The following is a 72089-nucleotide window of genomic DNA, read 5'->3' as shown; positions in this document are numbered from 1 at the left end:
ATAATGACCTTTGAGTACATGTCAAATTGGTCAAGTATTTTTTTAATTGATATTTTGATTCGCTATGTATGTTTATGGTATTGTTCCGTAATGCGCATAAATCCAATTTTCAAAAAAAATTTTACAATTTTTTTTTTGTTTCTCATAGAGTATCTAAGAATATAGCCGAACTTATATACTCCCTAAAACGACCCTCAGTTCTAACTTCAAGACGCAAGAATCTCGCAGACTTAGTCTTGTTCTTGCTTAAGTCTTGTACGGTAAGTCTTGGTCTTGGTCTTGGTCTTGCGAAAACGCAAAAACAAGACCAAGACTGCAAGACCAAGACCGATTTTGGGCAACACTATTCACAACGTTTTCAGTTATTCACATTAAAAACAGACTTTCATCCAAAATCGTCATTTTAAGAGAAAATGTAGCCACCATGTAATACTTTTCCATGTACTTTTTTTTCATATATACTAGGTATATGGTTTTTAGGGTACGAACGATGCTCAAAGCCAGGAAGCTGCTTCTGGAAGAGGACCTCCAAGTCCTGGGGAACTTCCTGGAAGAGGTCCAGCTGACATGCCTCCTGGCCAGAACAAACAATCGGAGGCAACAAACAAGGGAACTGCAGGAGGTACTCCGAGCACCTAGTCAGTTTGAATGAAAGGAAAACAATGGTTTTGTGAATAATCTACATTTTATTATATACACAATAAAGCATTTTATACAGTTTTTATTGTTTTAGTGAATCTCTTTCCTATGTATTCTAATTTTCCAAGATATTTTTGTATAAGTAAGTTTAGTATCTTCGAGGAACTGAAATAAAGATTATCAGTAGTAATTGCACAAGAGCTCTAAAATTATTGAATTTTCCCGAGTGACACTTTGACAGTTTTAATTTCACGAGCCGAAGGCGAGTGAAATTATGTCTAAAGTGTCACGAGGGCAAAAATTATATATTAATTTTAGAGATCGAGTGCAATTTGTTGCGATTATTTCATGAATAAAACTGTTCAAAACCAAAATTTTATTGTAATTGATTTATGTAAGTACAAATTAGTACAATTAAACAAACAGTTGTTATAAATATTAATTTGACAGTTGAAAGTCATCACTTTTATAATTTTTAAAACATTAATAATTGTCATTAATGTCACTGAATGTATTTTTTCGAAGCAACGAAGGGCATCTGACGTAATATACTTGGCGGGAAATTATCAGTAGTAATTGCACAAGAGCTCTAAAATTATTGAATTTTTCCGAGTGTCACTTTGACAGTTTTAATTTCACGAGCCGAAGGCGAGTGAAATTATGTCAAATTGTCACGAGGGCAAAAATTCTATATTAATTTTAGAGATCGAGTGCAATTTGTTGCGATTATTTCATGAATAAAACTGTTCAATACCAAAATTTTATTGTAATTTATGTATGTAAGTACAAATTAGTACAATTAAACACACAGTTGTTATAAATATTTTACGGTTGAAAGTCATGACTTTTATAATTTTTAAAACATTAATTGTCATTAATGTCACTGAATGTATTTTTTCGTAGCAACGAAGGGCATCTGACGTAATATACTTGACGACAGGAAATTATCAAAAATTATCGATTTAATTTAGATTTATGTAGCTTTCTATTGGTCAGAATCTCATATGAATGAAATAATCAATAGTAATTGCACAAGAGCTCTAAATTTATTGAATTTTTCCCGAGTGACACTTTGACAGTTTTAATTTCACGAGCCGAAGGCGAGTGAAATTATGTCAAAAGTGTCACGAGTGCAAAAATTCTATATTAATTTTAGAGATCAAGTGCAATTTGTTGCGATTATTTCATGAATAAAATTGTTCAAAACCAAAATTGTATTGTAATTTATTTATGTAAGTACAAATTAGTACAATTAAACACACAGTTGTTATAAATATTTTACGGTTGAAAGTCATCACTTTTATAATTTTTAAAACATTAATTGTCATTAATGTCACTGAATGTATTTTTTCGTAGCAACGAAGGGCATCTGACGTAATATACTTGGCGACGGGAAATTATCAAAAATTATCGATTTAATTTAGATTTTTGTAGCTTTCTATTGGTCAGAATCTCCTATGAATGAAATAATCAAAAATTATCGATTTAATTTAGATTTCTGTAGCTTTCTATTGGTCAGAATCTCCTATGAATGAAATAATCAAAAATTATCGATTTAATTTAGATTTCTGTAGCTTTCTATTGGTCAGAATCTCCTATGAATGAAATAATCAGTAATACTACTCATGCTCTAATCTAATGTAGGTATAGAAAACAAAAATCAAAGTATACACGGTGTTCCACTAATAATTGGAAATATGTTAACTGTAAATTCCTGGACTCAAAATATTAAGGTTTAACCCAAATCACCTGGTCCGAAAATGCTTCTTAAGAGAGTTATTCTTTGAAAATGGCGTCTTGTAATCGGTCTTTTTAAATATCTTTATAACGCTCCTACTAAAAAAAAAACGAAAATTGGTAAGTCTATTTATCTTCCAGAGATAAATCAATTCCATTAATTGCGAATTTCTAGTAACGGTCATATGCGTCCGTTTTGGGTCGGTCAACAGGTATTTTATCGCATTTTTTTTGTCTTTTTGACACTAGATTATTAAATTATGTCTAGTTCTTAAAGTTACTCTTGCTTTAAGTCGGTAAAATACACTGTTTTTTTAGTTTTTTTTTTAATTTCCTTCAAATTAAAAAAGGGAAAAATTTTCAAATCGATTTTTCTAGAAAACGTTGTATCCCACCGACTTAAAACAAGAGAAACTTTTAGGACTATAATACCTCAAAATTTAATAATCCAATATCAAAAATGCTTAAAAGTTAAAGACAAACGAGTTATGCAATAAAATAAGAATTTCCGTACCCCAAAAGGAACTACAGAAATACGCTATGTATTTCTGTCAATTTGCAGAAAGTGTCAACCTTGGACAACATTTTATAAAAGGTACGGTGAAAACTACTTTTTAGGAAAAGAAAACAGTAAAATTATTGAAAAAAAGTCGTTGAAAAAGGGATGCTTAGCAAAAATCCAATGTTTAATAATCTTCGAACAAAATTAAAAAAAACATAATTATAAAAATCCTAGTCTTATTTAAACAAGCTGAAAATGCGAGAATTATCATAACGAAAACTTTGTTTATTTACGTATTTAAATCCATAATATGGAAAATTGCTCTTATGAAAACTGGTTTACAATTAAAAACTAGGTTTAAATGTGCAATTACACATATCCTTCTAATTTACATATTGTGTACCATAAAGGCACTTTACTCTTGAGCGAAATTCATATTTTTTGACATACCTCGTATAAAATTGATAAAATTTGATATAGCTTATGAGCATTTTATGAAAAATAACATTTTTCGTAAAATTAAAAATAAAAATGTTTCCCATAATATACGTGTCCAACTTAAGTGACACCCTGTATATAATAATATATACAATATAATGTACCGGGTGTCCCAATAAGAATGGATCTCGGCCATATCTCAGAAACCGTTTATAGTACAGCTTTGGGAAAAAAATTATAACAAAAGTTGCCTCGGGAAAAGCCTGGAAATTATTTTCCTAATTGTAAGTCCACCGTAGAGGGCGTTACTAAATATAAAAAATTTAAAAATCAGAATTTTACAAAATTTGACTAATGAAAGGGCACTGGAAATACAATCATCGTATTCTTCATAAAATTCTACGCATATTTGATTTCACAAGTTTAAGTCTACCTTTGCAAATAAGAGGTGGGGGTGAGTGAGAACCTTCTTATGAAAAAATGTCTGGAAGTCCGGTTCTACTAAATAGATTTTGGCAAACTGGTTGAAAACAGCTCTTCTTCGTCAATGTAAGAGTTATAAATTGAAACAACCTAATAAGTAATATGCCAACTAGGAGGCGCTATTTTATTTTTTTCAGAAATCTAGTTTTCTTTAGAAAATATGAATTACAAGTATGCATTTTTAATCCTGTATTACAAAATTAGACCAAATTAGCAACAGATTAGCGAAAATTGCATGTCGATATCTTTTTTCTATCTCGAGATATCTTAAGAAACGTAAATTTTAAACATAACTGATGCTGTCACTGGTAAACAAAGTTCAGGAAATCAAATTAGAGCGTAGCACTTGCGTAGTGCCGGACCGATTATATTTGATTCGATTCAATTCGATTCCATTCGATTAGATTTAATTTTATTTAATTTATATACAGTGATGAGTGCGTTAATAATCGGCAGAATAACGCAAAAGATGGAAAACACATTAAGTTGTGAGATAAAAAGAAATGAAACTAGTGGAGGTGGGAGATCTAGCTATAAAAACCTATTCATTTACATTATACGCATTCTACTTATTGTTTCCCACCTTTAGACATATCGGACGAGTTTGGCAACTTCCACTATGACAGTTAGAACTTTTTGTAATTTCATTAAGAAATGTTTAATAAACAACATATCAAAAAGTTCTACTCGAGAAGTGGGTGCTTTATTTTTTATCAAACAAATGAACTGCGAAAATAGATATTTTTTAAATAACTCCGAAAATATAAATTTTTGAAGAAAACTGACTTGGCCAATGAAAAATTCAGAAAATTTTACAAAAAAAATCGGTCACCTGTCCTAACGGCCAGTTTAAAAATTTCCCAAACCAATTATATGTAGACTACAAAAACTGGCAATAGCGGCTACCTTTCTATATCGGCCAATAGTTCTTTCATTTTTAGTGGCCGTTACTGACAGGTTTTACTGTATAAAGATTTTTCTAAAATTAAATCTGTAGCTTCTATAATTTTTTATTTATAACGCTAAAGTCACCCTTCTCACAAACATTGGCCCACTGTAAACGAGCCTACGGCGAAGTGCACGGTTGAGTTTTTTAATGTAATTCTTGAACTAATCGATCAAATGAAATTTTACAAATTGAGCATGAAAGAAGAATAATTAAGCTATCTTAGAGTTATAATAAAAAGACACAAAATGTATGAGCATAAGTACGGTGTGGGCTGAAAGTGAGACTTACAGGAGTTTTGTTTAAAAATGTGTAACAAATAATACAAGTTTTCTTATAAAACTATCAATTTTGCACAACTTACCTTTCAATCATCTTACTAAACGATGTTTCATTCAAAAAAAATCTAAAAAATTTAATTAAAATAATACGACCGACGTCTCAAAAAATGTAATTTTTTAAAACTTCATAGTTTTACAGAATTAACACCAATTCACTGGCGAAGCGTCCATGTAACCACTGTTACCATTGGTAACAGTTAAAAATCTTGCAAATAAATATTTTATGACGATGAATAATTCTATTTACCAATATTTTTACCAATAGAAATATATTATTATATTATGTGGTAATAGTACCTAACTCAGTAAATATCTCACTAAATAGCCAACTACTCGTAGACACGAAAGTATTGGCGAGTTTATGTGACTCCGTTGCACTTTATTATACTCTGTTACCAGACTCATTTCTGGTGACAATGGTTATATACGCACGCTGGCGCTCGGGACCGGGTAGTGACTGAAAATTTTGAAGAAGCGACGGCATAAGCGCGCTGTGTATCAGTAGGGCTGTTACCAAATTTAAAATTGGTGACAGTACCTATAAAAAGTGTGCGTGCAGTTAACCATAGATGAGCGTCGCTTCTTAATCGATCAACTACTTGAAAAGTAATTCTCCTTGTATAATTTTGAAGAAAAAAATGAGATTATTAAAAATGAAAGAACTATTTTAAACAATTTAAAAAAGGAATCAACAAAAGTAGTTCGATATTTTAAATTTAGTTGGTACAGTGAAAATCCTTGGTTATATTATCGTTGCAAGAAAAATATACTGTATTGTTGGTCTTCTGGTTTCTACAGAAAAATGGGTGGACCAGGTTCACGATTTAAATGGTGTTAGATTTTTAAAAAGGAGACATGAAATTTCTCCGTCACCTACATGTAACATGTATACCCAATTTGATTCAGTTTGGCAAAACAAAAATCAAAAGTTCTCTTAACCAAGCTTTTAAAGCAAATATTGCTAAACATAATGAGTTTGTTCAAAAATAGATAGGTTATGGTGTATCCTTAGCACACTTATAAGCGATACTGTATGTTTTTGGGCCAAACAAGAACTAGCGTTTCGTGATCATTTTGAGTGCGACGACTCTGACAATCGAGGCAATTACGGGGAATTGTTAACATTAATTGCCAAAAAAGATCAAAAATTTTGTCAACATCTAGAAACATCTGTTTTTTCGAGAGTTTCAAGTCATATACAAAATGATATTATTGAAGCTACACTCACCGGCACAAAATTCCGCCACCCAAAATTTTTGATTAAGTTTGACAATGTATAACTTTATTATTTGTGCTCCGATTTTCAAGATTCTTGCACCATTTTGTAGGTACATGTATTCATATTGTTTGGTATTATTCCGGTAACAAAAATTTTTGCTTGCATGTCATTGTACAGGGGTGAAAGGAAGCGTTGTATTTTCTCCTAATTTTAAAAAATTCTGTGGAAAAAAGGAATAGCTGATTTTGTTTCATAGTCCTGTCATATTTTTCCGGAGGCATCACCAACATTTTGTTTTTTGAATTATCCGAATATCTTTTTTCTTGTAAGAGCTATACCATTTTTTGTAAATAAAAACACTGATTGACTCATACAATTGAGGTTGGATTGATAAGATTAGAATGACCCGCATGCAGCCCAGATCTCAATCATATTGAGCATTTATGGGATAAATAAAAAAAGCTATCTGCCGTCATCTTAGGCCTCCAGAAAAGTTGGTACATTTATGGCCCTTGTAGAGGAATATCGGGCTATTCCTCAAGCAAGGAAAACACATATTATTTATTAGATGCTAAACAGATTGCGAGCAGTCGTTGCTGCAAGAGGTGAACATAACCGCTATTGAATTGTATTGTTTTCTTGTTAAATTTGTTTTGTTTTGTTAATTTTAGTGCGTTTGATATTTTTAATTAAATAAACCTTCAAAGCAGTGTTTTTAATTACAGCTCTTACAAGAAAAGAGATATTCAGATAATTCAAAAAACAAGACCTTAGTGATACCTCCAGGATAATACAAAAAGGGTATGAAACAAAATCAGCCCTCCAATTTTTCCACAGAATTTTTTAAATTAATTTAGGAGAAAAAACAACGCTTACATTCACTCCCGTATAATGCCATCTAAGCAAAAAATTTTTGTTACCGGAATAATAGCAATTGACATCAATACATGTACCTACAAACTCGTGCAAGAATCTTGAAAATCGAAGTACAAATAATAAAGTTATAAATTGTCAAACTTAATCAAAAATTTTGTGTGGCGAAATTTTGTGCCGGTGAGTGTATATATACATTTAGTCATATCTTCATTTTTTTAAATAAGATTTTTTGCATCTGGTTTTGGTAACACTTCAGAAAAAGTCACGCGTCGCCACTGCACCAATTTAAGCCGGCATTACGCAATTTTCAACAGATCTGTTACAGTTCTATAGGTGTTTTTTTAAAGCTCAGGATGTAGTCTTTAAAATGCACTCAATTATTTTACTTTAGAAATGAAATAAACTATTTTTTTTGAGAAAATTAAGAAAGATAACAAAAATGTAATACAAAAATCGAAAATTACCAGTAAAAATTACAGCTAAAAAAATGTTTATACAAAGTGATCAATACTTTTTTCTGTAAAACTTGTCTAAAATACATTTAATAATAAGCTTCAACAATAATAAATATTCAACAAAAAAAATTTTTTTTAGTCTTATACTACAGTACCTATGTCTCCGTAACTTTAGAAAAAAAGGTATTCTTTATAAAATACTCTGCATCGTATATAATCTAAGATGCAACCATCAAATATAAAATTTTATTAATTTTATACGAGGTATGTCAAAAAATATGAATTTCACTCAAGAGTAAAGTAATTTATATTTCACAATATCGAAAATTGTTTTAAAGAAAAGTTGTTTGGAATTAAAAAATATGTTTCATTGTTCAACTACATCCTTCTAATTAAAATATTGTGAAGAATAAAGGAACTTGACTCTTAAAAAAAATCATATTTTTACATACCTCGTATAAAACTCAAAAAGTTTGATATCTGATGGTTGTATTATATATTTTAGACCAGGTGGAGTATTTTATGAAGAATAACTTTTTTTTTGTAAAATTGATAATAAAATAGTTACAATAATTGTAATAAAATCATGATGGGTATCCGTTATTTGAGAAACAATTGAAATTTTTTTTCGATTAGAGTAATTTTATTGTATATTAAAACGTAGTTTTTAATTTCAAACAACTTTTCATAGTAGCATTTTTTGATATTCTGGAATAAAAAGGTACTTTACTCTTTAAACAAATTCATATTTTTGACATAACTCGTATAAAATTGATAAAATTTGATATCTAGTGGTTGAGTTTTAGATTTTTGACTATCCAGAGTATTTTATGAAGAATAACTGTTTTTCGTAAAATTGACAATAAAAAAGTTTTCCATGTGGTTCCTAGCTACGCAAACATACTGTATAAGAGCTTCTGTATAAGAATTTTCAAATTGTAATGCTATATTAGGATTCAGCATAACCAACAACAAAATAGAAACATATTTGATCAAAGGAAAATGATGAATTCAACGATATTTTTAAATTATTTATACAAAACAATTGTTACTGTTTAAACAATTAATAAACAATTAGCGGCCAAATCTGCGAGTAGAACTTTTTACTTTAACATGTATATAAACTAACAAAAAAAGTTTCAGAAAAATATAAGCTTGTTTGAATTATTCCGAAACAATGCATATTTTCGTTCCAATTGCACGCCCCTAAGTGACAGTTTTAGTTGACATACTCCTCTGATGCGTCTAAAGGTGGGAAAGAATAAATAGAACAGAAAATATAAGTGTATAGGTTTTTATCGCTAAATCTCCCATCTCCAATAGTTTCATTCCTTTTTATCTCACAACTTAATGTTTTTCATCTTTTGCGTTATTTTGCCGGTTATTAGCGTGCTCATCACTGTATATTACTACCTATGGCTATAATTATTTAATAGTATATATATAGTATATTATACCAATTTTAATACATAATATTATATACTACCTAATAGTGATTTTACCCGTTAATTTTAGGATTAATAAATATAAAGTTACATAAAGCTTTAAATTATCTGTCTTAATAAAGTAACCAATATTTTTTTCCAATTTGGCGAAAAATTTCATTATTGATGAAGTATAGTAAATACTTCGTATAAATTTGAATCGTAAATAATGCATGGAAGAGTTCATTTATTATGAGATAGGTACTCCCGTTAAAGGGGAGGCCCTTATACAAAAGTGATCTTTTTAAAATTGTTAATACATTATTCCTTTTAACATATATCCTCAAATTGCATTTTTAAACATCTTATTTATTTTATATAATAATAAATAAATTCACTATCAAATTTTAAATAAAAATTTTTTTGAAAGATTTGTAATCCTAAAATTAACGGGTAAAATCACTAGTACAGTTTGTCAAACGTAGCTAGGAGTTTCAAAATCTCATAATCGCCATAACGGCTCATGGTAATTTTAAGATTTTGCTACGTTTGACAAATCATATACATATATATTATGTATTAAATTGGGTATATATTATACAGGGTGAGGCAAATAAAGGGCCTATTAGAAATATCTGGAGAACGAAAGGCAACAGAATAATGAAAATCTGAATTGAGGGGTTTTGAAGAGTCATCTATTTAATGAAAATACTCGTATTTTCATCTATTTGCTACTTCCGGTTATGCCGGAAGTTGCTTCTAACTTCGTTTTTTTAAATGGGACACCCTTTATATTTTTAGATTTTTTAATTCTCTTCGACGTCTTCTTTCTTAAAATATGTGGTTTTGTAATGTTATACAGGGTATTTTAAAAGATAATTACGTTTTTTTTTTATTAATTTCGTAGCAATATTCACACCCTGTAGAATTGTAGTAGTTTGACATCTAAAACTCTACTTACGTTCAAATGATTTTTAATATAGTCTACTATTGTTAAGAATCATTAGTATAGCTAAATTTTTAATTTCATTATACAGGGTTGGTCGAAACTGTATTTTATTATTGTAATGAAATGATATTTTATGGTACTTTTTTATTTCTTAAGCATTCCCTATACCTAACTGCTTTAATTTGTGCTTAATTTTTAATCGCACCAACAATTTTAACTACGTAGGTATTTTGGTTGCTAAGCCATTATTGGTAAGTTTAAGGATCAGTCTGGATTAATATGTATTTATTTCTGAAAAATTATTTGTGACTGAATTTTTTCACGGCCAACCTAATAAAATTTTGCGTATTTTTTGTTGCAAATAATGTTTAGTTTGAATCACCAATACCTCACAAATTAAAGCAATTAGGTATAGGGAATACTTATAAAATAAAAAAGTACCATAAAATATCATTTCATTACAATACTAAAATACAGGGTGTTCCATTTAAGAAAACTCAGAAAATATTCATTCCGAGTTTCGACCAACCCTGTATACTAAAATTTCAAAATTAGCTATACTAATGGATCTTAACAATAGAAGACTATATTAAAAATTACTTGAACGTAAGCTGAGTTTTTAATGTCAAACTATTACAATTCTACAGGGTGTGAATATTGCTAGGAAATTAATAAAAAAACGTAAATATCTTTTAAAATACCCTGTATAATATTACAAAATCTCATATTTTAAGAAAGAAGATATTGAGGAGAATCCAAAAATGTAAAAATATACAGGGTGTCCTATTTAAAAAAACGAAGGTTTAAGCAACTTCCGGTATAACCGGAAGTTGAAAAGAGATAAAAATAATTTCATTTAATAGATCATCCTTCAAAACCGCTTCTTTCCAATTTTCATGATTCTGTTTTAGTTCTCGAGATATTTCTAATAGGCCAGTTATCTGCCTCACCCTATATATTAAATTATAGGTATAATTGGTATATTCTTAAATAAAATTAAATCTAATCGATAGGAATCGAATTGAATCGAACCGAATATAATCGAGTCTATTGGAAATATTCACTTCTGTCGGCACTCCGCAAGTGTTACGCTCCATAGCACACTACATACTTGCTTCCACTTTGATTTACTGAAGCATCGTTTACCGGTGACAGTATCAGTTATGTTTCGAATTTGTACGTTCTTTAAGATATCTTGAGATAGAAAAAGGGTATCGACATGCGGTTTTCGCTATTCTGTTGCTAATTTGGTCTAATTTTTTAATACAGGATTAAAAATGCATACTTGCATTTAACATTATCCAAAGAAAACTAGATTTCTGAAAAAAATAATATCATCGTTGGTCGAATACTTTTTGATGTAGAACGTGTTTTTTTTTTTTGGAATAGCTGGGAGCATTTTTCACTATCTACTAGACTAGACTGACTAGACCGACTATACTATACCCTGACTAGCTTTATTTAGTGTAATAAAAGTTTGTTGAACAAGCACATTTGGCTCCCAATTTTTTTAAATTGTCGTCACGTTCATATTTGGCTCTTTGGCTAAAACGTTTGCCGACCACTGGTATACGGGATAGAGGCGTGAACACTGAAGAAAATTGACGTGAGTTGACTGAAGGCATTCGAGATGTGGATGTCCTTACCGAAGAGTACTGAAAATCTCTTAGGTAAATAGAATAACCAACGAAGACGTAATGAGACGTATGCATAAGGAAATAGAGGTTCTTCTAACAATTAATAGAAGAAAACTGAGATACATGGGACATGTGATGAGAGGAGATAAATATCTAATACTTCAGGTAATTATGCAAGGAAAATTCCAGCGAAAAAGATCCATAGGAAGGAGACGTAACTTATGGCGGAAGAACCTTAGGAATGGTTTGAATGTAATAACAACGAATTATTTAGAGCGGCGGTCTCGAAAGTAAAATCTCTCTGATGATTTCCAACCTTAGATAGAGAATAATGAAGACACAATAATAGTCTTATTTGGCCCTAAAACACTGTAAAATAATTTAACGATTATTAACTAACACGTGCTGCAGTGTCAGAGTTAGAGAGGGAATAATTATTATATAATTTACTATTAGTACATTCTTTCACGGTTTGTGCTGTAAATTTTAAAGAACCGCTTGGATTGACATGGAATTTGACACACGCATAGCTAACATGTCAAAGAAAAAAAGTGATATGGTGCCGATGTGTGCTTTTGCCTTGGGGGTGAGTTCCACCCTATCTCGGGGGTGAAAAATTATATGTCCAAGCAGAGCCGGCCCGAGGGCCGTGCGAGCCGTGCGCCCGCACAGGGCGCCAAGGGTTTGGGGCGAATGTGCCCCCTCCCCAAAAAAAATTAAAATGCGATAAATTATTTAACTTATGTCAATTTTTTAATCCAATTATTCATTCATTTATGATTAATTAGTAATATTTCAGAAAGCCTTAGTAAGTTTTAATTTTATTGTAGACAAATAATTTCCATGTTCAGAATCATCCAGGAGGTCTACAATTTCTTCTCAGGATCACCACATCGTTGGGATGTTCTGAAAGAACACGTAACAAACTTGATCCTGAAACCTTTGAGTGAGACTAGGTGGGAGACTCGAATTAATGCGGTTGTGCCACTGAAATATCAGCTTGGAGAAGTCTATGACGCGCTTTTTGAATGTAGTCAAGATCAAAAAAGGCTAGACGCATATGCAAGAAATACACCTACAAATCAGCCAAAAAGTTGAAATATTTTCGATTCATCTGCTGCTTAGTAACGTGGCATATGATTTTGTTTAAGATAAACCTCATAAGCAAGAAACTTCAAGAGGTTGACATGGACATAGCAAACTCTCTTGCTTTGATTTCTTCAACGTAGCAATTTTTTTAAGAAACAAGGATTTATGCAGGATTTAACAGAGTATTAGTCGATTGCAGGGAAGTGGCCGAAATGATTGAAGTTGACCCAGCATTCCCTGAAGAAAGTGAACTGCGGCCGAGAAAAAGAAGAAGATGATTTTTTGTGAATCAAGTGATGAAACAGTTCTTGATGCTGAGATCGTGTTCAAAACTAAATTCTTCTACGCGGTCTTGGATCAGTGTATCTCTTCCTCTTCTCTAGGAGACAGATTTGAGCAGCTTCAAAACTATCACCAACTGTTTGGGTTTCTACATTCAAAGACCACAAGTAATGACAAAACATTAAAATGCTGCAAGGACCTACACATTGCTCTCACTGATGCCCAACACAGTGATATTGATGGTCTTCAACTATATTCTGAATTGAAGCTTGTCAACAGCATGATTCAGAATGTTGAAAAAGAAGACAAAGGCAAAATCAAAGGACCCGTTTACATGTTGAGCTACTTAGCAGAGGATTTATGGAGAACTTTCCTAACCTGTGTGTAGCACTGCGAATCCTTCTTACTCTCCCAGTGTCTGTCGCGAGTGGAGAAAGGAGTTTCTCCATCCGCCTGGGCGTGATGACGTAATCGATGATTTTTTTAAATGAGAATAGGGGTCGTGTGGTAGCTCATTGGAAAGGTTCTTCAATTTTCAATTCAGTAATGTAAACATTTACATAATTATTTATACAGGGTGTCCAAAAAAGATTTATTAAATTATTTGAAAAAAAAGGAGTAGAAGGACACCCTGTATAAATAATTATATAAATGTTTATAATACTGAATAGAGAATTAAAGATCCTTTCAAATGAGCTAGCACACGACCCCTATTCTTATTTAAAAACATCATAGATTACGTCATCACGCCCAGATGGATGTCGTCATTAGTATACTATATATGCCACAATATAATAACTTAAAAATAAAAATCGACCTGTTTCGGGATTTTTCCTTAAAGACGCCGGTTTACGAAATAACGAATTTATTCCTTTCATTTGCACCATACTGTCGCCGGTGGAAACTATTGCCTTGATAAGCAATTAAAAAACAAAGGAGTTTTGAATATTGTATTGCAAAAAACTTTCCGGGATTTCATCAATCGATGTTTAAAGAATATCTACCTACCTTGGCAACATTCAAATTTTCAGTTTTTCACAGAGTTTTTGAGGGTTAAAAATGGCCGATTTCGCAATTTTTCAATTTTTAATCGCTTATATGTCAAAAACTATCAACTTTAGAGAAATGTTACTAAATACCTTTTCTGTTTGGAATGATCCAAAAAACCTAAAAAAACTATGTTCCATGCAAAAAAAAATAATTTTAGGAAAAAAAGAAAAAAAAACGTTTAAAAAATTTTTGACCCCTTTTGGTCCTGGCAACATGCAAACTTGTTAAAAGGGCTTTTTTTTGAGTAAGATTGTGCAAAAAATCCGAATCGGAATATTTTTCCTAGCGGATGCGCAGTAGCTTTCTGGACTAATAGTCATTAAATTTGTATAACCATTTTCCAAACTGTATTCAGGACTTTTAAATAAAATCTAATTATATAACTTGTCAACTTTCTTATAAAGTTGAACTTTTGAACTCGGGGGGGGGGGGGCGCCACAATATAATTTCGCACGGGTGAAATATTACCCACGGGCCGGCTCTGTGTCCAAGATAAGTCCCGAAATGGATAAACTTACTAATTTTAAGCAACTTTTGTTCTATAGAGTTTTTTACCAAATCAACACTTTTCTAGTTGTTTGCAAGTGAATATGTTCATTTTTCAACAATGTTCGTTGAAATTACCACCAGTTCACATTACCACGTTTTAGACGGTTTTTCGCAAATAACTCAAAATCTAAGCATTTTGTTGAAAAAAATATTCTTAGCAAAACTATAGCCTATACTGAGAAAAACCACCACAAAGTGAAAAAACCGGTGTATATGTTAGGTCTCTATACCTAGTAACAACAGAGTTATAGCTAATGAAAAGTAGGTTCATACTTGAAAAATTCCCAATAGAATAATTCAATGTGAAATATCCAAATAATGAAGCATTCTTGGGGATAACACTTTACAACATTTTTAAAGTGTCTATAAAAAGCTTTATTTCTGTTTTTCAAATTTTTTTTGAAATTAGTTTTTTTTGAAAAAAAAATTTCTATCACCAAATGTAAGCAAGTTACGCTCAAAATAAAGTTGGTCCCTTTTGTTTTGGCAAAAAAAAATTAGGTCACCCCCTAATTAGCAACTTAAATGAAATTAATCGTTACCGCTTCACAAATTACTTTATGTACTTATGTTGTGTTTATATGATCTGTAAGTTTCATCAATTCAAAGTGCTTATTTTTGAAAAAAATTAGTTTTAAAGTGAAACTGTTGAAAATTTTAATTTTGAAAAAAATGTTTTTTTTTTCAAAATAACTTAAAAATTGTCAGAGTTACCAAAAATCTTGAACAATAAAAAAAGTCGGCTTTACTTTTCTGGATATTTTGTATTTTTTGTTTTTCTGTAAGACAAAAATTGGTTATGATTCGGTGGTTCCAAATTTGCATACACTCGTGATAATTGACTCGTTCAAGCTCTTTTAACTACAGCTCTTTCAAAAATAAGGACTTTGAACCAATGAAACTTACAGATCATATGATCAATAAATACGAAAGCAAAAAACTTGTGAAGTGGTAACAATTAAGTTCATTTGAAATGCTAATTAGGGGGTGATTTTCCCGATTTCTTACCAAAAGAAGGGACCAACTTTATTTTGAGCGTAACTTGTTTATTTTGATGCTATAAAATTAAAAAAAAAATAAGCATTTTTAAACACTTTAAAAAAGTTAAAATGAGTTTTCCCCAAAAAAAGTGATTCGTTTTTGGTTATGGCACGTTAAAATATTCGATTTGGAATTTGACGAATATGAACCTATTTTTCATTAGCTATAACTCTGCTTCTACTAGGTATAGTGACCTATACAACATGTTTTTCAATTTTTTACGTGCTATAGTTTTGATAAGATTTTTTTTCGAATTTTTTGGGTAACAGCCGATCCGGATGTCGATAAGATTGTTATAAACAAAGAAGTTTAGGAATCACATAACAGCGATTTTTCGCAAAACAAAACATGTTTTTGTATTGTTTGGGTCATTCTAAGCAAAAAATGTTTTTACAAGTTTTTTCGTAGGATACATAGTTTTCGACATAAATGCGGTTGAACTTTCAAAAAATCGAAAAATTGCAATTTTTGAACTCGAATAAATTTTGATTGAAAAATAAACTAGCAATTCTGCTTACCGCATTTGAAAGTTCACGTCAAATTCTATCGGTTTTGATTACTTTCATTGTTAAAAATTAATTTTTTTATTGTTAAACAAAGTTATAAACACATAGTGATTGAATGATGTTTTCAATGCATTTCTCATTTGAAATCCAATGAGTAGGCCAGCATACAGACAATTTCTACGTAGATTACGTACATTAAAATGCATGCATTGGGCACGGGAAACACTATGTGTTTATGGCTTTGTTTAACAAATAAAAACTTAATTTTTAGCAATGCAAATAATCAAAACCGATAGAATTTGACTTGAACTTTCAAATGCAGTAAGCAGAATTGCTATTTTATTTTTTAGTCAAAAGTTATTCGGGTTATAAAATTGCACTTTTTCGATTTTTTGAAAGTTCAGCCGCGTTTATCTCGAAAACTATGCATCCTACGAAAAAACTTGTAAGACCATTTTTTTCTGAGACTCGCCCAAAAGATATACAAAATGTTTTGTTTTGAGAAAAATCGCTGTTATGTAATTCCTCAAGTTCTTTTTTTATAACGATCTTATCGACATCCGAATCAATTGTTACCCAAAAAATTCGTGTTCTACAGGTCAAAATACATAAAAAAAAACTTGGGTAAGTCCATCTGAATTAAGGAGGCCGTTGTACCCCCCTGGCGACAGGACTATTACTTTTTGAGTTATTTGCGAAAAACCGTCTGAAAACGTGGTTATTTTGTAGAAAAATTAACATATTCACTCGCAAATAACTCGAAAATTATTAACTTTGTGAAAAAACTTTGTAGAACAAAAGTTGCTTAGAATTAGTCATTTTATCCATTTCCGGACTTATTTCGAACATATATTTTTCACCCACAAAAGGGGGTGAAACTCACCTCTAGGGCAAAACACACATCGGCACAATATCACTTTTTCTTTGACTTGTTAGCTATGTCTATGCCAAATTTCATGTCAATCCAAGCGGTTCTTTAAAATTTAGAGGTTTTGCAATATTTTACCTTCAAAGAACGTACTATATTATGTTGTATTGTATCTCTAGTTAATTATCGTCGCCTTCTAATTAATAAAATAACAATTATTCTTTACACGATACACCCAATTTAATATAATAAAAATGTTTTTTTGTACTGCTTGATCTCATGTGCAATTTTAAACAATTAATGATATAGATGATTATATTATTACATTTAAAGAATAGTTAACGGATATATACCACTTTGAACATAATTATTACAAATAATAATTAAATAAGTTGGTTTGACTATAAAAATGTGTTACTTGGATGAGAATGTATCAAACACAATCAAGATGAAATACTTTGTGTTCATATGTGCACTCTTCCTCATTTTGGTAAGCGTATTTTTTCTAAAATCTAAATATTTTTAATGATTTGTTTGCTAGAAACTAAATTTCTTAACCATTAACGCATAAACCACAAAAAATTATTGTATAACTTCATATACTAGGTATATTTTATTTATTCCGATTAGATGTCTATTTCCTGAGATATACATATTATAAATATTTGTAATACAGTACTTTATTTAAAACACACTTATTTATATTTCAACAATATATTTAATGACAATTTATTTGAAAAATTTCTTATTATTCTGTTATTTCTGTTATTGTTATTCAGACAATTAAAAATTTAAAAGATATATTTAAGGGGGTAGGCGCAAAACCTATTTAACTGTCGAATGAAAGATTACATTATTACCGAGAGCCGAAAGTCCCCGAAAACTTCTATATTGTTTATTTTAATAATAGTAGGGGAGGAAAGTATGCTAAATGTGCAGTCACTCGAGCGCTTTGGGAACCTCTTGGGTTGTGAAAAGTAGGTTCTAAAACCAAAAAAAGATAAGTAAAGTTTTCCATTTTAGTGGGGGCTTTCCATTTTTAATTTAGTTTTCCATTTCCATCAATCGTTTTTTCCGATTATAGCGCCATTTATCCATAATTCGAAAAAATGTTTCAAATAAATGTTACTTATTTTTACGTAAGGAATCCGAATTTGCAATAAAAAATGGAGGCTCCTATTTAAAATTTTAAAGTAACCATCGTGTGTGGTGCCATTCTATAGATTTTTCAAAAATATTGAATAAGTGTATTTTACAGTTTTTCGATCTGATGTTCATTTCGCGAAATATCGCGGGATTCGTATTTAAAATTTTAAATTTGGTTTTAAATTTGGTTTTAAATTTGGTTTTAAATTTGGTCTCCGTGGGTCTCCCCACGGAGACCCCTCTCCGTGGGGAGTCGTGTTTGATATCATTTGATAGATTTTTGACAAATATTGACCACGTATTTTTTTGTTTTTAGATCTATCGTTCATTTCGCGAAATATTCGCTTTTTTCTTGTGAAATTTTGTGACTCACCCATTTCCTTACGCCCCGCAAAATTGGTCAGATTTTTGAAATATACACTTTTTTGCATGTACTTAACTTACCTTATCTTAATCTGAGGATTTCGAGTTTTTCTAAGGGTAGATTTTTTTTCAGCCCCCTTTAACGAACTCCCCTGTGTTTAGAGCCAATATATGGTAGAGATACATCTACAGGGTACCAGGTTTCTCCCCATATGATAACTGACGCGCTCGAGTTACAGCAAAAATCTCCGCTTGGGCTCCCCTACCATAAGTTACATGGTTGAAAAAAATAAAAAATTTCGTGTTATTATAATATACCATATATTTCATTTAACCCGGCATCTTACAGGTGGACTTTTATGCCACTAAAAGACAGGTGGGGTGTGACAAACCCCAGCAATTGAAAGAGTTAAAGATTCTCAAAAAATCTCTTTACGTTTAGTTTTCTATGATGTCTGGAACGTCAACATCTTAAAGTTGGTCAGGATAGTCACTATTTACACTAACATTGTCTATTTCTTCACTTATTTCCGAATTACTCCTGTCAATACATTGGTTACTGTCTGCTTCATCCCATAAGACCTGAAGACGTGTTCAGTCTCGATCGTAATTCATTTTAGCTTAGACTAATAAAAAAATATGTTAAAATCTGTAATAAGTATTATTCACTTACCTATCCTTATTTATTTATAGGAGGAAAACAATATAAAATAATTCTGCAGAAAGTACAAAATCAGAAACGTGGGGCGTGACCACTTTCAATCCAAATATACTTGCTGAGACTAAACAGACGATTAAAAACTATGTGTCATCGCATAGATGAATATACAATAGAAAACTATCTAGCCGCTATGGCCACTACATGCAAAATTTCCTTATGTTTCAGGCGCTTCAGCATTGTTGGGGTGTACCACACCCCACCTGTCGGATGCCAGGTTAAAAGAAACTTTTTGTTCATTCTAAGGGACTTTCGGTCCTTGGTAATAATGTTATCTTTGGTGACTGTAGACACTTGTGGTAAAGTAACTACTTCGCAAATTCTACGCCACTGACGGAATTGCTATTTTAGTATAATTTTTAGACTTTCCAATACTTTTTATGTAAATAATATACTCTTCATTAGTATCGACAAAATCATTATCTAAGTTTTTGAGATATTTGAAGATCAAAATGAAGCGACACAATATTATATTAATCAAAATAGCTATGCCATTTCATTTTTAACTTCAAATATCTCGTAAACTAATGACTTTATCGTTACCAATTGCTCTAAACTAGTAATTCTCCCAGTGGCGTAGAATTTGACAAGGGTCAACCATTCACTATCCCCTGTCTTACGCCTTTGGTATTAGCTACAAACGTTTATTTATGATATTTTTCGTCCGCTATAACTTTTCCCATACGTCACGATTCATTTTTAAACAGATTAAGTCAAAACATAAAGTGAAATTAACGTCGATGTGTATATACATTTTGTATACTGTATACTATATACATATAGTACACACATCGGCGTACATTTCACTTTATGTTTTGACTTAATTTGTTTGAAAATGAATCGTGACGCATAGGAAAAGTTATAGTGGACAAACTATAATTTAGTAGGGTGTATGGTAACCACACTTTCTGCCAAGTATGATTAGCATACGTCAAATAGTTTTAAAGTACTGGGTACAAAAATAATGTTTCAATTTTTAAATAAAACACCCTGTAACTCAGTAATTAGTCATATTTTATTTAACTGATTTGGGTTAAATTTTAATATTATGAGGTCTAGAATCTACAACTCAGAGACTGGACATTCTTCACCCAAACTGATTTATTTTATACATTGCTTCTAATGTATTTTCTTTTAGGGGACAACACTGGCCCAACAAAAGCAAGGTCCTCCTAATGGTAAAGGTGGAGGAAATGGAGGAGGCCTTTATGGAGGTGATAGACTTGGAGGTGCAAGAATGGGCCTCGGCGTTAGCGCAGGTGCAGGAGGTAACGCCGGTGGAAGTGCTGGAAAAAAATGAAACAATATTATTAACAAACTTTTGTTTGATCAAATTGTTGAAAACAGAACCTAAGAATAAAACATTATAAATATTTGTTTGGTATTTTAATTTAAAATTGGTACTTTGATATCAAAACAAAATTTTTTGATATCGAGATTATATGAACCGAAGCTAATTTTACAGAAAAAAAAGTAGTATTAGGAACATACAAGGGAAGGTATATACTATCTGAGAAATAAAATAAAAAAAGAATGTGTGTGTACTTTGTACGCACATAAGAAGTTATACTTCTATTATATAATTTCAAAGAAATAAATATACTTAACAGGTTATTTGTATTTTATTTAAATATTAAACTAACTTTCTTACCTACCACTTTTTAAAAATTTTAATTAAAACGATACCAAAAATTAAAAAAATAAAGAATATGACTCGTCCGGGATTTGAGCCCGGGACCTCTCGATCTCCAGTCACACGCTCTCCCACTGAGCTATATTCCCTTTGCTTTGACAGGTTACAAGATTTCTCATACATACTGACAAATTTAATAGACCAAGTGAAGTATACAAAAATACTTTAAATATACTTACTATTATTATAAAATATCTTATTCCCAAGGAAGACAAATCCAAAGACACAAAAATTATAATAAATAATACATTTACTAATCCTTTTAATGACTTAATTGTGCTGACAGCGCTGATACATACATGTCTTGAAAGATTAGCAACGAACTACATACAGTGTGTGCGCATGCGCCAGGTATTATATAAAATTTCACTCTCGATCGTAAAGAAGTATAACTTCAAAAAATAATAAAGTATACTTAAGAATATTGATACGCAAACAACATTTGACTGCAAGTACATGAGGAACCTAAATATCTATAAGAAATAAGTAAACAGAATAAGATAGATTGATAATAATTGGAATATATTCGACTATAGTTAAATATTGAATATGAATATTTAGCTATAGGATTCGTGAAAAATTAATGAGCTGTAAACACGTAGTGTCTCTGCTCTTGATATTTTGCTTATTACCAGTGAAACTACTGGTTCTTAATTATAGTTAAAGTAATCAAACTAATTTTTAACTCTGCCTGGGGGTTGTGAGCGCGAAGACTGAGTGGATTGAGTAGCTCAGAAGTCACGTTCACACTCACAGCCGGTCCCAAGCCCGGAAAAAAGAGGAGGGTTGATGGGCCAGGTTAGCATCCTACCCATTATAAAAGAAAACAAGGCTCAAAGAACCGATATAAAGCCTCGGAACTCGACGGAACCTAATATGACGAACCACGCAAAGAAAAGGAAAACGAGAAGGAAAAAGAAGCCAACAATCAGATTAGCAACATGGAACATAACTTCGTTCAACAACAAAGACCAAGAGATAATCGAAGAACTGATAAACAAAAACATAGACATTTGTGCAATCCAAGAAACCAAGAAGAAAGGTAAAGGTCAAAGAGACTATAACCAATATATTTTAGCATATAGTGGAGTGAAGAAAGAAGAACGAGCACGAACAGGCGTAGGTATACTTGTCCATAAAAAATTTAAAGACAACATAAGTAACTGCCGTTACGTCTCCGAAAGAATAATACATATGAACATCACAATGGACTACCAAAAATTAAATGTTATATCTATCTATAGCCCCGAGGACTGCAAACCTAAGAAGGAACGAGAGGCATTCTACGAACAGTTGCAAACCATCCTGGACGATATACCTCATGAAGAACACTTAATTCTTATGGGGGATTTTAATGCACGAATCGGAAATGAAATAGTTCCAGGAGTAAAACAAAGATTCAATGAAAACCATGTCAACTCAAATGGAGAACTCATGGCTAATCTCTGTGCTTTTAACGAACTGCGAATCAATAATACATTTTTCGACCATAAGCTTCAGTATAAATATACGTTTGAAAACTCCAGGGGGCACAAATCTATGATTGACTTTATAGTCACTAATAGAAAAATCCACCCAGAGCAGATTCTAGATATTCGAACTTTAAACTCGGCAGACGCAGGGAGTGAACACAAATTAGTCCTAGCAAAAATAAGAATGAAACTAACACCAAAACATTTTCCACAGGAAATCACCGAGGAAAAATTCAATGTAGAATCACTGTGGAACGATTCTACCAAAGGAGGCTAGCACAGAAGATACAGCTGAAGCAGATAGACGACATCGAAGATATAAACGCGAGCTGGGAGAAAATTAAAAACAATATTGAAGAGGCAGCAACAGAAGCTCTAGGAAAACGCAAAGTCATACTGAACAAAAGAAACAACAACAATACGCCATGGTTCAGAAAAGAAATAAAAGACAAATGTAAAGAGAAGAGAGACGCCTACATGAAGTATAAAACATCAAACACTCCAGAATCCAGAGACACCTATAGAAGAATACGAAATGAAACAAAGCAATTGGTACGAAGAACAAAAAATGAACACTGGGAACAGTTTACAAAAAGGATGGAAAGCGACTTCTACGGAACACAAAAACAAATATGGAGATTCATAAGAAACCAACGGAAAGAAATGGCAGAATTGAAGGAATACAATAACATACCAGCAAACGAATGGGAAAGATACTTGACGGAACTGTTTAAAGGAAAGGAAAATCATAATCAAAATAATAACCTACCTGAATTAAGACACGAAATTGAAATCAGTTTTCAGGAAGTAGGGGTAGCCATAAATTCACTCAAAAATAGGAAGTTACCAGGACCAGACGGAATAACCAACGAGCTTCTAAAATACGGAGGAGAAAGTATAACCCTAGAGATGACAAAAACTTATACAAAAACTAATATTGCACTGCAAGATACCAGACGCATGGAGAAACAGCATAATGATACCAATGTTAAAAAAAGGAGACAAAGAAGACCCCAACAATTATGGAGGTATAAATCTACTAAACGCCGCACTTAAGCTAACCACAAAAGTCCTAACCAACAAAATCAATAAACTAGCAACTTTATCAGATGAACAACAAGGATTCAGATCCGGAAGATCCTGCGTAGACGCCGTATTTGTACTGAGACAAATCACATAAAAGGCCATTGAGTACAATAAACCAGCATATCTATGTTTTATAGACCTGACAAAGGCTTTCGATCGCATCCAAGTCGAAGACGTCTTACATTTACTGTATGGAAGAAACATACCAATCAATATTATACAAACCATCGAAAACATCTACTTTCATAATCGAATGCAGGCAAAGATAAATGGAAAACTAACGCAGTTTATACCAGTACAAAGTGGAGTCAGACAAGGTGACTCATTAAGCCCACTGCTCTTTAATATAATAATGGACGAAATAATAGAAGCAGTACGTAAAGGTCGTGGTTACAGAATGGGGAATAAAGAAATCAAAGTATTGTGTTATGCAGACGACGCCGCATTAATCGCCGAGACAGAAGACGATCTCCAAAGATTAACACACATCTTTAATACAACAGCCAAGAAATACAATATGATAATATCAGCAGAAAAAACCAAATGTATGACAACATCTAAATACCCACTACGATGTAAAATCGAAATTGATGGGAAAATAATAAAGCAGGAAGCAAGGTTTAGATATCTGGGAATTGATATAACCAGTTACGGAGATGTTGAAGAGGAAGTACGACAACAAAGCTTAAAAGCAAGTAAAGCGGCGGGATCTCTTAATGACACAATCTGGAAGAACAAACACTTAAGACAAGACACAAAAGCAAGAATCTATAAAGCAGCAATTAGACCTATATTAACATACACGGCGGAGACAAGGCCTGACACATCTAAAACGAGACGACTACTAGAAACAACAGAGATGAAAATACTCCGACGAATATCAGGGAAAAGTCTGTTGGATAGGGAAAGGAGCGAAAACATAAGAAGATCATGCAATATAGAAGACATAAATGGATGGGTGACAAAACGGAAACAGGAGTGGAACGAACACATTAGTAGAATGGCAGAGGATAGGATAGTACGAATAGCACGAGATAAGTCACCAAATGGACGAAGAAGTATTGGCAGACCAAGAAAAAGGTGGTGCGATAACCTAAACAATTTAGGAGGATAATATTAAAGAAGAAACAGGCTTTAAAGCCTACATACAAGAAGGAAGAAGAAGAAGAAACTAATTTTTAAACTGTAAGTTTTATAATTTAATCATATATTGGCGTATTTAAACCAGTTTCGGTAGTTTTATATTCCTGTCTACTAAAAATTATTGTAAATAGACACAGGTTTATGGATTATATGTAAACAATTTACGGTTTGTTTTTTGCGGGGAACGAAAAGTAATTAGTTTCGGTAGTACCGAAAGAGGTTAGTATTAAGAAGCGAAAGGTGATACATTATTGCTTCAGAGTAAGACTTACTGCGTGACAGGTAGCGGAGAGCGGTAATTACTGGAAAGCAATAATGTCACTTTGCTCTTGTAATACATTCAACATTTTTTCTACAATCAATTAATAAAATGAAACTATTTTTAAATCATTAACTTTATTGTAACTATTTTATATCTGTCATTATAATGTCATAACATTAACTTTTATATCTTTCAGTTTGAATGTTCAATGTGTTTGTATTGTATGGTTGTACGGTTGCTACGAACGACCCGCGGTAATCAAACTTTAAGGGGATGGGTACGTATTTTCGGCTGCAATGCTATTCAAATGGGGATTCATTTTTTTCGAATCATGAGAAAACTAATAAGTATTTTTGAAAAATTTAAACGCAGTCGACAACAACTGAAACAGAATAAGAGGCAGACAAACAGGAGTAATCCTAGTCGCGCGAAGAAGAAGAAGAAGAAGAAGAAGAAGAAGAAGAAGAAAAATTTAAACGCAGAATGAAAGATTACGTTCTTACCGAGCGCCAAAAGTCCCTCAAAACTTCTATAATGTTTATTTTAATAAATTACAGGGGTGAAAAACAAAGAGAAAATGTAGCGTGATTTTTAATTTTAAATATATCATTCAAAAGAAACTTTTTTATTTATTCTAAGGGACTTTCGGCCCTCGATAATAATTTAGTCTTTCATTCTGCGTTTAAATTGTTTTTAAATATCTATTAGTTTTTTCAGAATTCGAAAAAAAATGGACACCATGTCCGTGGTGATATTTTCCTAATCGAATATTCGCTATCTTTGTCATACAACTCACTGAGTCAAATAGAATATGACACCCGTATTGAGCTGCCCCCCCCCCCCACTTGCAAAAATTAAAAAACAAATAGCCCTGATTTATGAGCTATTTATGAGCTCTCATATTCCGCAAATTAAAAATTTTGAGCTCGTTCCACTGAGCAGGAATTTAATATTTTAGTGGGGGGGGGGCTTAGTCAACCCCCCAACTACTTAAAAATAGGAATATTGAATCGATTTTTGCGGCAGAATTACGAGCTATTTATGGGCTCTTGAAATGATATAGTTTCGATTTTTGAGCTCATCCCTTTCACCCCCAAACAACCCTTTAATTGATTTACTTAAGAGAAAAATGCTGAAAAAACTTAAAATATGTCGTATTGCGGATATAATTCCTATAGCTTATATATTCTAAGAATAAACTATTAAATCACGTGCATTTCGATTATTGAGCTACAACCCCTTCGCAAGAAAACTACCCCATCTTCCCGGCTTAAGAGAGAGTTGTACTTAAAATACATTAAATTAATTACTTGGCGACTACATATCACTTAATAATTTATGAGCTCCCAAATTACGCGCATTTAGATCAGTAAATTGCAATTTATTTTGTATAGTGCAGTCACTGAAGGTAAAAATCAACGATTACCTTCATTTTCGGTGAACATTCATCGATTTTCACGAAAATCGGTCAGGGGTTAGAGGATACTTCAAGAAACAAAGGTGACATGGTGTCACCTTGCGCCTTTACCCTGAGGCTGGATACCGCCCCTTCTCGGGGGTGAAATTTTATAAAAAATAACTGCACAAATCAATAAAAGGACAAATTATAAGCAACATTTGTTATATAAAGTTATTAAAATAAGTCAATACTTTTTAAATTATTAAAGATCAAAGATTTTAATTATTCGTGAAAAAAATTCATGTTTTGAAGCGGTTTTTCGTAAATCACTGAAAAACTGTAAGTTTTTACAAAAAAAGTTAATAGTAGTTTAATTCGTATAGCTTATATTCTAAGAATAAACTCTTTCGTCCGCATGTCTGCGCATTTCGACTATTGAGCTACAACCCCGTTTGCAAGAAAACCATCCCATATTCCCGGCTTAAGAGAGAGTTGTACTTAAAAAAATTTAAACTAATTATTTGGCGACTACATTATATCGTTTAATAATTTATGAGCTCGCAAAATATACGCATCTCAATTATTGAATTGCAATATTCTTTCTATAGTGCAGTCACTGAAGGTAAAAAACAACTATGACCTTCGATTTCGGTAAATCTCCATTCATTTTCACGAAAATTGGTGAAAGGATAGAGGATACCTCAAGAAACAAAATTAACAATAACAACTGGCGGTTTTAGCCTAGTGTATATATCAGCCCTTCTCGGGGGTTAAAATTACTTTATTAAAAATAAATTCTAAGCAAAATTTGTTATATTGTCCTTTTCATGAGCATTTTTCAGTGCGTAACAAATGATAGGAAAAAGGGTAAGTCCGTGATAATACACATTTATGACATTTATTCTAACATGACATTTTAGTTAAATCTGACAGTTGTCACATTTTATTTTCAATTTGGAATAAAAACAAATCAAATGTGTTTCTTGCATTTATAAAATCGTATTTTCTTTGATTTGTATAGTCTTATAACTCATAGAGATTATATTTGTAATATTATTATCTAATTAAAAAAAATATTTTTTTTATTATGGCGACATCTATTGACAACTAGAATAACTAGAATAAATGTTGTAAATGTCTGTAATCACGGAAGTGCCTTTTTTATGTCACATACAATTTAATGCGTTAGAAAGAAATCGAAAAACTGTGACGCACTGAAAGATGATCATGAGAAAAAGAATATAATGTTATTAAAATAAATCAATACTTTTTGAGTTATTAAAGATCAAATTTGTATTTTAATTTTTGTGAAAGGAAATGCATGCTTTAAAGCGATTTTTCATAAATAACTAAAAAACTGTAAGTTTTTAGAAAAAAGTTTTCATCACTAAAATTGAAGCTTATAAAAAATATAATAAATTGCTTACTTAAAAATAATGTTAATTTAAAGTAAGTTATAGGTAATTAAATGTATATTTTTTCTGCGACTATTCAAATCTAAGGATTCAAGCTTAAATAACGGGAAAGAGATGCATTTTATGTAACACTTACTGAATACTTGTCAAAGTACCTACTTAGAAATACCTATCAAATGAGCTCCAGAAAAAGTTGATAGCATCAAAATTTATACTCCAAAAATTTTTCCAAAAAAATGAATTTTTTTTAAATAACTCTATCAATTTTTATTATATCAGGCACATCCAACTATTTGAAAGATAATTTCAAGACCTATGAAACTGTATTACATTTAATCTTTCAAATACTTTATTTTTTTAGGATAATAGTAAAGGGTTCCTGTTACATTGTTCTCGTAGTAAAATTTAGGCTTAAACGTTTCTATCTTCGTTATTTTGATTCATACAGAAATCAAAAGACAAGTAAAATATTTGCTAATAAAAAAAACTCAAATTTCGTTATCTATCATTTTTTACGTGTATCTAGTATTGTTGGAGTTATTATCAAAAGCAAATAATTTACGAAAATTTGAAAAATTTTGATTTTTTTAAATCAAATTTAAAATAATAACTCCAACAATAATTTACTTTACTTTAAGTACAACTCTCTCTTAAGCCGGGAATATGGGATGGTTTTCTTGCGAAGGGGTTGTAGCTCAATAGTCGAAATGCGCGTGATTTAAGAGTTTATTCTTAGAATATAAGCTATACGAAATAAACTACTATTAACTTTTTTGTAAAAACGTTTTTCAGTGATTTACATGCTTCAAAGCATGCATTTTTTTTCACGAATAATTAAAATCTTTGATCTTTAATAACTTAAAAAGTATTGACTTATTTTAATAACTTTATATAACAAAAAATGTTGCTTATAATTTGTCCTTTTATGATTTGTGCAGTTATTTTTATAAAATAATTTTCACCCCCGAGAAGGGGCGGTATCCACTCTCAGGATAAAGGCGCAAGGTGGCACCATGTCACCTTTGTTTCTTGAGGCATCCTCTAACCACTCACCAATTTTTGTGAAAATCGATGAAGGTTCACCGAAATTGAAGGTAATCGTTGATTTTTACCTTCAGTGACTGCACTATACAAAATAAATTGCAATTTACTGATCTAAATGCGCGTAATTTGGGAGCTCATAAATTATTAAATGGGGTAGTTTGCTTGCGAAGGGGTTGTAGCTCAATAATCGAAATGCACGTGATTTAATAGTTCATTCTTAGAATATATAAGCTATAGGAATTATATCCGCAATACGATATATTTTAAGTTTTCTCAGCATTTTTCCCTTAAGTTAAATCAATTACAGGGTTGTTTGTGGGTGAAGGGGATGAGCTCAAAAATCGAAAATATATATCATTTCAAGAGCTTATAAATAGCTCGTAATTCTGCAGCAAAAATCGATTCAATATTCCTATTTTTAATTTCTATTTTTCCCCACTAAAATATTAAATTCCTGCTCAGTGGATCGAGCTCAAAATTTTTAATTTGCGGAATATGAGAGCTCATAAATAGCTCATAAATCTGGGCTATTTGTTTTTTAATTTTTGCAAGTGGGGGGGCACCTCAACACCGGTGAATATGATGACAAGACAGTGACAGTTTCATGAATAAAACTGTTCAAAACCAAAATTTTATTGTAATTTATTTATGCAAGTACAAATTAGTACAATTAAACACACAGTTGTTATAAATATTTAACGGTTGAAAGTCATCACTTTTATAATTTTTAAAACATTAATTGTCATTAATATCATTGAATGTATTTTTTCATAGCAACGAACGGCATCTGACGTAATATACTTAATGACGGGAAATTATCAAAAATTATCAGTTTAGTTTTTATTTCTGTTGCTTTCTATTGGTCATAATCTCCTATGAATGATATAATCAAAAATTATCAGTAATAATTGCACAAGAGCTCTAAAATTATCGAATTTTTCCCGAGTGACACTTTGGCAGTTTTAATTTGTCAAAGTGTCACGAAAAGTCACAAAGTGTCATAAAAAATTATGTCAAAGTGTCACGAGGGCAAAAATTCGATAATAATTTTAGAGATCGAGTGCGATTTGCTGCGATTATTTCCTGAATAAAACTGTTCAAAACCAAAATTTTATTGTAATTTATGTATGTAAGTACAAATTAGTACAATTAAACACATAGTTGTTATAAATATTTGACGGTTGAAAGTACTCAGTTTTATAATTGTTAAAACATTAAGGGCCGGTTGTTCGAACGCTAATCAAAAATGATCATTATCAAATATTTAATTACTGTCACCAACTGTCAATGTCAACTTTGTTTGGGTTGCTAAAAACATAATTATGGATTACAATTATGAAATTAGTTAATCAATTATGTTAATATTTGTTATGCTAATTGATTAACTAATCTCATAATTATAATCAATTATGTTTTCAGCAACCCAATCATAGTTGACATTGACAGTTGGTGACAGTAATTAAATATTTGATAGTGATCATTGTTGATTAGCGTTCGAACAACCGGCCCTAATTGTCTTTAATGTCACTAAATGTATTTTTTCGTAGCAACGAAGGGCATCTGACGTAATATACATGACGACGGGATATTATCAAAAATTATCACTTTAATTTTTATTTCTGTAGCTTTCTATTGGTCAGAATCCCCTATGAATCAAATAATCAGTTTTTTTATTAACTGAATTAATAATTTGCAATTATACAAATAACAGTTATCCAAGAACATTCAAAAGCCATCTCTTTAAAGTTAATGATGACATTGTCAAGTAGAATGACATTCTAGTAATGTTTGCATATCCATACCAGTGTGAATTTTACTACACGTAATTTGCCGTGTAAATACAGAAAAAATAGGGATAGCCGTAAAATATTTGCGAATTATGTACCGATGGCCTTAACGCTCTAGAGCGATAAAGTGACAGTACTCAGTAAACGTCAACTTTTAGTTGCCATTGACAATCGAAAAAGTCTTTTTTATCAAGTGATTGTAGAAAAAGAAATTTTTTATTATTTGTTTATTATTTAGAATTTCAAACAAATTATGTGTTATATTAATATTTAGTTTGACTTCGACGGTTCTGTCAAAATAAAGAAGGTATGCTGTGTTGATACATACGTTAGCAGATAGCGTTAGGAGTTTATTGAATTATTTTAAATTATTATAATAATACCTAATAGTCTCTCATTTTATACTGCTAACGCGGCTTTGAGATTATAACAGGTTTGTGCTATAATCTAGGGCTTAAGGTGTACAAGGAAGGTATCAAGGCCAGTGTTACGCTTTAAACGCCTAATATTACCCCTGGTTTTACCCTAGTAGTCATTTTTTTCGGGCTGAGTCGACCTGAGGCCTAGATGTTCTCGCAGGCGCTGGGATTTGTTCCTCGGTATACCTGCGTGGAAGTCAGATATCCTACTGCCTGAGCTACTCTGACCCTTTTATAGTAAATTTAGTTATATAAAATAAACAAGATGTTTAAAAATAAAATTTGAGTATAGTTAGGAAGGAATTTGTTAACAACTAACGTTAAGAGTGATGGTAGAAATATATTGCTTTTATATTTACTACTAATTACTGAGTAAATATGAAATATGAAAAAAAAATTTGATTAACATTTAGGAAGAAAATTGTTAACAACTAACTTTAAAAGGTTGGTAGAAATATATTTCTTTCAGTAAATAAATTTTTGGCAAAATTGACAAAAAATATTGGTCTCTTTATTATAAAAATAATTTAAAGCTTTATGTTACTTTTTATTTACTTGGTTTTCATGCAAGGCCTTTATTATTTTACGATACCAGGAGTACAATACAGTCCGTATAATATACTTACCGTTGCACGTCATTATCTACGTCAGAAATCTAAGTTGACATAGTTGCCAAAGTATAAAAAAATCCTGAATCCATTTATATCAAATAGATCACATAATTATTGCAAACGTGGATTATACAACAAAACAAATTAATATTTAATGTAAATAAATAGAAAGAAAACGAGAATTAAAAAATAATCTTATGTTAAAGTAAAAAATAATAAAAATAGTAAATATAATAAAACAAATACTTATAGTAAAGAATAAAACCAAATATGAAGTGTCATCACCGCAACTGTCAAATAAATGCCAAGTTTCTTGTAAAAGGTATATATTAAAATACCCTAAATAAGGGTCAAAATACAAAACGTTTTCGGATTAAGGAATCCATCATCAGTGTTTAAAAGCCCTAAAATTAAGTATAACCTAATTAAATGAGATAAAAGTTAAAATTGACAGAGGTTTTCAAGAACAAGAGGTCATACTTACAAAATTTGCATGCCTGAGCCACCAAAATGTATAGGGTAAAAACCCTTTAAATGTAAATAATAAAGATGTTTTACATATTTATATAAAATTCATCGGATGTAATAGATAAACCTGGATGTTACCCAGGGCAACACAGGACTCTCCCCACGTGGTTGGAACTTTTTTTGGTGAAAACCTCACATATTGGATTTCAATGGCCAACTGACAAGTGAATTAAAGAGCAACCCGAAATGACACCAAGAACTGTCAATGTAACCTAGTTGTAATATTACTTCAGCCACAACGTTAAAGATTAATTTAAATGTTTTAAGATAAAAAACAGTATCAAATTTAAAAATAGTAAAAATAAAAGATGTTCACAAAATAGGAAAGATTTTTTCCCTAGAAATAATGCATTAATTAAGTATTCAAAATAGGGAAATGAAATGTTTACGTTACAGGAAGTTATGCAGTCAACAATACCAATAGGTGTTGTATTAGTGGTATAAAATTGTCAATACGATTAGACAAATAATGGTAAAGGCCTTATACTAGGAACACAAAATAGTATGTAATGTGTACATATGTGTACGATTTTAAGAGTAATGATGAAATGATAATTGTTTAATGACTGATAACTTTCTTGGTAGTCGACCCAACATAAATTGTATAAAGATAGAAAAAGTGATATGATAATTGTAAAAATACTGTTTTGTTTTTATCTGATATTTATCTGAAAATGAGACTAAAGTAACTTGATGAAACTGAGTCCTCCAGAGACCTGACATCAAATTGGTTAAAAATGAAATGGTTGTAAAATATGGGGGGGAGTAGGACGGTATGAGAAGTCTGACATAGTATGTTGTGATATTGGACCATGGAAGATGTGTAGTGTGTTGTTATGAAATAAGAGTTATCTAATCTATAAGCTATGAGATGAGGCTAAGAAAAAAAGTGGCTGGAATGAGACTCAATTCTGATGGATGTGGTTGTATATGTGATGTAGGAGCTGAATTTTGGAAAATTAAAGCTAATGTAAAATAATGAGGATGTAAGAGGATGAGGTACAAATGAATATTAAAGAGTTAAAGTAAGATGTTGCTTATCGACAATTGGGAGTGAAATAGATGTATGTGGTAGTCATGAATGGTGTAGCAGAGAAGAGGAAATTGTATCTGATGTGGTTTATGAAAAAAGTTGACGGTGTAAGGGTTGAAAATCTCGGTTAAATGACACATGGCGATTGACACAATTAGGACTTCTTTGCTTCTCTTTAACTATTTCTAAGTCTTCATACAGGTCCAATTTTAGGAAGTTTTTTTGTGAAATATTATGTAATAACGAGACATCTTCTGGGATATTAAGGGTATGTTTGTTTTTTACAAGATGTTGAGAGAAGGTAGAAGTGTTTTCTCTTTTGGTGTGCTCTAAGGAGCGTGAAGATAAGGATCTACAGGTCCTACCTATATATGTAGCGTCACAATCAGAACATTGTAATCTATACACACCACTACGATCCATGTAGTTCTTAGCCTCATCTCATAGCTTATAGATTAGATAACTCTTATTTCATAACAACACACTACACATCTTCCATGGTCCAATATCACAACATACTATGTCAGACTTCTCATACCGTCCTACTCCCCCCCATATTTTACAACCATTTCATTTTTAACCAATTTGATGTCAGGTCTCTGGAGGACTCAGTTTCATCAAGTTACTTTAGTCTCATTTTCAGATAAATATCAGATAAAAACAAAACAGTATTTTTACAATTATCATATCACTTTTTCTATCTTTATACAATTTATGTTGGGTCGACTACCAAGAAAGTTATCAGTCATTAAACAATTATCATTTCATCATTACTCTTAAAATCGTACACATATGTACACATTACATACTATTTTGTGTTCCTAGTATAAGGCCTTTACCATTATTTGTCTAATCGTATTGAGAATTTTATACCACTAATACAACACCTATTGGTATTGTTGACTGCATAACTTCCTGTAACGTAAACATTTCATTTCCCTATTTTGAATACTTAATTAATGCATTATTTCTAGGGAAAAAATCTTTCCTATTTTGTGAACATCTTTTATTTTTACTATTTGTAAATTTGATACTGTTTTTTATCTTAAAACATTTAAATTAATCTTTAACGTTGTGGCTGAAGTAATATTACAACTAGGTTACATTGACAGTTCTTGGTGTCATTTCGGGTTGCTCTTTAATTCACTTGTCAGTTGGCCATTGAAATCCAATATGTGAGGTTTTCACCAAAAAAAGTTCCAACCACGTGGGGAGAGTCCTGTGTTGCCCTGGGTAACATCCAGGTTTATCTATTACATCCGATGAATTTTATATAAATATGTAAAACATCTTTATTATTTACATTTAAAGGGTTTTTACCCTATACATTTTGGTGGCTCAGGCATGCAAATTTTGTAAGTATGACCTCTTGTTCTTGAAAACCTCTGTCAATTTTAACTTTTATCTCATTTAATTAGGTTATACTTAATTTTAGGGCTTTTAAACACTGATGATGGATTCCTTAATCCGAAAACGTTTTGTATTTTGACCCTTATTTAGGGTATTTTAATATATACCTTTTACAAGAAACTTGGCATTTTTGTGATTTATGGTATACAGCCAGCTACAGGAAGTTTATTTTCCTCGTGGATTTTGTCAAATAAATGTTACCAATTTATGCCAAAATATCACATTCGTTCAATTACAGTTACAGTGTGTTCCGAACAAATATGCTTCATAAAAACGCTTTATAATCCATTTAGACAAATTAAATGAAACATATTATTGTGTATTTCTTCAAGTTAACATTAATAGAAATCAAATAGGAGTCTCGTTCGAACGTTCGGACAGTAAAGTCGTTATCTTAGATAACCATTAGTTTATAATTGCTTTTTAATTTCACAAGTTTTTGTTAGTGAAGTGCAAAACAACACATATACTAATCATTGGGTGATGATAGATTTTGTTATCATTGGATGATAACAAATTTAGTGAGTACCTGTTTAATTTACCTACTTCATAATATTTAACATGTCACAGAACGTCAATAACCCTACTAAATCGTATTCAGCGGCGTTAGCCCAGAACTCGAATCTACTACCAAACAGAGATCAAGCCGTAGTTTTTACATCAATAGATGGTTTTAAAATACAAGACTATCTCCTACATATTGGGCCAATAGTGAACCCATATAATATAATATACTGTTCACGCATCTCTAACAATCGAGTATGCATATACTTGAGAGATAAAAACATTGTCGACGATTTTCTAAAAAATTATGGAAGTATCACAATTAATAACACTCGTATAGTTGCTCGAAGATTAATTACCCCATCAGATAGATTGCTAATATCTAATGCAAGCCCCACAATTTCTAATGAAGAAATCACAGGATGTTTACAAAATCTAGGCTTAACATTATTATTGCCAATGATACAACTGAGAATTGGAGCTACTGACCCAGCTTACAGTCATATACTTAGTTTTAGAAGACAAATTTACATCTCGCCTCCAGAAAATGCATCTTTACCGGAATACATTGATATAGAACAAGATGGAATAGTAAATAGGTTATATTTAACACTAGACAGCCACAACTGTTTCAAATGCAAGCAGGCAGGACACAATGCTTTACAATGCACTGCCTCATTTCCACCACCTATGAGTATAATACCTACAGGAAGCAATATTCAATCAGACAACATAACTCAGGCCCAGAATTCAGCACTTTCTATTTCTGACACCACTACCGCTTCTTCTTCCAATAATACACAACCCATCAAAGACCACAGTTCACTAATAAAACAAAACGTACCCCTAGATATGTCTAAGCTATCTACGCCACAAAGTCCAGAACTATCAAACTCACCCCTCTCTCAATCTTTCAATCCCCCTATGAATCTTGAGATAAACAAAAATATTTTGGTGGACAATACAAAGTACGATCATCCCTTAACACATAATAACTCACAAAAACGTACCGCTTCTGCTGTTTCTTCTCCTACTTCTGAGGATGTCCAATTCGCAACTCAAACTATAACACAAAATAAGAAAAAGACCAAAACAGAAAAAAAACCTGAACAAAACATAAAGTTTTCAGACAATACTAAAACATATATAGATAATCACTCGCCTCCTTTTTGCCTCAGCAGTCAGCAAGTTGAAAGTCTACTAGAAAATTGCTACGGCTGTTCTGATATAGTAACGGTGGCGAAGGATTATAACTCTGACATCGTAGCTATTATCACTATGTTGGATGAAATTCACCCACATTTAGAAGACAGAACAACAAAATATCGCTGCACTAAATTGAGGAAAAAATTAGCTCTACAAATTAATTTACAAATTAATTTAACGAATTTGGATTCTGAAAGTGATTCATCCACTTTTTAATTTTTGTGCTCATTAATAAAATATAATCATTTATGTATAACAAAATTTTACAGTGGAATTTAAATAGCTTTAAAACTCGTTTACCTATGTTACAGTTGTTAATCAATCAATACACACCACAAATTATTTGTCTTCAAGAAACTAATTTTAAAGATTCCACCTGCATGAATCTAAAATCTTTTAATTCATATTTTAAAAATAGGGATAATGCTGGTCACGCTTCAGGTGGCGTTGCCATTGATGTAAAAGAACAAATAATATCCAAAGAAATTCCTCTAAGCACAAATCTGGAAGCTGTAGCTGTACAAATTGGTACACCACAAAAAGTTAACATATGTAATATATATATATACCTCCAAATTATAACCTAGAAGAACAACATCTTGTAAACCTAATAAATCAGGTACCTAATCCAAAATTTATTCTGGGAGATCTAAATGGACATAAGACACTAACTGGGGTTCCTTTAAAACTACATCTACCGGAAAGAAGATTGAAAATATAGTGAACACGTTAAATCTTGCAATACTAAACGATGGTAGTAGCACCCACTTAAACTTATCGACAGGGACATTTTCTTCTATAGATATCTCACTTTGTACACCCACTCTTCAAATAAATCACAATTGGTACGTAGAAAAAGACTTATATGAGAGTGATCACTACCCGATTTTAATAGAAAAACACTTGATTAAATCTACGCCAGTTAAGCCTGATCCGAGATGGAGGTTAGACAAAGCTGACTGGGGACTTTTTCAAGAAATTATCCGTAGTGAATCTTCAATGATTTGTTTAGATAATACAATAGACGAAATAATTTTACAATTCAATAAAATCATAACCGAAGCAGCTATAAAAGCAATAGGAAAAACAAAGTTCATTGAAAGGGATAAAGTTACTCCCTGGTGGAATGAAGAATGTAAAGAAGCTATTAAACTAAGTAAAAAAGCTCTTCAAAAGTACAAAAGACACAAAAATCTAGAAAATGTAATCGAACTTAAAAGGAGTAGGGCTAGAGCCAAACTGGTTACCACAAGATCTAAAAGACAATCCTGGATAAAATATGTAGAAACGATAAATAATTACACACCTGTATCAAAAGTTTGGAGGAAAATAAAGAAGATAGCAGGCTCGAGTTCATATCAAGGAATAGATTCATTAGAATTAGACAATAAATCATCTACAACAGACCATGCAGAAATCGTAGAAAAAATAGCCGAAACATTCCAGTTAACATCCTCAAATTCTATTTATGATAAAGATTTCCTAACTTATAAAGAACAAAAAGAAAGTATTCCCATCAACATAGTAAACAATAATGAACCTATAAATGTACTTATCACAATCAGAGAAATAAGAGAGATGTTAGATTCTTTAAAGGACACATCTCCAGGTCCGGATGACATTCCAGCTTCTTTTCTGAAACACCTACCTGAAGAAGCTTTAGAAATTTTATTAAAAATATACAATCGTATATGGACTAAACATGAATTTCCCAGATTATGGAAATCCTCTATAACTATTGCCATTTTAAAACCTAATAAACCACGAAACAAAGCAGATTCTTATCGTCCTGTTGTTGCGAAAACGAAGGTTTTGTTGTGGCAGAATAGATATAGCTTCAAAGGGGTAGTTACTTAGTTATGGAAGTTTCCTGAAACTAGGCTAGCTGGATGTTTAAGAGACTTGATAAGTGGGACTCAGGAGAGGGTTGGCCGAATTTGCACACCCGAAATAAGACAATATCTAATGAAGTACTGAAATGTTATAGGAAATAAATTAGCAATAAGAAGGGATGAAAAGAAAGTTAAACTACTGACCGAGAAGATATTACAGAGAACGTATATGGGCGCCTGGGAAGGATTAACTTAATTCTTTCCCGAGTGACTTGTAATGCTGTACCTAACTAAGACTATTAAAGTGGTAGGATAATAAAACATATAAGTATGTACAACCAACCAGTTTAATGGAAAAAAATTACCTATAACCCTATATACAATTTATACAAACTAGCTAACACCTGACGTACTAGGCTAGTACGCTCCTGTCTATAACCTATATATTACAGTATAAAAATGGATTGAATTTATTATACCAAGACAATTAGTTGATTTGAATATGCATGTACAAAAACTTATTATTAAAGAGTATTACAACATTGGTTGACAATTTCGTATCTGATCAGAATGACGAACCGGACAATACTTACGAATTGAAATAAATACTATTAAAGAGATGAGGTAATAACCTTACGATAGTGTGCACATTATCTTACCGGGTAGGTTATGATCTCCGGACTATTTTAAATAAAGATACAATAATGAAAATGACCTAAAATTTGTTGAAAAGAAAATTTTTAATATGATAAAGTGAATTGATTTTAGAAGAGTTGAATTTACATGATTTTTAAGGTTATCTATGTTATTAAAAATGTTAAAGTTGAAAAAAAATATTAGGCAAAAGGATTGTAAATGTAAATTTTAACAATAAAAACCTGTCGCTTCTACTAAATGCAGGACTGTGGCTTCTCCAAACTCCAGTAGTTGATACGGGGAGAGCCAAGTAAGGTATCTTCCGGTTTTCCCTACCTTAGGGGAAGTACTTCTCACCAACCAGAAGGTATGAAGATGAGGTACGACAAGGAGCTACTTCCTAGCACCGGGAAAACTATATATTTTCCAAAAAAAATAAACCAAAACTAAACTCCATCCAATGCCCAAAAACCCAAAATGATTGTCTATTCCATTTCAAAACTTGTTTGGGTGACTTAATCTTGGTCTCCACCAGTGGCTAAAAACAAAACCTTTGATCAGCTGATTGCCTTGAACACACAAGAACAGGCCTAGGCAAAAAGGTGTACCACCTTATCAGAACTTGACAGAGAAAAAATCTAAGTAAAAAATTAAGCTTGATGTACTTGCTTGAAATGTCAGTGACCTTGATTGTCCTTGCCTGGAAAGAGCCTTTTTAAACGAATATAAGGAAGTATTTGAACAAGTAAATATGAATCTGGTAATCAAGATTACTTTAAGGAGTTATATAAATGAGAGAATAAGAATGGTCATTGATTCCAAACTGATTTTGAACTGGAAGTATATAGTTAGAAAGAATTATTTTCTCTGTAGAAAAAATAAGTGCGATGGTATTGAAATATTGCAAATCTGATGATTGAAGAATAACAATTCATTTAAAGATAATATATGTGAGATATTGAGAATGAATAAAAGGGTTATTTTTTTTTATGAAAAACATTTCTTCTATACATACCCATTACTCTTCAAAAAAAGGTGTTGGAACACAAAAACTCTTCCTTTCAAACACTTAACCAAAAACAAAACAACTCCTTCTCACGTAAATTAATATTCTATTTAAAACGTTTAAACCAAAATTTTATATTCTCCGTAATGGCCACTGGTGTGAGGTCTTGCTTCCACACAAGCCGAGATTGAAGTGACGATCCGGTCCCTCTACAATGACAATCACGTCAGCCGGAAGCCGTATCGACACACAAACCAACTTCTAGGTTCTGAATTCCCCAAAGTTACCAACTTTGTCGTCGATCAACAGCAACTTTCAATACAAGTGTCTGTAACGTTGGTTGCATACCTAGTGAGAGTGTTCCAAATATTTTGTAATGCTTATTATAAAGTGACGATACGTATCACGCATCGTTACATTCCCCCATTACTTGTAAGAAAAAAAATTGATCTTATAAACAATTTTTTTTTATTATACATAATATATACCCATATAGATACTCAATACAAATATGTATCCATAGAGAAAAATCACACGCTGTGGGATCCAACACAGGCGTGAATAAACCAAATATCTAAACTATACTACGAACCTAAGAATACCCTAAAATAACCTATATTAGCGACACAGAACTCGTAGGACAAGTCCTCGGTGCATACATCATAAAGACCAAATTGTGTTCAAGTTGATTCAGTAGATTTTTATAAAACCCCAAATTATAGTCAACCAGAACACCATAACAACAATATTCGAATACAAACTCAATATAACCTATACGACGACTAACTTACTCACACTTACAGCTGACTCGATCGATTATACCTAACCGCAAATTATGAGTCATGTAAATGGGGTTGTCTTAATGACCAATATATCACATATGGTACCAACATACATAGTTAAGGTTTATTATAACCCGTTGCTAAACTTCATAATTCAGATAAATTCTAATCAAAAAAAAATGTCGAATGGGACGAGTAGTACAAACTGTTCTATCGATGGACAACAGATTTAAATAGAGCATATACAAAGTGAACAGTCAGTAGAAATCTCGTATCCAATTCTCAACATGCCAAAAAATAGACCACAGTATAACTTAACCTAAATATAAGAGTCATTCAAGAAGGGGAAATTTTATTGTAGCAAGACTTTTATCCTAAATTGATCCGGCAGTGGACAACAGATTTATAGGGAAGCATATCCAAGGTGGAACAATCAGGCAGATTTAATTGAGCAATGCTACAACTTAGCGCTAAATGTGCTAATAATGATTACATATTGGGTACCATGAACCTAATTCAACTGATCATCAGATTTGTATTAGATGCAATGGAAGATCTTTCCAAGGGTAACTAATCGAATGGTTGACATAACAGAAGTTAGCTCACGCTGGGTTTCTCTAACTATGGCTATAGCTACAACAGATTGATAAGAATGGCCAGAAGAAGCTAACCACTATTTTGAAGTCATTACACATGAAATAAATCAAGAAGTCACATATCAATAACTCTTATAAATAAATCCAACTAAGGAAATACTAGAGAACAAGTAAATCAATTTCTAAAGAAACTGCAGATTAAGAAAATGTTCCCTAGTTACTCACAGTCAACAGGATGTTGATCCCGACTCTAATTTACATACAAACAAAAATAATGAGTTTCCAGGAAAGCTGATGTTCGAACACAATAATCCCTTGGTGTAGGCAAAAGCTACCATATTTTCATAGGACTGATCTTTAAGAAGTTACCATTATTATCAGAACAAACAAAATAGTAAAGCGAACGCATAATAAGTATACAATAAACAGACAAGTTTACACCTAAGTCTCTTCAGAATGATCATAAACTGAAAATTGAATAAGAATGCCTAGTGCATGATTAAAATGATGATTAAACATTCTATCATAAAGATTCAGCATCTGAACTAATTGAGGTATGGCTTGGAACTAGGCAACTGTGAGCAATGAAATCTGCTTCCTATCAGGTGCACAGTCGATAAGCAACAAGTCTCGAACCCACGTATTTGCATAGCCAAGCTAGGCAAACCACTTTCCTAAGAAATACTCAATATGATAATTAACGAAATGGTGTCATCGTGTTATCATAAATTTTATCTTAATCAACTTAACTACATATTTGACAAATGGTGTATAACTTTGGACTCTCACTGCATACTCAAATTTTATTTACCAAACAAATATCGCGATAACTTCTTTAGACCATAAGAAGCTAATGTATCAAGGAATCATACTAAGCATTTTAATAACTCTCCAGCAGAAACTAAAAATTAAACACAAAACTAAACCTATTTGGTAGATACACTAATCTACAAGTGATGACATATATAAGCATAATCACATACAAGGTGTTAACAGTTCCATACCAGTTCAATATTAAGCCCAACTAAGCTAAATCTCAATAATAAACTAATGACATCTCAGATACATAGAATATGGAAAGCTAGAAAGACTACTATAATAGATAAAACATAGAGTCCCTATCTGGTGACTAAAATCAAAATCCAATCGTTAACCTATTCATTGAACAATCGATTATTTCTAAAATTTAGAAAGAGGAATTAACTTGATCAAACCTGTTAAGTTAATCTTCTTCTTCTGACGACGAAGATGCTAAGTCGTTGACAGTATTATCTGGTAGTAAGTCCTTTATGTGAAATCGACCAAGTTTCCTGTTGGACGAACTATCTTTTAATTCATATATTAAAGGAGAGATTACTTTACTGACAACACATGGGACATATTTCTGACAAAATTTGGCAGAAATAGCATCACCTTTACTTGACTTAACAAAATTACGTTTTAATACCCGATCACCAACAAAGAATCGCAAATCTCTTTTACTCAAATTGTATTGACTCTGTGACTTAAGGTAAGAAGATTTTAACTTCTTCCTGATGTCTGCAAATATTGGGGGCAAAGTCTGAACATCATCTAAACGATGAAGTTTCTCAGAGATCTGAGGGAGATTTGTGGAATTGTCTGAAATTAAACCAAAATAATAACCAGACAAAGCAATATTTCTACCAAAATTCAGATAAGCTGGAGAACATTGAGTAACTTCATGGACCGAAGTTCTTATGGCTTGAGCTATGGAGTGGATATACTGGTCCCAAGCTCTGTGATCTGGATAGGTGTACGATCTAAGGGCTGTTACAATACTGCGGTTCACTCGCTCACTATGATTAGCTTGCGGATGGTATGCAGCATTATAAAAGATCTTCTGAACTTTGTACTTAGTTAGAAGATCCTTAAAGGCCTTAGACACAAATTGAGGACCATTGTCACAAGACACAATTTGGGGAACACCAAACAACAAAAAGACTTGTTCTTCCAAATATTTCACAATGGCAGGGACAGTAGCATTCCGAAGAGGAAAAACTAGTGGAAATTTAGTAAAGTAGTCCACAACTACTAAACAATAGGTATAGCCATTGTAACTACGAGGATATGGTCCAATCAGATCCATGGATATCATCTGCCATGGGAAGTCAATGTTCCTAAAAGTACCCATTAATCCAGCTTGTGGCATAGTACTTGGCTTGCAAGTAGCACAAACTCTACATCTAGAAATATATTTCTTGATATAGGTGCGCATGCCAGGCCAATAATATAATTCTGCTGTCCTACTAAATGTTTTATAAGAACCAAAATGACCAGATGTCACATTATCATGAAATGTACGAAGAATTTCATCCCGGTTTGCTGTTGGGACAACAATCTTCCAATCAGACATATTAGACAAAGCTTCCACTGAACTAACGACATGCTTATAAAGGATATTATTTTCTACTTTAAAATCAGGATACTGATCAGGTTCTTGGGTAACCTTTTCCACCATTTTCTGATACCATGCATCCGGAACTAAAGTGGATAAGTCAAGAAGATTGACATCAAATGTTCGAGACAAAGCATCAGCTACTACAACACCATTTGCTTTACGATGGACGATATTATAATCAAAGGCTGACAACTTACAAATCCATCGAGACAAACGTTGGGAGGGGTTACGCATAGAATGCATCCACAATAATGAACTGTGGTCAGTAATAAGGGTGCACTTACGACCTTCCAAATAGTAACGGAAAGCCTCCAAGCCATGAATAATAGCAAGGAGTTCACGCTCTGTAGTGGAGTAATTTTTCTGAGCCTTATTAAGCTTCTTACTAGTATAGGCTATGGGGTGTTCAGAACCATCTTTCATCTGAAAGAGTACACCACCTGAAGCGGTATTTGAACAATCTGTCATGAGATAGAAGTGTTCACTGAAATCAGGTGAAGTCATGACAGGAGCACTGGTAAGAGCTTCTTTAATGCGATGAAAAGCATCATCAGCTTCAGGAGTCCAGGTGATAGTCTGGCCCTTTTTCCTATTCTTAAGGAGGTCAGTAAGGGGTGATAATAAAGTAGAATAAGAAGGCACAAATCGACGATAGTAACCACACATGCCCAAGATCCTACGTAATTGTGTAGTAGTTTTAGGAATGGGGAAGTCCTTAATAGCGGTTACTTTATCAGGGTCTGTTCTCAAACCTTGATGATCAACAACATATCCTAGAAATTTCAAATTAGGACGACAAAAATTACATTTCTCTAAATTAACAGTGAGATTAGCCTCTTTAAGGCGTGAAAATAACTTCTCTAATATCTCAATATGTGAGGAAAAATCAGGAGTAACAACTATAATGTCATCTAAGTAATAAAATACAAATGGTTCAAGTTGTGGACCAATAACCAAGTCCATTAGACGACACATTGTTTGTGGAGCTGAAACTAGACCGAAAGGCATTGTGACAAATTGAAATAACCCTTTACCACTGACAGCGAAAGCAGTATACTTCTTACTCTCTTCGCTTAATGGAATTTGTAAGAAGGCTTTGTATAAATCGATCGAAGAGATATATTTGGCATTCTGAAGTTTGCTCAGAATTATATCTATCCGAGGGATGGGATAAGCATCTCGATTAGTAGTGATACTATTCAGTTTGCGACCATCGAAGCATACTCGGAATGATCCATCCTTCTTCTTTGTCATCCATAACGGCGAACAATATGAAGAATTTGAATGTTCGATAATGTTTAGAGAGAGCATCGAATCAATTTCTTTACCCAAATCTGCTTGCCATGCCTGAGGTATGGGATATTGATATTGTCTAAACGGAGTTGAAGTGTTCACTTCGATAGTATGAGATATTAAATGTGTACGGCCTAATTTATCTTTGGAAGAGATAGAAGAAAATTTAGAGATAATATTCTCTAACTGGGTTTGTTCTAAGCTAGACAAACTAGAGAACTCACGAATGGCACTTACAGTTGCGACATTAAAGGAAGATATAAACAACGAAAATCTGAACAGTTTAATGTACTATTAAATGCATTTAAGAAATCCATGCCAAGAATTATAGAATTTTTAATTGAAGGGATAACATAAAATTTAACCATTTTCCGAATATTGGCAACTACGATTTCTGTGTCAAATTTACCTGTAATTGACTGGATAGCACCATCCGCAGTAGAGACTTGCAGAGAAGAAATAGGCATAACATTAATATCCGTGTTTTCTAACAATTTCAGCGAATTCGAACCTATTAAAGAAATGTTAGAACCACTATCTAATAGAGCTAAACAAGATTGTCCTAAAATTTCAATTTCAAGATAAGGTCGGTTATCATTATGTTTCCTAACTAATAACGAATTTATATCAAAATCCAAAATATCTGATTTATTTTTAAAATTATCTGGTATTAACATAGACATATTATTATTATTTACAAACGTACAACCTGGTATAGAATTTGGAACTGTTTCCTTGTCCTGATTATGCTTATTACTAAAATTCCAGTTTAAGACTGGAGGGGATAATCTACGATCAAGCGAACCGCACGAGTCAACTGAAGTGTTACTAACAATTACCTTTTCCCTGATTTCGGTTTGCGTGCTGGTCTCCGGTTGGAAGTCTTTCTTCACCTGCCTAACATAGTATTGATAAACATGGTCACTGATTCTCCAGGTTTCTGCTTGTGGTTCTTGATCTCGTCTAAGAGATCAGTCTGGAAAGAATACGGCAGAAAGTCAGATTTCAGTTTCTGAGCCAAATCAGTCCAAGTGGTAAAGCTACCACGGTTGTTTATAAACCACGTAAAAGCATGGCCAGTAAATAATTCTGCAGAAGCTGAAAAAAGATCCTCTTCACTCACGCCTCTTGAAACACGGAGACATTCTACCCTATCCAAAAATAAAATAACTTTGTCATAGTGGCCTTCACCAGAAAACGAAACTCCCCACTTATGTACCTGCACAGGCTTGGGATGTAACAAGGAATTAGAGGCTTGAACCGAAGAAACAGGAGTGGAGGTGGCTAAAGGATTTACGCGAGAATCAAGTTCACCTTCTAAACTGAGAATCCTAATGGACATAGAGCGTTTGTAAAGTTGTTGCTCCTCATCTGAGCAACATAATAAGTGGACACGACCAGAGATATGAGCAAGACGTGAAATGTATCTAGAATATATGCTATCATGGACAGTCCCTCTAAAATTATTTATCTTTTGCGTAAGATCTTCTAGTGTCTCATTTATTCCCTGTTGTTGTTCCAGGAAAGGAATAGCTGCAGCTGAAATTTGGCGGAAACTCCTATTTCCTTGCTCCTGTTTAAGAGCACCACGCAATAGACTGCGTTTTCTATCATATTTAGCGGCTCCCTCAACCTCTATTTCCCTTATCCTCAACTCATAATCTAACTCCTTAACTAACAAATGTTCTGGCTGAAAGGTACACATGGTGATAGGAAAAATTTAGTAACAAAAAACCCAACCCAACAACGACAAACCGAACCCACCCCAACAAACTAACGACTAAATTAACCGACTATCTACTAAACAAGCTGCTCAACCGACGAGCTGCTAAACTAACGACCGAATAAACCGACAAACCAAATATAACCGAGATATATATTTGGGGTAGATATTTAAAATAATTTAAGTAACTGTTTAAACGAAAATGTATATAAAAAAAATGAAAACTTTATAAATTATATATAGGTATGGTAAGCAAAAATTTAGCTAACTGTAGTATATTATGGCTGCACCTAAATCAAAAATAGTAATGTACCTAGATATCAAAAAAAAATAAATCCTTCTAAATCTTTCAAAATAAATATCCAGGTATCACCAAACCGATCAAACCGAAATGTCAACCAATATACCTGTTCAAATATTATCCTACTCAAGATTTACGATTATTATTTTAAATAAAATAAAATAGTACCAATACAGCAACACAAGTGCACTAGTTTATTTATTTTTTTCAAGTAACGTACAAAAGAACAAACATATATCTCTATATAACTCTAAACTATACAACTATGAACCAGATGGATACTTACTAGAAAAGTTTTCAACAAAAGCAACCAAAATAAAAGAAGATAATATATACTGTCTTATTGCGAAGTCGGGTACCACGTTGGCAAGCATCAATTGTTGCGAAAACGAAGGTTTTGTTGTGGCAGAATAGATATAGCTTCAAAGGGGTAGTTACTTAGTTATGGAAGTTTCCTGAAACTAGGCTAGCTGGATGTTTAAGAGACTTGATAAGTGGGACTCAGGAGAGGGTTGGCCGAATTTGCACACCCGAAATAAGACAATATCTAATGAAGTACTGAAATGTTATAGGAAATAAATTAGCAAAAAGAAGGGATGAAAAGAAAGTTAAACTACTGACCGAGAAGATATTACAGAGAACGTATATGGGCGCCTGGGAAGGATTAACTTAATTCTTTCCCGAGTGACTTGTAATGCTGTACCTAACTAAGACTATTAAAGTGGTAGGATAATAAAACATATAAGTATGTACAACCAACCAGTTTAATGGAAAAAAATTACCTATAACCCTATATACAATTTATACAAACTAGCTAACACCTGACGTACTAGGCTAGTACGCTCCTGTCTATAACCTATATATTACAGTATAAAAATGGATTGAATTTATTATACCAAGACAATTAGTTGATTTGAATATGCATGTACAAAAACTTATTATTAAAGAGTATTACAACATTGGTTGACAATTTCGTATCTGATCAGAATGACGAACCGGACAATACTTACGAATTGAAATAAATACTATTAAAGAGATGAGGTAATAACCTTACGATAGTGTGCACATTATCTTACCGGGTAGGTTATGATCTCCGGACTATTTTAAATAAAGATACAATAATGAAAATGACCTAAAATTTGTTGAAAAGAAAATTTTTAATATGATAAAGTGAATTGATTTTAGAAGAGTTGAATTTACATGATTTTTAAGGTTATCTATGTTATTAAAAATGTTAAAGTTGAAAAAAAATATTAGGCAAAAGGATTGTAAATGTAAATTTTAACAATAAAAACCTGTCGCTTCTACTAAATGCAGGACTATGGCTTCTCCAAACTCCAGTAGTTGATACGGGGAGAGCCAAGTAAGGTATCTTCCGGTTTTCCCTACCTTAGGGGAAGTACTTCTCACCAACCAGAAGGTATGAAGATGAGGTGCGACAAGGAGCTACTTCCTAGCACCGGGAAAACTATATATTTTCCAAAAAAAATAAACCAAAACTAAACTCCATCCAATGCCCAAAAACCCAAAATGATTGTCTATTCCATTTCAAAACTTGTTTGGCTGACTTAATCTTGGTCTCCACCAGTGGCTAAAAACAAAACCTTTGATCAGCTGATTGCCTTGAACACACAAGAACAGGCCTAGGCAAAAAGGTGTACCACCTTATCAGAACTTGACAGAGAAAAAATCTAAGTAAAAAATTAAGCTTGATATACTTGCTTGAAATGTCAGTGACCTTGATTGTCCTTGACTGGAAAGAGCCTTTTTAAACGAATATAAGGAAGTATTTGAACAAGTAAATATGAATCTGGTAATCAAGATTACTTTAAGGAGTTATATAAATGAGAGAATAAGAATGGTCATTGATTCCAAACTGATTTTGAACTGGAAGTATATAGTTAGAAAGAATTCTTTTCTCTGTAGAAAAAATAAGTGCGATGGTATTGAAATATTGCAAATCTGATGATTGAAGAATAACAATTCATTTAAAGATAATATATGTGAGATATTGAGAATGAATAAAAGGGTTATTTTTTTTTTTATGAAAAACATTTCTTCAATACATACCCATTACTCTTCAAAAAAAGGTGTTGGAACACAAAAACTCTTCCTTTCAAACACTTAACCAAAAACAAAACAACTCCTTCTCACGTAAATTAATATTCTATTTAAAACGTTTAAACCAAAATTTTATATTCTCCGTAATGGCCACTGGTGTGAGGTCTTGCTTCCACACAAGCCGAGATTGAAGTGACGATCCGGTCCCTCTACAATGACAATCACGTCAGCCGGAAGCCGTATCGACACACAAACCAACTTCTAGGTTCTGAATTCCCCAAAGTTACCAACTTTGTCGTCGATCAACAGCAACTTTCAATACAAGTGTCTGTAACGTTGGTTGCATACCTAGTGAGAGTGTTCCAAATATTTTGTAATGCTTATTATAAAGTGACGATACGTATCACGCATCGTTACACTGTCTCTCTAACTTGTGTCATGTGTAAGCTTTTAGAAAAAATTATAAATAAACGTTTATTGTGGTGTCTGGAAGAAAACAACCATCTGATTAATGAACAATCTGGATTTCGTCCTTTAAAATCGGCCACCGACAACTTAGTAGATCTAGAAACGCATATTAATAACGCCTTCTGTAACAACCAGAAATGTATTGCAATTTATTTTGATTTGCATAAAGCATTTGATATGGCCTGGAATCACAAAATAATATCATCACTAAAATCATGGGGTTATCAAGGAAATATACTCGCTTTTGTTAAAAATTTTCTCCTAAATAGAAATTTCAAGCTAAAAGTAAACGGTCTTCTATCTAATGTGAAATATCAAGAAAATGGCACACCTCAGGGATCAGTGATCAGTCCGACGCTTTTTCTTGTAGCTATTAATGATATAATCAAATCAATGAATAAACCCATTCAAGCCAGATTATATGCTGATGATCTCATAATATTCTTAAAGGGAAACAATATACAGAGTATGGCCAAATTACTGCAAGATCAACTCGATAAATTTATATCTTGGTCTAAAAAGGGTGGTTTTCAATTTGCTTCATCCAAAACTCGCTGTATCCTATTTTCAAAGAGACCAAAGCAGATAAAGGAGATACCTACTTTAACATTTGGAGGTCAGAGACTCGAATATGTAGAAGCAATTAAATATCTAGGTCTAATATTTGATCAAGCTTTAACCTGGAAAGAACATATTAAATATATTTCAGCAGCATGTCAAAAAAGACTAAACCTCTTGAAATGTCTTTCTGGTACAAACTGGGGAGCGGACGGTAGGACTCTACTCACATTATATAAAAATCTGATACGTTCCAAAATTGATTATGGATGCCAAGCTTACTCATCTGCTTCAAAAACAACTCTAAAAGTTTTAGATATCGTACAAAACAACGCTCTTAGAATAATATGTGGTGCATTTAGAACAACTCCTATTATAAGTCTTCAGGCCGAACTCGGCGAACTACCTTTAGATTTAAGAAGACAGGAATTAATACTCTCATATGCAGTGAAGCGGTACTCTTCACAATGTCACCAAACTATTTGCTCTTCAAGTACTCAGCATACAGAAACGCACATTCCCTTTCAAGAAAAATGCAAACGAATCATAAATGAACTACACCTTAAAGTTCCTAAAATCTATCCTAGCAAAATACCAACTCCCCCTCCTTGGCTAATATCTTCTCCTCATTTAATAATGGATCTAGCGTTAGAAAATAAGAAAGAAACCAATCGTCATATAATTATTTCTAAATATCAAACCTTCATTTCTCAATTTTCCTCATTCGAACAGTTATTCACTGATGGATCAAAGACTAAATATTGTGTAGCATCTGCCTTTGTAACACATAATGAAATAAAGAAATATAAACTAGAGGGGACTAACACTATTTTAACAGGAGAACTCTTTGCGATATATAAAGCCCTAAGTCATGTTAGGAAAAGTTCTCAAATTAACTTTCTCATAATTACGGACTCTTTAAATTCTTTAGAAATCATCTCTAAAATCTATTCTCCCCACCCTGTGGCCAAACTCATAAGACAAGAATTGCACAATCTAAATCACAAAAATGTTGCTTTCCTGTGGGTTCCATCTCATATTGGAATCGCTGGAAATGAACTGGCAGATAAACATGCTCGAGAAGCCTTATAGGACGCAACTATAGAGATCTATCCAACAACTCCAGCGTCAGATCTCAAATCATATTTCCACAGCAAAATAGTTGATATATGGAATAGCAGATGGCATGAAAACCAGAAGCAGTTATTTGAGATAAAACCAACATTTCAACGATGGTCTGATAATTCCACAAACCGATTTTCCCAAGTGATCATCTCGCGATTGCGGCTTGGTCATAGCCGCCTCACGCATGGTCATCTGATGACACGAGATCCTCAACCGGAGTGTTATGCTTGTGAGACCCCTCTGACAATAAAACACCTTCTAGTGGAGTGCCCGTTATACAGTGCGGAAAGAGTTCAATTCGGAATCCCGGACGATTTGAAAATACTATTCTCAAAGTGCGGTTCCAAAGTGATCCTTCAATACTTAAAAGCAATAAACTGTTTATATAAAATTTAATTGTAGTATTCTATAGTTATTATTATTGTTAACAAAACTATCATTTTCGCTAATAGCCGTACAGGCTGATGCGAGTTTGTAAATAAAAAAAAATCTTCAAATATTGTTTCTACGCTTATATAATAAAATATGTCTTGTGGCTCTAATTCCAGTGAACTCGGCAAAATGATTCTAAAAAGGAACACACCTACCGATCACACCATGACGCGGATGACGTCCAACGGTAAGTATATTAGACGGAGAATAATTTAGTTTCAGCACTCTCCAGTGAGCTACAAGTGCTAATAAGGTTTTCCAGATACATTATAGAGACATTCAACTGGAAGGAATACACCGTTACTGAATTCTGATACGTTAGTATCACTTTTGACAAAGTGTACAACAAAGAACCCATCTACAAAATGGGCCAACTTGGATACAGCAAGGTAATGACAATAGTTGCGTTCATCAAACAGAGAGCTTGGAATCGGATTGCAATCGGATTGGAAGCTCTTTTACTAGTGAACGGTGCGCTGAATTAATCGGATTGGAAGCGCTCGCCATTTTATTCAGCCTTAAATTTGTTATTGTGCTGTGATAGCTGAATCCTGCCAACTTTAAAATTAAGTTCAAAGTAAAATGGACAATTTAATTAAAATTGAATATAAATACAATAATTATTGTATGTAATTTATTGTAAATATTTGTAGTTCTTATTTATATGTATCCTATTATAGTTATTATCTAAATTAAGTTAGAAATATTTGTGTTTTTTTATTTATATAGTTACTAGAAATATTAACACAATATGTGTAGGGGAGACTGGGTAACAGTGAGACATGGGTAACAGTGAGACACTTGAAATATCTTCCCTCCTTTTCGCCACGTGGAGATATTATTACTTACGCATGATTGCTGTATTTACTGGTTACTGATTACTAATATGTTCGGCGGCCGTGCAGTGTCAGTTTAGGATTTATCGTGATAAAGTGTGTTTGGTGGGCACTAAGTAAAATAATACAGGGATTTTGAGAATTTTTTATAAAAGCATGTTAATTATTAAGATTTTTCTAGTATTACTATGACATTGTGTATAGATTAGTAAACATGATACCACAGTTTAGCAATGCAAACTAAGTTTTATAATAACAAAAATAATATTTTTTAAATTTTATGGCAAATGGGTAACAATGAGACGGGGTACATTGAGACATGTCTCACTGTTACGCAGATGTTATAAAAAATTACATTTTGTATTTTTTTTTTTCTAAAATTTGTAGTAAAAGGCATTAAGATGATATTGCCAAGGCCAGTTTGTTAACGTCATACTAAACGGCAATTTTTTTTTCATTAGAGATAAATTTCAATTTAATAAATGTACGTTATTTCCGATCCCTATTTTTTTAATAAATAAGTACTTTGTAACTTGAATTTGTTTTTTATTTGTTTTATTTTTCATGTAAATAAATACTTTGTAATTTAAATGTTTTTTTATGTTTTCTTTCCTATAAATATTATACTGTCTCACTGTTACCCATGCATGGGTAACACTGAGACAAATGACAACTTAACCTTATGCGTCGAATACAAACTAAACAAACCGAGCTATATTCAAATTTGACTTTTTCTTGTGTAATGAACACATGTGAGAGTACAATCCTGAAGAAATTTTGTTTATACATGTCACAGTAGTGGACTTATGGTTAAATGAAAAAAAAGTGTCTCACTGTTACCCAGTCTCCCCTATAGTAGGTACCTACCTCATTTATTTTCCAGCAATCCAGTTTTTGATTGATTCGCAAATCTTATAAAAATTGGTATTGATTGCATACCAACTATTTGTAATTAATATTTACCTACAATAAAATTAAATTTAATATAGGTAGGTAGGTACCTATACAATAATACTCCATATTAGTTATTTTCAATAATATTTCCAATTTTTTATTCTTCTTCACCCACCGTTATATTATTAATTTCTTTATTTAGCATACCTACTCAATATTGCATTTATCCAGAACATTATTGCCTTCTATATTATAAAATTGTGTAAAGCACAATGTTCGTTAATCGAATATTTTCTGTATCAAATTTTAATCCTCTAAATTTGCATTTTATTAGTTCAAACCTTTCTACAGCTGACCGAATCTTTAATTTATTATCAAAATTTTCTTGTTCTTGTAGTAAACGTTTATTATTCTGGTAAGATTTCATTAAGTTAAGTATCTAGATATGCCGAATTTTGAATGAGATTTATATTAGCTGGTAAAATGGAATCTGCTCGAGTTAAATAGTTAATAGGCCTGGATCCTGCATACCAAAAGAAAGTTTATTAATAGCAAGCTGAAAATTTATTATTAGCTTACCGGTGTCTAGTCGGACAAACTTTGATGTTTTAATTTAAAACAAACACTGGAACGGGAAGTTTTAATTGTTGAACAGGTTACAGGTTTCGAACGTCAGACTACAAAAACGTCTCATGTATTGTGTCGGACAGAACTTCCAATTGATTTGCTACTCTTTCATTAGCATGCAAAATCAGACTGCTATTTATCACCAATATAATTCCTATCCTCTGACATGTTCTACGTGTCGGAATTATTAAAATGCCCAACATAGAGAGAGACATACTTTATTGATACAATGTACTAAAAGGCCATCGACCAAAGTCTTTCAGCCAACTGCCCAACATATTTTTCGGACAAAAATTTTTTCATATATTATAATATACAAAGTTTGCTATTGAATAAACTTAAAAACAACCTGCTAGTTTTCACAATCATAAACTTGTCAGGATGGCACATTCCACAATTAAGGCTTCCCCTGTTTCAGTGTTTCTATACATCAAAGTGTGTCCAACTAGACACTGTTAAGCTATTAACAAATTTGAGCTTGCTATTAATCAACTTTTTTTTGGTATGCGGGATCCAGGCCTAGGTACAAAATTTTTAAAAGTAGACGTTTTAAAAAAAATTTAATTATACAGTTTAAACAGCTTTTTCAAAACTATTTACAATCATATTATTTGTTGTCATTTCATGGAATTAGGCATACTCCAAATTTAATATAAGTACTATGAAAAAAGAACTAGAGGGAGATATAATCTATTTTTTAATAAGATTCTTTGATCACAACCAACTAACTCTTGAGATAAACTGGGAATGCAGTAGACATCCCTTTATGATGCTCATACAGAAGCACATTTCCAAGCAATCTTACATTACAAAGTTGTTGCTGGCATCCTATAAAGGGAAAAAATAATTATTTTGCATATTTACGTTATCTTGAAGCTGCATTCGATAAAAAATTCTGAAACGAGAAAGCTCACTTTAATACTTATCCGGGCAAGACATTTTACTTCCATATAAAAGACATGGCGTTTCGGGCCTATTGAGCCCCACTTGCCCGGATAAGGGTTAAAACAGTAAAAGAAAACGCAGCAGCATAAGGTACTGTTGGTTGGGAGCACTCTGAAGACCACCATGTGTTCGTTGTTCTCTGATAATACTATCAATACAGATAGAATTATTTCTACGAGTATGGCTATGTCAAACGAAATAAGGATTGAGAGACCTTTTAGATGCCCTCAGTGAAACAAATGCAATTTTAGAGCCACAACCAAATACTAGGAACACTAAGGAAGAAATTCCTCTTATTAAAAAAAGAATGGAGGGACAATTCTTGTTAACAAATTCTGCTTAACAATGGAGGAGGAAGATATATGAAAGATTGTGTTACAATACATTTAGTTTTTATCTAAGCATGAAAATAAATATCATAACCACATTTGTACTACATTTATTTTCAAACAAACCAGTTTTTATTGATTCACAAAAAATTTTTATTGATTACGATTTACAATTAACCCATTCGCAGATACGACTATATATGCATGTACTTACAAAGGGAAATTACTGTCTGCATATGAAAATGTGTCCACAAATGTGTTAATATAATATTTACAATAAAATTATATTATAGAATATTTACAATAAAATTAAACTCAATATACACATTGATATTCAAGATTAGTTATTTCCAATTTTTTGTAATTCTATATTATTTGGGTGAAAATCTTATGTCCAGAGCTCTTTGGCAAACCAAACGTATCCCCAGCAACAAATTATCTGGTTTACTTAGCATCCACATCATAAACATTAATTTTTTCCAATAGAATTATTGTTTTCAAATTGGTGGATATGACCAATACAATTAAATAGTTCCTGGAAATATAACAATATAATATACATGATGTTATTAATTTGTTATACAATTTTACCTGGAAAGTAGTTCTGGACATACGAAAATGTTCTCTAAATTGGATATTGAATTATGGTTTATATATATTTAATTTCATCTCATCCTTCTGGAATAATTTGAGGTAGGTACATCTGCTAAATGTATAACGGCATTTGCTAATTTCGTCCTCAAACGAAAGTTCTTCAAGAATATTATCCATTTTAGTTTAGACAGTTTCAGTTTTATTTAAAATAAAAACAAAACTGTCTAGGTTATAAATTATATAAACAAAGAATAAAAACATAAACAAATGGAACACAGAACACTCTCAATCGAATGTCAAACGTCAGTCGTTCACTAGTAAAAAAACTGTCAGCGTTTCAGCGCAAATTAATCGGATTGCACTCGGATTATTCTGGTGAACGCGACCAATGATATGACTTCCCTCGTCGTGTCTAGCCAAAAGTTCAGGGTTCAGAGAGGATAGGTACGTCCCACGGTTCTTAGACATTACTACGGTTGCCTAGATCGACTAACCAATGAACATTAAGGGTGCGATTACGTCACGAGTATACTGTAATTTGAATCATAATACCATTTTTTTTAATCCTGAGAAAACTGATACGTATTTTAGAAAAATTTAAACGGAGAATGAAAGATTACCTTATTACCGAGGGCCGAAAGTCCCTCAGAGTCAATAAAAAGTTTCTTTTAAATGAAATATTTGCAATTAAAAATCACACTTTTCTTTTATATTCAGCCCTGTAACTTATTAAAATAAACATTATAGAAGTTTTCAGGGACATTCGGACCTCGGTAATAATGTAGTCTTTCATTCTGCGTTTAAATTTTTCAAAAATATTTACTAGTTTTCTCAGGATTCGAAAAAAATTAAATTTGACGTACGTCAAAATTTTGCATTTTGCTCCTTTCCCTTAATCGGTATTTATATGTCTTTGATGTATGAAAAATAGTCAAGATAGTTAAGAAATAAAGATGTTTAGTGGATTATAATACCTAATTATGGAAAATTGTTTATATTTATCCATGCAATATTTACGGAAATCTAGGAATTCAATCTCCATTCTACACTGAAAATTTGTCGATGAATTTCCATTAATACTTAGGGGTCAGCTAGGATTATGTAGATTAGAATTACTTGTATAATTTATTGTAAGAATTTAATAGGTACCTAATAAATTTGGCCTCACTACAGCCTGTACCTGGCATTCTAAAATATCATCAACATTATTATTACGTTAATACATAATGAAATTTTAACCTACCTTATAAATATATATTCTTATTTAAACTCATACAATAGGAACGATGTACAACTTTCATGAATAATTCAAAATAAGTTTTTACGGGAAACAACACCAAAATTGCAAATACAAAAATATAAAGTAAACTAGGATATTACTCGGTAGTGAATTGGACAACGGCCCATAGGAAACTCAATGTAAAATTCTAAACTGTTGAATTCCTGCTTCCCTAATTATTTTACATCAAAAGACATCAGAAACTATTTGTAGAGGATTGAAATCTGTATTGAAAACAACTGTTAAAATTGTTCTACGAATTAAACACATTCCAAAATTTAGTAAATATGCGTAAAAATACGTTTTTCAGGCCAAAATTAGGCCACACACATTAGTTTTGCATTTTTGAACTGTCAATATTTTTATTTTATCATTAATACGCCAATCAAGTTAGGTTTTTTCTTGACATAACCGAAAATACATGATTTGACAGTTGAAATGTGTAGTATGAGATATTACAAAAAGAGTACCATCTTGGGATTCATCAATTTTTTAGTGGAACACTTTTTAAATAAACAATCAAAACGTCAAACTTAGTTTTTTGCTCATAACTTAAAAACTTGTTTATTTAGAGATTTGACGTCCACAGATAACTTTTTCAGAAGAAAAAGATACATCAAATGAGATACGTTAAATCAAAATCGGTTAATAAACAAAAAAGTTATTGAGGGCCTTATAGTGTTTGATTGGAGCGCAAAAAATGGTCCAGATCTGTTAAACAGTTTTTGAAAAATTGAATTTGTTTATAAATTTTTTTGAAAAACGAGCTAATTTCTAAGGCTGGTCCAGTTAATTTGGCTGAATGTATCTCAATAGGCATGAGCATATTTTGTTCGTTAAGATGTATACTAATAAATTATGAAAAAAAAAGTTTAAAAAAATTGCACTTATGTACACAAAATTATTTGTTAATAAATAGCACTTTTCTAGCTTATAAACAATTACAATAACTCCGTAGAAACTAGATTAAATTAAATGGCAATAAAAAATACGGAAAGCCGGTTAAAATACAAAACTTCCAAAAAAAATTAAGGTCCTACGGCCCTTGGGGTCTGAGATAACCCCTTTTTTTAAATCACTGTTACGTTAATTAACAACATTAAGAGCTGAAATTAACCAATCTTTTATAAGAAAAGTCAAAGTTTTTAACAAAGTTTTCAGCCAGAAAAAATATAAAAATTGTTTAAACAGGAGTGTTATAAACATAGAGTATTTTGCGTTCGGTCCGACTAAAGTAAAAGTAGCGTGAGTAGCCGACTGAATCGTGGGCATGCGACCCATGCAGCGATTCAGTCAATCGTCGGCATGCGGCCAGCCGCGCTCTCTAAAAAGTCAACTACACGGATTGAAAATAGAGCGCCGGAAAAATGACATATATATCTGGTTCTACTGTACCAATTTTATTAATTTTTTTTTAACTATGGCAACACGTTGAAATAATAACCTTTATTGTATTTTTATTGCAAAATTATCTAAAACAAAGCAGCTAATGGCATGTATAAACCTTTTTTGAAGTGGCCTTTTTGTTGTTATTTTTTAAGTTTATTTATTTTTTAAAATATAATTCTACTAAATAAATGTTAGAAATAGATGAAAATTTCTAATAATAATGTTTATTAAAAATTTATAATTAATTTTAGATTATTACAAACATTGAAATTTTTTTAGTGGTTTTTTTATATAGGTACTTAATTTAGTTTTTTTTTTCTTTTTAACTTTTACTTACAATATAAATTTATACATGAAGTCTTTTGAGTAAATGTGAACGAATTTGTGAGCATGGAAGATGGAGGACCCAGTGATGGTTCGCCTTTGAGGTTTATTTCATTGTTGTAATAAATCTTGTAGTCACAGTCGCTGGAATCTTCTGATTATTGGTTTATTCTGGTAGAGATGTTCAATCAGTTCATTGTTGTGGTTTCTAGTTTGACTTACATGGTTGGTTGCTGTCGCTGTGCTGACGGGGACGCGGACGTGTGTATTTTTAAGTGCGATTGAAGGACGTCTTTAACGACGGGTGGTAAATGTTACTTGTACTGACTTATTTTATTGATTTTAATTCTCATTGATTGGAACATTCTACGAGTAAGTTTAGGTGGGTTTGGAGACGAGAAGAAGCTTCTACTGTTTCTCACTAGTTGATAATATGACAATACAGCTACTTCATCTGCAAAGGATGCAATTGTTGTACTGTGTGTTTCTGATAAAACCTCTGTGAAGATCAGGAAAAGTAGTTTTCGTCATAAGGTTTAGTTGCTGTATCTCGTTTTTAACTTCGTTCGGGGATAGTGCTTTTATTGCAAGATACACTTGTTGGCAGGGTGAATCGGCATTATCATTTATTATGTACTCTGTAGTTCTAGGATCAGTTTTGAATACGTTAGCTAAGTGAACACCTAGAGCTGCAAGTGTTTCTTCATCAGATCGTGCCCATGCGTTGTTTGGTAGTTAGAGAGGATGGACAGGTATTTGGGGTCTCTTTAGCTTTTTTGTTGCTTTCCATAGTTTGTGGTCATTTGGATTTAAATTTTAAATGTATTGCTCGAAAGTTCTATTTTTGTGTTCCCTTCTTCTTCTCCTTCTTCTTAGAGTGCATGAATGTTGGCGATCATTCTGGCTATAATATCTTTGTTGGTTGCTATACGGAAAGTTGTGTTGATGTCTTTCTATACCATGCTCTCAGGTTAGCAATCAAAGATATTTTTCTTCGTCCTGGGGCCCTTTTTCCTTCAATTTTACCTTGTAAAATGATATACAGATATCTGTCTGACAGACAGATACACTGTCAATTTTAATGGATGTGTTTTAATCGCAATGTTCGTATCTTGGATTTTATCAGTTTGCTACTCTAGTAGTTCATGTTGAGGAATGTTGCTTCTATTTATTACTGACGGACCTCCGTGAGCGGTGCTGTCCGGATAGGGTGTATTGTAAATTGTAATGGAGGAATTTTAAAGACTGTTAAATTAGTAAAATGAGTTTCGGATAGGAGTAAGATGTCGCTTTGATTTAGGTTTAGGAATGTAATAATTTCTTGCTTGTGGTTAAGCAATCCGTTAGTATTCCAGGGTGCAATTCTGAGTATAGAAGACATTTAGTATTGCTTTGTATTTGTTTAAGAATATTGATAGTTCTCTCCCACGTTAAATTGTGTTTCTGTTGTGTGTTGAGTGTAGTTTGGGTTTACAGTTGGTGCGTATTTTCATTGTCCTGGTTGTGTGGAATAGTAATAGACTGATGGGAATTATTGGTATATAATTTGTTGGTTGTGATTCGGTTCGACCGTTCGGTCTTCTTTTCGTTTCGACTAGGTTTTTGTACACTAAGCATCTTTTGTAGTTTGCGGGGTGGTTAAAGGGCTCATTTCGCTAGGGTATTTGGCTGGAGTATTGGATAATTTTAATGTATGGTGAATTATGTTTTCATCTTTAAGATATCTTATGATTTTCCTATAGGTTTCTATTGTTGGTATGTACTCCATACTTACCGTATGGAGTAACTTTGACTGTGCCATTTATTTGAGTTTTGACGTTATAGGTTTCTTTTATTGTTACCAGGCTCAGGAAGTCTATTATGGCCTTGAATTTTATTACTCTTAAATGCAAATTGGAGCAGCTTTTGGTATTTTGTCTTGTGTATTATTTCTTTCGGTGTTGGTTTCGTCCGTGTTGCCTAGGGGAGTGAAGCGATTTTGAACGGTTACTTGGGCCGTACTATCTGTAGCGGCTTTTTGTGTTGATGTTCTCTTTTTCGTTTTTTGAAGACCTGCCAAGAATTTTTGTTGTCTCCTTCTTTGTGACCTGTTTCGCTGTCTGTGCTGTATACCTCCTCTATGTCTACTGTGCTATGCACATATTGGAAGGTTTGTTCAATTTGTGCTGTATTACTTGAGGAAACGGCGTGTGAATTTATGTTTTGGTGGGTAATTTGTTGATTAGCCATGGACGTTTGTTGGGTAGGTAAATACATTGGTTGGTTAGTAATAACTATTTGACGATTAGGTAAAAGAGTTTGATAAGTATGAAAGGGTATTTGTTGCATAATAAGCTGTATTTGTGATTGAACTAAATTGGGTTAGGAGTTGTTGCCATTGACTTAAATTTTGAAAATCGGGTATATATGCAGAAGATTGATCCTCTGGGTTAAACGGGAATATATTTCTTACTGCTATTAGTTGAGGTAAAGTTCTTTCTCTTCTTCTACTGTCAACTTCCATGATGGAATACCACTGGACTAAATTTCGTTTGGCTGCCGATTCGATTGGCGTTGACTGGTAATTACTAATTGGGAAACGAATTTTAATACTAAATAATGCAAAATATATAAATTTACAGAGCAAAATTTAACTTGCCTTTTTTTTAATTTCTTTCAATTTATAATTGAATTTAATGCAATTTTCTACGCTTAATTGTTATATCCTGATTGCCACTACTATATAAACTGTCGTTTGTACTTTCATCTTCAATTTCACTGGCATTATTACTTTCGCAAATCACTTCTTCATCGTCGCTGTTTTTATCAAGCCCATTCAGACATATTTCATTTTCAGCGTCGTTGTTCTCATCTACTTGAGTTAAATAAATTTCATTAATGGTCTTTTGTTCATCTGTTGTATTGCTTTTTTCTTGAATAATAATTTCGTTTATATTGCTGCATTTAATTTCTACGCATGTACCACACATGTCTGTACATTTGAACCCGTTTTTGCGACAAGTGCATGCTTTAGTTTTGCATCCTTTTTTGCATTTGCATTTAATTAAATTAACTAATTCTTCAGGAACCATAGGATCAGAAGAATATATAGGTGCGAATCTCCCATTGATTATTTTCCATCCCCATTCTGTAGGGTCTTTCTTCACGCCCAACCATTCCTGTACTTGAAGGTAGACTCTATAACTATGCTGCTCTGCACTACCCTTTGTAGGCGGTAACTTTTCTAAGTTAACACTTGTATTAAAAGCAGCTTTCTTGAAGTAGTTAAAACGTATTTCACCTAAGTCATTTTTTTCTTTTGCGCCATACAAACATGCAATAATTTGCACTCCGCTCTGTCCAATTATTAATGCAGATGCATTTGGTTCATAAAACTCGGCGGATAATAATTGCAGGTCTTTCCTATCAGTAAGTAACTTTAATAATTTGTTTTTTCCTTGTTGAAACAGGGCGGAAGTGGTATCACACCCAGTCATTGCATGAAGAAATCTAATGATGCCTTGCAATTCTTGTAATTTAAAACAACAAGAACTGTATATAACATCATCTTCATTCTCCCTACCAGGTTTCAATAAAAACAAATTTTTAAGTTTCTTCCTTTTTCATGTATAATAACAAGTAAATCAATATCTTCGCCAACTATAGACGTATTTGATGTTAGATTTGAATTACTTGTCATTATACCAGTTTCAACTATCAAATAATCTGCATCATCTTGCGCGACTTTTGTCCTGTAATTATTTTTATTAAATTCTTTGCAAAGGAGCTCTATCAATTGTATTTTATTTTTGTCGATATTTAAAAATTTATCTTGAGCTTGATTAATTATTGTATTATAATTGAATCGTACCTCCATACCTAAATTTATATTTTGTCTGCGCAATCTTTCAGTTGACTTAGTGCATTTATTAGAATATCCAACAAATACAATCGTCCCATTAGTATAATTTTTTTTACAAAGTTTATATACGTGTTTAATATTTTATTTATTGATGATTGTATATTCCATCGTACTTTGTGTAATAAAAAACCACCATCGATGACAAAAGAATCATTTTGAGTTGCTTTAAAGTCTGTCATTTTATTAAAATTGGAATAAAATAAAGATTTTTCAGTTTTTCGAAAGCATGCATCATCAAAGAGAGACATTGGGTATGTACTCAATTCAAATTTAAGAAATTTTTTCGTATCATCTTTTGTCTCAACAGCTAAAGCAGCTCTTTGAAAAATAGCTGTAGGATCCACATTCGCAATTTTATCGCCAATTTTAACTACTGAATTAACTGCTAAAGAAAGTACTTTATGTTTTCTTGGGAAAACAACTTTGTCTAAAGATGTACCAATAATTTTTTGCATAGCAGCATATCCAATCTCTAATGCATTATGACAGTTGATCGTTTCATCCCCAACAATTCCAGTGCTTATAGATAAAATGGTTTCAGTCTTTGGAAATGGATTATGATTTTGAAAATAAATATTCAACTGTCCTAAAGCAGTTTCATCTCTATTAATTCGAGCACTACTAGCATCTACATGTTGATTAGTAGTGGTATAATTGACATTACAAAATTCTTCCATTTTTTCAGTAACTGCAATTAACACGATGCTAGATAATGTCCATTTACATAAAACACTCTCAGTTTGGCCACGACCATGGGTTATCCCACCACTTACTTTTAGGGACCTCATCAGTACCTGCTCAATGATCATATCTGTCCATGTACCTGTGCGAAACTTATTTTTGCGTCTGATGGTGAAATAACCCTTTCGAGAAAATTGATCAAACTCAGTAGCGTCCAGAAAAACAAGACCAGACCTTCTCTTTGAAAAAAAATTAATAAAATTGGTACAGTAGAACCAGATATATATGTCATTTTTTCCGGCGCTCTATTTTCAATCCGTGTAGTTGACTTTTTAGAGAGCGCGGCTGGCCGCATGCCGACGATTGACTGAATCGCTGCACGGGTCGCATTCCCACGATTCAGTCGGCTACTCACACTATTTTTACTTTAGTCGGACCGAACGCAAAATACTCTATGTTTATAACACTCCTGTTTAAACAATTTTTAATATTTTTTCTGGCTGAAAACTTGGTTAAAAACTTTGACTTTTCTTATAAAAGATTGGTAGGAAAGGAATTTCAGCTCTTAATGTTCTTAATTAACGTAACAGTGATTTTTTTTTTAAAAGGGGTTATCTCAGACCCCAAGGGCCGTAGGACCTTAATTTTTTTTTTGGAAGTTGTGTATTTTAACCAGCTTTCCGTATTTTTTATTGCCGTTTAATTTGATCTAATTTCTACGGAGTTATTGTAATTGTTTATAAGCTAGAAAAGTGCTATTTATTAACAAATAATATTGTGTACATAAGTGCAATTTTTTTAAACTTTTTTTTTCATAGGTTATTAGTATACATCTTAACGAACAAAATATGCCTATGACTATTGAGATACATTCAGCCAAATTAACTGGACAAGCCTTAGAAATTAGCTCGTTTTTCAAAAAAATTTATAAACAAATTCAATTTTTCAAAAACTGTTTAACAGATCTGGACTATTTTTGCGCACCAATCAAACAGTATAAGGCCCTCAAGTTTTGGTATATTTAAACATATTTTAGGAAACAGTAAAATTGTTATTAACAATATTCGAAAACAGCGATTTTGTCGTCCGTTTTGCAATAACTTTTTTGTTTATTAACCGATTTTGATTTAACGTATCTCATTTGATGTATCTTTTTCTTCTGAAAAAGTTACCTGTGGACGTCAAATCTCTAAATAAACAAGTTTTTAAGTTATGAGCAAAAAACTAAGTTTGACGTTTTGATTGTTTATTTTTTTTTTTTTTTTTTTTTTTTTATTTGTGACTTTAGCACTTAGCTATTTAGCCAGATACAACTTGATAATAATTAATACTAATACAAAAAAACTATTAAACCTAATACAAATTATTAAAAAGAAAAACATATTATTCTAATTTACTTAATACTAAATAAAAAAGTGTCTATCTATACCTACTATTGCAAACAGATCAAAATAGTCAAAAGAAAAAAAAAACCTCTTAAAAATTACTAAAAGACATTACTATAAATAGGGAAAAGGAGGGAAAATAAACAATTGGGTAAAAAAAGGTTAACGAGATTGGCTAAAATTGATTACAGACATACATTTGTACTATGTATAAATTTGATTAGACAATCATATACTCTTTTGTCATTAGTAGCCAATAGGTTATTTATTTGGTACGGAGGAAATATTTGCAGCGTTTGCAAGCTGCTTAAAAGAGTTCCTGTATGCTGAATATATTTGGAACAGTTAAAAAAGATATGATTAAGATCTCCTTGTTCTTGACATGTTTCACATAAGTCTGAATTGTAAATTTTGATTTTAGCAAGATGAGTAGGATAACAAGCATGACCAAATCTCAATCTTATTAAGGTTGTTATATATTTACGGATGTTACTAAATTTCTTAAACCATCTCGAATTTGGAATTTGTGGTTGTATATAAATATATTGTGTTGTTGAGTGGTTACAAAAAGTTTGCCAATAAGTTTTCCAACGATCTATTTGATTTCTTTTAGAGATACAAAAAGTGTCAGGAATACAAATTCTCTCCTCTGGTACAATTTCAGCTGAAGAGGTTATTGCAGCTTTAGCTAAAGAATCAACATGCTCATTATATTTTATACCAACATGAGCTTTTACCCAAATAAAATTAGTAGTTTTATTTTTATTTTTAAGCTTGACAAGCATGTTCTTAATTTGGTAAATGAAAGGATTAGAATTATAATTGGGTAATTTTGAATTTTTGAGACATAATAAAACTGACAATGAATCGGATATTATTAACACTGAATTATTGTTTAAACTATCGAAATATATCAAGGATTCAAGAATCGCAATTGCTTCTGCACTAAAAATTGAGCAATTAGAAGGTAATTTGAACATTTTTTCTGTTGATTTAGATGGAATGTAGAAAGCACATCCGGTCCCTTCCGATGTTTTGGATGCATCTGTATAGATTACAGTTGCTTTGGGCCATTTGTCTATACAGGAATTCAAGATGCATGAATCTAATAATGAACTATTATAATATGTAGGTATATGTATATCAGGTTCATAAAAAAATGCGAAATAGTCGTTAGTATCAAGGTTGTTGATATTGTTGATATACTTATTGTTGCACATGGTTCTAAAGGCTGTACACAGGGTTGGTGTATTTTTATGAGTCCAGTAACTGTTTGTTAGATCATCTGTGTTTAGTGAGCTTATGCTAGAATATAATGAATTATTGATACATGCAATTTTCACAACAAATTTTTCACTCAGATAATCTCTTCTAAAATTCAAGGGAGGTTCTAAAGCTTCAACATGCAGTGGTGCTATTGGAGTAGACTTCATTGCTCCCATACAGATACGTAGAACAGTACGTTGAAATACATCAATTTTATTTAAAATTTGTTTACTTGCTGATCCATAAAGTATACATCCATAGTCCAGAATAGATCTGATGTAAGATTTGTAAAATAGTAAAGCTGTTTCTACATCAGCTCCCCACCAAGTTTTAGAAATGGATTTTAAAAAGTTTAGACCTTTATTGCTTTTGTCAAGCATATACTCGATGTGTAATTTCCAAGTTAGCTTTTGATCTAGAAACATGCCTAGATACTTTATTGACTTGCAGAAATTTAAAGTTTGGCCATTTAATAAAATAGTATTTGTGTTAGGAATATTATGTTGTGAAAAAATACACACATTAGATTTACTAGTGGATAAATTAAAACCATTTTCACAAAACCATTTTGAGAAATGTTCGTGTAATTTTCTTAAGATTGTAAGGGAGGGTTCATATTTTGTCCTTTCTGTATATATGAGGAAGTCATCCGCATATTGGATTGTTTTGTAAGTAATACTTGGTGCATTAAGGCTATGAAAATCAGCCGTATACAGATTAAAAAGAAAAGGGCTTAAGACTGATCCCTGAGGTAATCCCCAACTATTATAACGTGGTCCAAGAAGTTCATTTTTATGGTTTCTAACGTATAGGCGTCTATCAGTGTAGAAATTAAGAATAGTTTGTGCTAGTTTTATGGGTATTTGAAACTGATTGATCATTTTGTCTTTTAATCGAGGTAAACACACACTGTCATAAGCGCCTTCTATATCTAGTGATAAAGTAGGCAAATAATTATTTCTAGAAAAATTACCCTGTATGTCCGCTACAAGTGTAGCTAAAGCATCTAAAGCTCCACATCCTCGTCTGTATCCAAATTGATTGTTTGGTAGTAACTTTTTAGTATGGACCCACCATTCTAGTCTGTTTTTTAACATACGTTCCAAAGTTTTAAATACACACGAAAAAAGAGAAATGGGTCGATAAGATTCGGCTGAATTTGGATCTTTTGTAGGCTTTAGAATCGGAATAACAATGATGTCTTTAAAAATATTTAAGTCAGAATTGTCTTGAACTATACGATTAAAAAGGTCCAATAGAAAATGTTTTGCTACTTCTGGAAGATTTAAAAGCATGGAGTATTTGATATGATCGTATCCTGGACTATTATCTTTACGATTATTTATAGCGAAAATTAGTTCATTGTAAGTAAAAGGTTTTAAGAGAAAATGATTTTTATCAGCTGGGGTTGATGCTATGGAGCTGGGAATTATTTGAGGGTTCGCAGTTGGGGGTGCAACTTTAATAAGAAAGTCATCCATCCATTTCTGATCTAAAGATTTTATGTTTGATAGCGGTTTTCTGTAAAGTTTTTTAGCTTGATTCCAAAGAGTTGTAGCGGATGTATTTTTATTGAGCGAAGAGACCCATTCAATCCAATGCTTTTTGGCTATACTTTTTAATGTTTTTTTGGTTCTAGCTGCAATCTCCTGATATTGAACATAATTTTCAAAATTACTTTTTTTCTTGTAATTTATTAGAGCCAATTTTCGTTGTTTGATAATATTGTCACAATCAATATTCCACCAAGGAGGTGGGTGCCTTTTACATTTATAAGGTTTATATTGGGGTATAGCTGCTCCCGCAGCCGTATTTATATTATTTATGAAGAAGGAGTACTTATCAATTAGATTATCCGAGTGAAAATTGTTTGTATCGTGTAAATTTTGAATAGTAGAGGTATATAACGCCCAATTGGCTTTTTTAATATTCCATTTATTTTTAGGAGATATTTCATTTTCATTAATTGCAAAAAGAAGTTCTATAGATATGACATAGTGATTTGATCCTAGAGTGTCAGGAATGACATTCCAAGATGTCTTGTTAACCAATTCAGGTGAACAAAAAGTTACATCGACAGCCGAATCTTGTTGATCAGGACGTCTCAAAATTGTAGGTTCGCCATTATTTAAAACTGTTAAATTTAAATCATCTGCGACATTTATAAGTTGTGACCCTATGTTATCATTATTACGACAACCCCATATAGAGTGGTGAGCATTAAAGTCACCACCTATAATTAAAGGACCCTCAAATTGTTCAAAAATTTTAGTCCAATCGTCATATTTTGTTTGTATTTTTGGAGGTTTATAAATAGATAAAAAATTTAACAATAAAGTTCCATATTTAACTTGGATAGCACACACTAAAATATTTTCATTGTAATTTATATTGATTTTATGTTCAACAAAACGAAGAGATTTGTGTACCAAAATTGCCACACCAGCGTAGCCATCGTTTCTGTCATTGCGGACTATATTGTAACCACTAAAACTATATTTTTGATTTCTTTTGAACCAAGTTTCACTTATAATAGCAATGTCAATATTTTTATCATAAAGAAATTGTACCAGACTATTTTTGTTAGCTATAGCAGAACGTGCATTCCATTGCATTATATTTAAATTGCGTGTTTTGGGCATTTTATTGGTTTTTCAAAGTATCCTCCAATACCTGTTCTATGCTACTTGTAATTAATTTAATATCAATAGGTTGTCTATTGTTACTTGAAAGAATTTTATTTAAAAAATCCACGATAAAAATGGATAGGTTGCTAGCTATACTACTCTTCTTGGTTTCCAAACAAGCGTAGTTTGGTTTATTTGAATTTATCGGCAAAGGTTGTGAAGGTCCAAAGGAGAATGGAAATAATGGTTCGTGGATAGGTGACTGGATAGTGGGAGAGTTTGATTTTCTCTTCTTTTTCATTGGAGGACTAAAGCTTACAGGATTGGGTTGGGAAAGGAAATTATTTTGATTGCAATTGGTATTTTTAGGAATTTGATTAGGTTGTGATAATGACATACGATGGTTATTAGGAAGAACTGGAAAATTTTGGTCATAATTTGTTAGCGGTGAAAAAGAGTTGTGACTTACTAGACTGGATAAGGAGTTTTCAGAAATTTCTTTAGCTTCTTTAAAGGAGGTTTTTTGCTGTATCATTATATTTTTAATTTTTTTTTGATTATCGTAAGAGGGACACTTTTTTGAGATAGAGACATGATCTTTGCTTTTACAGTGTATACAAAAAGTTAAATTTTTATCACAATTATGTTTATCGTCTTTAATTTCTCCACAATTGATACACTTTTCTTCAGTACTGTTACACTGCTTAGATACATGCCCAAATTTAAAACATTTGAAGCATTGGGTCACTCTTCCTACAAATTGTTCGACAGGAAAAAAGACTCTATTAAAAGCTACTCGATCAGGTAAAATATTCCCCTCAAAAGTAACAACAATAGTTTTTTTTGGTACAAATTCAACTGTTCTGTCTTCTTTTTGGACTTTTCTATTTAATCTGTAGATATTAGTGACGCGTGAGTGTGATTCTATATTTTCCATAAGATAGTTGATATCGTAACGAGTATCAACATCTCTTACTAACCCTTTAATTTCAAGTAAGTGATTTGGAATAAATGCTTTTAAATTTTCTGACTTTAGGAGGGGATGTTTAACTAAATTATTTGCTTCTAATAATGATTTTAATAAAACCTTAATCCGGTTTCGGCCTATACTCTTAATTTCCAAAATGTTATTAAGTTTAAATTTTTTAAAAAGGATATGGGCAACTGTCATTGCATGCAATTTTCCTACATTATTTTCAGTGCTTTCTATGTATACCCAAATATTTTGTACATTGTACTTATCTGAAAGAATATTGAAAGTTTTCGGTTCCAACTGCTTTGTTTTCTGGAGGTTACTATCACTTGGATTATTACTAGTAACACTTGAAATTAAAATACTGTTATCCATATCAGCATCTGTCGTCACAAAAGACGTCGGTTGTGTAGTTTTGTCCCCCATCGGGGACCGATATTTATTAGTTGTCAGAATACACTTGTCTTCTTAATTGACTTTTCACTAAAATTTTAAAGTTTATCTATATAAATAGGTATACAATTTTATTCACTGACAAAAACTGTTACTTTTTCAACTCGTATGAAAGTTTAAATAATACTTTTTGAGGTAAAAATGTTAATTTTTACTAAGAGTAGATTTTACTTCGTACTATCAGTTTGAAGTTTAAAACGTCAATGATTGTTTATTTAAAAACTGTTCCACTAAAAAATTGATGAATCCCAATCTTTTTATAATATCTCGTACTACACATTTCAACTGTCACAGCTCGTCTTTTCGGTTATGTCGAAAAATGGCTTATTTTTTGCTAATGGTCCAAGAGCTGTGAGACATTTTTGAGTAGGTATTTTAGGCAACCTGAAAAATTTTCAGGTGACTCTTCCATGATAGTCTAATACAAAAATGCCGGTCTGGCTGGAGGGTAGCGGTTATTTTCCCCAAAAATCCCCCCCAAGGTTAAACAAAAGGGTAAAAATTGTTATTACAAAAAATATCATTGACGTGACTTTAAAGTAAATTTAAATATTCAAATATAAAGAAAATAAACAGGCCAGGCGATTTGAGGGCGATTTTAACTCTGCAAGATGCTTGCATGGGCGCCCAGGATTATTTTCAGGGGATGCATCTGAACTTCAGAAGATTTCATCTGAATCTGTACATACTATTAACGAGTATAAAATATACAACTATACATGCGTAGCTGTGTACATTCCTTCCGGACAGGGAGGTGCAATTGTTTTTTGTACAGGATATTTTTTAATACTAAAAATAAATATTCTAAAAAAGACAGGTTTTTTTGGTGAAATTTTCCAACTGCCAGGTGTTCAAACAAATTACCCGTGCATATAAATGAAAAGCGCTATAGGTAAGCAGCAGTGTGAGAAAGATCGTATACCAATAGCTGTTTGCGTCCTCTGTTGTAGCTAAGCGAGTCCGTTCGCTCGAGAAAAATCACGTGACCTGGCGATATCCATGTTGTTGTTTCTCGAAACGTTAGAGTAATTATTATATATTATAGTTTTTTAAGTAACTTTTTCTTAATTAAAGAAAAATAATACGTACTATACAATAGATTTTGCAAAATATAATAGAAAAAGACAAATTTATTATTATAAATATATAGGTAGAAAAGTATAAAACTATAAACTAAATTAATTCTGTGTCCGAATCTTGTACTTTTTCTTCAAACTCCTCATCTGAGCTTAAATATTCATTCTCTTCTTCTTCGTCAGACTCCCCTCGAGACTCAGATTCCTCTTCTAGATGATCTGTAAATAGTTGTAATATGTATTTAGAATTAATTAAAAATTAATTAGTGATTAATTAGTTGAGTTGCTACGTATTCTCCGTCCTTTTATACGGAGTCGAAGCCAGGACAATCACGGGCGCATCTGAAGAAAGACTTGCCGTTGTTGAGATGTGGAGTTATCGAATAATGTTAAATATATCATGGACACACGTAACAAACACGGAAACATTAAGAAAGATGAAAAAGGCAAAAGAAATACTCAATACTATGAAGGAAAGAAACATGAGCTACTTTGGTCATATACTAAGAAATAAAAAACGTGATGTGATTGGTTATATAAGTAAGAATACGTAGCAACTCAATCAATTAATCACTAATTAGTTTTTCATTAATTCGAAATACATATTACAACTATTTACAGATCAGGTAGAAGAATCTGAGTCTCGAGGGGAGTCTGACGAAGAAGAAGAGAATGTATATTTATTTTAGCTCATTTTTCTTTCCTTCATAGTGTTAAGTATTTCTTTTGCCTTTTTTATCTTTCTTAATGTTTCCCTGTTTGTTAAGTGTTGTGTCCATGACATTTTTTACATTATTCGATAACACCACATCTCAACAAAGTCTTTCTTCAGATGCGCCCGTGATGCTCCAGGCTTCGACTCCGTATAAAAGGACAGAGAATACGTAGCAACTCAATTAATTAATCACTGATTAATTTTTAATTAATTCTAAATACATATTACAACTATTTACAGATCATGTAGAAGAGGAATCTGAGTATCGAGGGGAGTCTGACGAAGAAGAAAGG

At 32.1% G+C, this 72089-nt stretch overlaps 2 protein-coding genes and 2 long non-coding RNA genes across 5 annotated transcripts in view; 2 read left to right on the top strand and 2 right to left on the bottom strand.

The window, feature by feature from the left end:
- LOC126882324 (uncharacterized) overlaps positions 1-720 on the top strand; it is a 26062-nt gene extending 25342 nt beyond the window's left edge. For both annotated transcript variants that reach the window (XM_050647203.1, XM_050647202.1), the window contains exon 3: positions 481-720. In XM_050647203.1, coding sequence (XP_050503160.1) covers positions 481-639 — 159 coding nt within the window. In that variant the 3' untranslated portion in view covers positions 640-720. The remainder of the gene's footprint in view (positions 1-480) is intronic.
- Positions 721-17354: 16634 nt separating this feature from the next.
- Positions 17355-20633, top strand: LOC126882326 (uncharacterized). Its single transcript, XM_050647205.1, has 2 exons — positions 17355-17521; positions 20397-20633. Exons 1-2 carry the CDS (start codon positions 17441-17443, stop codon positions 20556-20558), a joined length of 243 nt encoding a protein of 80 aa, XP_050503162.1. The 5' UTR covers positions 17355-17440; the 3' UTR covers positions 20559-20633.
- A 17798-nt stretch (positions 20634-38431) lies between these two features.
- On the bottom strand, positions 38432-48891 carry LOC126882329 (uncharacterized). Its single transcript, XR_007697275.1, has 2 exons — positions 48597-48891; positions 38432-39423 (listed from the first exon to the last, which is right to left on the bottom strand). It is a non-coding gene; the product is annotated as an uncharacterized LOC126882329 (long non-coding RNA).
- Positions 48892-55262: 6371 nt separating this feature from the next.
- Positions 55263-56113, bottom strand: LOC126882328 (uncharacterized). The gene is made up of 2 exons (XR_007697274.1): positions 55725-56113; positions 55263-55668 (listed from the first exon to the last, which is right to left on the bottom strand). It is a non-coding gene; the product is annotated as an uncharacterized LOC126882328 (long non-coding RNA).
- Positions 56114-72089: the final 15976 nt, after the last annotated feature.

The sequence above is a fragment of the Diabrotica virgifera genome, chromosome 3 (genome assembly GCF_917563875.1).
Source record: "Diabrotica virgifera virgifera chromosome 3, PGI_DIABVI_V3a".
In the NCBI taxonomy this organism is placed as follows: Eukaryota; Metazoa; Arthropoda; class Insecta; order Coleoptera; family Chrysomelidae; genus Diabrotica; species Diabrotica virgifera.
Note: the sequence above shows the minus strand (reverse complement) of the source record. Positions and strands in the feature narration are given on the sequence as shown.

Excerpts from the sequence above, each read along its gene's own strand:
- LOC126882326 (XM_050647205.1), top strand. The coding sequence starts at position 17,441 with ATGTGTTACTTGGATGAGAATGTATCAAACACAATCAAGATGAAATAC. Across the intron at positions 17,522-20,396 it reads GTGCACTCTTCCTCATTTTG|GGGACAACACTGGCCCAACA; the intron begins GTAAGCGTATTT and ends ATTTTCTTTTAG.